The 72,089-nt window shown below is 42.0% G+C and overlaps 1 long non-coding RNA gene across 1 annotated transcript; it reads left to right on the top strand.

Moving 5' to 3' along the window:
* Window positions 1–16,153: 16,153 nt before the first annotated feature.
* LOC117560261 lies at window positions 16,154–43,500 on the top strand. Its single transcript, XR_004571138.1, has 2 exons — window positions 16,154–16,534; window positions 40,475–43,500. It is a non-coding gene; the product is annotated as an uncharacterized LOC117560261 (long non-coding RNA).
* The last annotated feature ends 28,589 nt before the right edge of the window (window positions 43,501–72,089 follow it).

Raw genomic sequence — 72,089 nt, 5'->3', positions numbered from 1 at the left:
TCATTAAACCGCTCTTAAAAAAAGAATAATCTAGATGCTTTCAGTGAATGAACTAATTACAGGCCCATATTAAACCTCCCGATTTCTAGGTAAAATCATTGAAAAAGTTGTTTTTCAACAGTTGAGTAATTTCTTTGCATTTAAATAACTGTTTGATGTGTTCCAGTCAGGCTTGCGTCCAACCACCAAGCACTGAGACTGCTCTTGTAAAGGTCTTAAATGACATCCACTTAAACACAGACAGTGGCAGAAACTTCAGTGTTAGTATTATTAGATCTCAGTGCTGCGTTTGACACTGTTGACCACAGCATATTACTAGAACCGACTGGAGAACTGGGTGGGACTTTCGGAAACAGTTCTAATTGGTTTGAATCCTACTTAAAGGACAGAAACAACTTTGTTTCTATAGGTAAATACACATCTGAGTTGACAAATATGACATGTGGGGTTCCTCAAGGCTCCATCTTGGGGCCTCTTCTCTTTAACATCTACATGCTACCACTGGCTCAGATAATGAAGAACAACAAAATAAGTTACCATAGCTATGCAGATGACACACAAATGTACGTAACAATTTCACCAGGAGACTATGCTCCAATTCAAACACTGAGTAAGTGCATTGAACAAATCAATGACTGGATGTGTCAGAACTTTCTCCAATTAAACAAAGATAAAACTGAGGTAATGGTTTTTTGGAGCCAAGGCAGAACGTATAAAAGTTAGCGCTGAGCTTCAGTGTGCAATGTTCAAAAACAACAGATAAAGCCAGAAATCTAGGTGTAGTCATGGACTCTGACCTGAGTTTCAACAGTCACATTAAAACTGTTACTAAATCAGCCTACTATCACCTAAAGAATATATCTAGGATTAAAAGACTAATGTCACAGCAGGATTTGGAAAAACTTGTCCATGCTTTTATCTTCAGTAGACTCGACTACTGCAATGGTGTCTTCACAGGTCTCACTAAAAAATCTATTAGGAAGCTGCAGCTAATTCAGAACCGCTGCTGCTCGAGTCCTCACTAACACTAAGAAAGTGGATCACATCACTCCAGTTCTGAAGTCTTTACACTGGCTTCCTGTGTGTCAAAGAATAGATTTCAAAATACTGCTGCTGGTTTATAAAGCACTGAATGGTTTAGGCCCAAAATACATTTCTGACCTCCTGCTAAAGTATGAACCATCCAGATCTCTCAGGTCTTCAGGGACTGGTCAGCTTTCTGTCCCCAGAGTCAGAACTAAACATGGTAAAGCAGCGTTCAGTTATTATGCTCCAAATATCTGGAACAAACTCCCAGAAACCTGCAGGTCCGCTGCAACTCTTACTACTTTAAATCCAGGCTGAAGACTTTTCTTTTGTCGCTGCTTTTAATTGAACTATTCATATCTTAGACTGCACTGTAACTTTTATCCATGTACTTTTTCTTTTAATGTTTAATTGCACTGTAACTTTTATCCATGTATTTTTTCTTTTAATGTTTATTTTATTAGCTTTTCTTTTTAATGACTGATTTTAAATGCCATTTTCTTAATCTCTTTCATTTTTTGTAAAGCACTTTGAATTGCCTTGTGTTGGAAAGTGCTATATAAATAAACTTGCCTTGTCTTGCCTTGCCTAGCTAGTAGCGACGAGTAGCGAGCACGTTAGTTAGCATTACATTACTTAGCCTTGTCATTTTTAGTAGCCTTACCATGAAGTTATTATTTTATTACATGAAGTAAACCAAAATGTTAAACAGTAACCAAACATGATGGTAAGTATTTCGTGAAACATTTGAAGAGTAGCCTACTGCGCCCTCCACCGGGTGCTAAGGAAGCAGTTCAGGGAGAGTCGAAGGCAGGCATGGAGCTTTGCATGACATTCTTCTGGACGTGTTTCATTGTGATGACAATCTGTTTGTTGGAAAGACAGTCGTTGTGTGCTTATTGAGAGAAAATTGTTAGAAGAGATAATTATTCAAAGTGTTGTTACTTTAAAGTGTTGTTACTGACCTTTTTCTCTTTTATTTTATTTACCTCACCTGTAACTGCTGAGACGTTGAGGAACATGCACTGACCTGCTCTGGCAACCTGATTTCCACTGTACGTAATAGTATTTGGTCATGGTATATTATTTATATTCATCAAAGGCACAATGCACCCCCCAGAGACACACATTGTATTGAGTGTGATATTTTGCATAGGTTATGTGAAATCATCTTACATACTAGAAAACTGTAGGAGCGGCAACTTGTTTTGAAATTGAATTTTTAATATCCGATAATAAAGTTGATCTGTTTTCTTTATTCTTCTCTCTTCCCAACTCCATCCATCACCGTTCTCTGTTCCTGCAGGTCCTGCTTGCTAATCAATGCTCATATTTTCTTACACAATTACAAATAAAGTCATTGTATTGTATGACATGAAGTTGTGCTTCATTCGGAGTCAATAATAAATTCATTCTGCCTTCAACTGCGCAATGATTGTGGACTGCACCGACATCCATGTAGCTGCCCCCCAGTAAGATGAACCAAGCAAAGAGGGTCACCATCATGCCCAAGGACATCCAGCTGGCCCGCCGCATCCGCGGAGAGAGGGCTTAGACTGACCTGAGACCAGCACACCCAAACACAACGGCTCTTTTAAGAGCCACCTACAGTTTCAAAGAGTTGCAATCCTACGTTATTATAATGATTAAACTGGTTCATGTATCACTTAGTTTACTGAACCGTGATGAATGAAAGTGAAATGAGTGAGGTAGTGGTTTACTGAGGTTACAGACATTAATATATGAGTAACAGGTCAGTGTAAACACAAGCTTCTGTCAATTATGGATCATTCAAACTATTTATATAAAAATATGTAATAAAGTTCTAAAACAAGTATTCGGTATATTCCTTGATAGCTTTTGGAGAAGGTTGTTTTTAAGTTTACTATAAAATCTATCGTTTCAACTGTTTCACTTTATAAAAAAGGAACAGGTGAGTAGAGCATCATTGAGTTTCTTATTCTGTCAGTGAATTATCCAAATGAATATTTTTCATTATTTTAGTCAACCCTAAACAAATTGATTGTACCTTTTAATAATGACCTTACATGGTCGGCAAAGTTAAATTACCTTCAGAAAATCAAATCTGTTCTGAGAAAAAACTAATAAATGTTTAAAGATAGGAACTTGCCATCCCACTGAAAAACAGTCCGTAGAGATTTAAAGGCATAGTTGTAGTTCAATCCAACTTTCATTTGGATTCATTTGATAACAGTCAACTATTTTCATAAAGAATATATATATTTTTCAAAGTCAACTTTATTGTCAATCTTACTCAGTTTGAGAGATCAAAAAGACGTTTAAATAAAATTATACAATTTACAGATATGTATACAAATATATATATCCTATATACACCATCATGTATAATGATGGTGTATGATGTAGAAGGAAGTGTGGTAGATAACAAGTAAATATAGAGTTACATACAGATCCATGTTACAGCAAAAGATGGAATAACTCAGAAGCACGCAGTATAATAATAATTACATGCAACAATTAAATAACTGCTCAGCATCTCCACCACAATCCCAATCTGCTGTGTCCCGTTTTCCTCCCCTCTGCATAACACCCCATCACACATACGAAACACAACGCAGAGTCCGAGGGTGTTAAGAGTATGTTTATTGAAATGTCCTCCTCTCTACTGGCCAACACAGGGAGCATATGCTGGGTGTAGAATTGTTCCAGGAGGAGGAGATTTCCATGCCATTCAGGGTCTTTGGGGATGGGATGATGATCGCCTCCTTCGTGGTCCACACAACAAAGTAGCAGAGACTCCGGTCTGTGATATGCAGCTGCCCTTGGACCTGGTGCCAGTATGGGTGATTCTCCTTGAGAATATATGACCCACCCTCCTCACGGAGACAGAAGGATGGTAACTGGACTGCCTCCGCGATGGTCATGTTCCTCTGGCTGTGTGGACACTTCACCTCCAGCAGGGCAGATGGCTGCACAAGACCATCGTGGTGATGCTCCCAAAACACCCGACTCACTCATAAAGAGACCAGACTCGATTCTAACACTGTCACTTGATAGGCCTCCACAAAAGCCTTCACCTCTTCGGCCTCGTTTACAACCCCCCAGTTGACAGTTGGCGATGTCTCTGGCCAGTGGGTTTGTATGTCTCCTCTCGCTGTTGGTAAAGTTGAGACACCGGCTGGACTACTTTGGAAGTGCCAGGCTTCCTCCACTGGCACTCAACATCTGTGGAGCTGATCTGCCACATGGCAAATATTGCCAATGCTGCAGCGTGGCTGCATTTGTACATCTCCTGTGCACAATCACAGACAGCGCTCTGCATCGCGCCATCGTCTCCCATGCAGATCTGTAAAAATAAAGTAAGTACCATTTGTTAACATGCTATAATAGATTGAATGAGCAATAATACAAGGATGGTCCGGATCTGGGGGTGGGAGGGTTTATTTTTCCATAGTTTTGTCCTCTTGTCTGTTGTTATTGTTTGTTTTTTCTGTATTTTTTGTAATTTGTGTTGTATTGGTTGTGATTGTACATTGTATTTTTCTAACTGTGTATGAATACATTTTTGAAAAACATTTGATCAACAATAAAAAAGGATTTGGTCAGGATCTAGACTCAGTGTGTAGTTTATTAATTAATCAATGCTCTCTACATTAGGAAAACACATACCGGTGAACCAGAGGGAGTCACACACAGCTGTGCCTAGATAACCAAAATCCTTGAATCTACACACAGCAAATAAACTCAAATGACACAACGAGAAAAAGGAGATCACGCATACAGTATAGTCGATATAAAATTGGCCGCTTCAATCTGAAGAGCAACTAAAACAAAACACGGGAGTGTACCTTGTTCTTGTGAACACTAATGTTATCCACAGCATACACAGAGACCACGAAGTTCTTAAGGAGAAAACTAGTTGCTAAAACAAAACACGTTAGTGTACCTTGTTAGCTAATGTTAGCTAGCTGACATTAACGTTACACATTGCACTCATATTACTCACCGAAACCTTGTAAAGCCGGTCCCGCTGCTCTTACAGAACCGACTAACTCCCATTTCATATAGGTACATTTCTCAACGTGCCCAGACTTGTAGTAATTTTCACCTCGTAAAATACTTTTATTCTCATTCTGAAAGAATGTGGTGAAATGTGCTAACGTGACGGCCATCTTTATGTTGGTGACGCGTATTGTGCGAGACCAGAGACCTGTAGTTCACTGAGCGGTTTCACACGAAAACATTTGTAACTTCACAGTTTTACGACACATTTTTATTTGTTTTACTTGCAAAATGTTCTTTTAAATTGACAAACATCATATGTGTCATTCGTGGCACAATTCAAACGGGATCAAAAGATAACCTTTCTCTCTCCATTGACTTCAATGTATAATTTTCCGCTTCCGGGGTCCCATGGAGGCTTTCGGAAGGGGAGGGACTTCGCCTCTCTATAGGCTTGGACTCGAAATATCATAATTTCCCCGGGGATCTTGAGCTACTAGCTTCCTGCTAGCATGTTTTCCTTTCAAATGCTTGGTGAGGTTGGCAGAGTTAACGGCAGTGGACACAAGTTTCTGGCCATGGCACAACGTACACCTTACACTCACATTTCCCCCCTTAGTTTCAACAAGTTCAAAGTAATGGGAATACCTCCATCCCTCGAATGTTAGCGTTGGCTGCGGCCTGCTTCTCGCTTGCCATCACTGCTCTTCAGTCTCATGCCACCACCAGCGGGCCAGCCTCTATCACTTACAGTGTGGAATGAGAGCTCATGCCTAATGCGTAATGTTATAAATTAAAATCAATGTTTTATGGCATAATGTACCTTAAACATACCGTCAGTTAAATGCTATTTTATTCTGGAAAAAAGACCGGAAATTCTCATAACAAGCTTTATTCTGAAAATCCTTCATGAACGACATCCGGGACTACCGTCCATTAGTATCATTAAAGTGGTTATTGACGCCGTTAACATGTATTACATATAAAGTTATGAAAGAGATAAGGAGGGAGAAAAGGCAATGTGGAAGTAAGCAGATGAATGTAAAATGTCGAAAGTCCTCTGTTTAACGCGATATCGGACACGAACGAGGGGGGAAGTCCCCTACGGCACTACAGCTCACAGAGAGGAGGGGCGAACAGCCAGCAAGCGGGAAAGACGAAGGATTGTGGTCTCTCTGCGGCACGGGCCAGCAGCCGGGAGAGGAGAGAAAGCTGCAGCCTTTAACAATATCCTGTTTGTAACATTACCGGCGGCCATATTTTAATTAAAGTACATTTGAACCTTCTCAGAGACTCCATTTAGTCTCCTTTTAAGCTTCTCTCCTGGAACCGAGAAAAACGAATCACGGTTTACAGTAAGCACACAGCTGAGTAGGCAGTGTCACTGTCCCTCGTCCTTGGGAAAAGTAACGTTGCGGCGAATTGAAGAAGAAACTACTTACGTTAACCAAATTTTCCGTAGTAGCGCGTTACACCTACTTTTTTAACCCGGCAAAAGTAGTTACGTTACTGTAAAACGCGTTACAACCCACACTGTTTCGTAACAGAGGGAGGATATTATTTTTGAGGGAGCCCAGAATATCAACCTGGGAGGCTGGGAGGTTGGGGTCCAAAAAAGATAACCTCAGTCTTGCACTCATTGAGGTTGAGGAAATGTTGGTTCAGCCAGGATTTGACCTCTGCTAAGCAGTCCATCAATAGCTGTAATGGAGTTGACATTTGAATTGAGTGGCAGATAGATCTGTACATCGTCGCTGTAGCAGTGGAAGGGATGTGTGTTTTGTGAGAATTGAACCTAGGGGCTCTTTTTCTACTGTATGTACAGTAGAAAAAGGATGGGGCCCAGAATCGAGCCTTGGGGAACCCCACAGGTAAGAGGGGCTTGGCAGAGGAGAAGGCACCTAGGTGCACTGAGAAGCTACGGTCTGTCAGGTAGGACCCTGAACCATGCAAGGGCAGAGCCTGTGATGCAGCGGGACTGTTCGAGCCGCGACAACAGGATGCTAGGTCCACAGTGTCGAAGGCAGCTGTCAGGTCTAACAGCACCAGGACAGCTGGGCTACCTGAGTCGGCGGCTAGGAGCAGATCATTAACAACTCTTAAAAGGGGCTGTTTCAGTACTGTGCATGGGTTTGAAGCCAGACTGAAACTTTTCATGGAGGCCATGCATTAGATAAAAAAGGTAGCTGGGAGATGGGCCTAAAATTTGGCGAGAATGGAAGAGTCGAGATTTTTCTTTTTAAGTAGTGGCTTGAACCACGGCATGTTTGAAGGCAGCTGGGACACATCCTAGCTAAGAGAAGTGTTTATAAGTAATAAAATACTTGCTCCAACTGATTCGAAAACATCTCTGAGAAGGCGAGAGGGAATGCTGTCTGAGGTGCAATTTGTCGGCCGCAGGTGCATGACTACATCCGAGAGAGAAGAGGGGATACGAGCTCAAAGTGGTCGAGGATAGGAGCAGGGGCACAGAAAAGGAGCAGGATCTGGGGTGAGCACAACCCTGTCTCCTAAAAATTACATTCCCACAGAACTAAACTGCATTCTCAATTACGTTTAGCTAGAAACGTATTTCAAATACGTTTATTTTCTACATATCTTCTAGAAGCATATTTTCTCCCACGTTACGTATCTTAAATACATTTATTTTCTACATATCTTTGCCATTTATTGTATAATAATGATAATAGTCATTTATAAATATCATTTTAGAGCACACATTTGAAATCAGTAGGCGAGTAGTAAATAAAGTCACCGGAAACAGACATAGGCCTATAAGGGACAGTTTGAGGATACACATAAACCCACTGAAACAGATTACCCGAAGATCCTCAGCTTGAAGCTCGTTGATTGGATGTTTAGCCGCAATGCATGTTGGGATATGATGTTAATGCGATATGATATCCGGAAAGTCATCACATAAAACGCATTGTAATACACAGTTCGGCTGCATTAAAATATTACACATCTGCTGTAGTTCTTTATTTATAGAGGCCCTGATGAGAAGACTTCTGGACAAACAGGAGAACTGCCGCCAAAACTGAATATGTGACGTGGATCATCAATATATCAACAATTAAACAACACCTTGCATTTCTTTTCACAAAATACGTCTCCTTGCAGTATCAATACTAATTCGGCTGGCTTTTATATTTGATCCAATTGGTAGATAGGTTACATTTACACAGTGGCGGTTCTATAGACATTTTACATGGGGGGGCAAAGGGGGGGCAAGAGGTCATGCCAGGGTGGCATGGGAGGGCGGACAGTACGTGGTATTTTATACTGTATATAACCTTTTTATTGTTAATTCATGCCCTAACACAAGTGTTCTTAATGCACAAGAGAAACAAGGTGTTCAGACAAACAATCGGGTGCCCTTTGAGTCCCCCAAGCTTACTTCAATAATTTTAAATGAAAGGAAACTACAAAATGTATTTTAAAGCAATGAATTAATGGAACAGGTCTTTTTGCATTACAATGTAAAACTAAATATATATTTTGTTTTTAAAAGTTTTCTTAGTATTAGAATATAATATAATATATATAATAATATTTGCATGTCCTCACTAAGCATTATTACATATTATTTAATATCAAACCAATCAAAATGACCAATTATCCCAAAATGTTGCTGCTAATATAATCATATGCTTGTCAACTTTAACTGATCAAAAATAAATTCTGAAAAAATACTTGAATTATCTATGAAATTGCAATATTGTCCCTCAGTTTGTTTCAACCACCCGTCACGCCATACCATTTACCCTCCTATTAAAATAATGGATCAGTCCATGTGTGATCTGCATTGAGGGAATTACATCACAAAAGTGTCAGTTTCTTCTCTACCTATATTTCAGTTTTTGTATTTTCAGATTAAGATTGACAAGCTCAAACATTTCAATTTTAATGAAGTACACAAAGACATCACCCATCTCTTCAGAGAGCTACAGGTCACCTGTGCAGCAACACATTTCAATCAATATTTGTCAATACTAAGAGCTGCTAGATTGTGCTGCTGTAATGGAAACATGTAAGGAGAATAAGAACATACCATGTGGTCCAGCTGTGAGTTTCATCTGCCTCCTGATCCCTGCCTCTGGCCCTCTTTCTGATACTTCATCTTTATTCCTCACATACATTTCTTCTTCTTCACTAATGTCTTCATCTCCTCCTCCTGCTCTGACCCTCCTGGTCTCTTCATCTCCTCCTCTTCCTCCTGCTCTGACCCTCCTGGTCTCTTCAGTGAACTCTCTTTCCTTTTCCTCTTTCTGTTCGTCCTGATCACTTCTCATATGTCTTTGGTGTTGTTGTTTGAATCACTCCTATACTCTGGCCTGCAAGAGTCTACTTGTGAAAAGCACTGGTAGGCTACAAATGCTTGTATAACTTTACGCGTTAGGGCCATGTAGCCTAGCTAATATGTAGGCATATCATATAACATCAGAAAGTATGATCAAGCGGCACACAGGCAGCTGTGTTTGGATCCCAGTTTTTAAGCAGTAAAGGATGTATCTGGTTTCATTGATCTGGCCTCATGGCTTGTGATGTGTAGTTTACGTGATGTATATGTAGGCTACCGGGCGTAGTTTAGGGCAAAGTGATCGATCTCCCAGCTAACGCTGTCTGCGTAGTATTTTGTAACGTAAACGCCCCAAATAGCGCCCGTCTGTTAAACGCTATCGATTCAAACGGCAGCGTTTTAAGCTGCCCCCCCCCGTAGTTCCGCTCTGCTTTACACCATAACGGTGCACAGCTGATAGAAAGGACTTGTAGTTTTTAAAGATATTACTGATTTTCTTTGAATATAATAATGTAAATACTGAGTTGAGAATAGTCAGGGAATTTTGGGGTGATGGGAGACACTCTATGGAACACAATTTCAATAGCTTACCATTAAATGAAGGATATGGCTTTCTGTCTGTGATTGTTTTACAAATCAGATATTAATGTGTAGAAGTAAAGCATGATAATATATAGGCAATATCCTGTAAAATTATGTAAAAACATGAATAAAACTACACATCTTCAGATGTTATACATAGATAGTGTCCTACACTAATATACAAAAGTTATTATTAGTATGCTGTGTGTACCATGTGTGCACGGCCTAGTGTTAAAGCACGTATTGAATTATTTTTGTTGAATAGATGTTATTTTTGTTGATAATGTTATTTGATGAAAAACCATATTAAGAATACATACTTTCATAGGTGGAAAGTAGAAGGTCAATGATATAAATATAGAATATAAAAAGATACTGTAAGTGATCTCTACAATAAAACAGTTTAGTGCACGATGTACAAAGATATTAATATGAGGATGTGCAAAACAGACAAACTAATTAACCTTTATTAACACATTAAAGAATACTTTAGGTTAAGGTCTTCTTTCAAATAAGAAAAAGCGTTGGGGGTATCTATCTACAGATAAATATTAAGCCTGACAAAGTACTTAACGTCTAATGTATTGCTCTCCTGCAATGTTAACTATGTTGAAGCACTTATTTTAACTGATATTATACACATTAATTATATTCTTATGTATGTATTGTAGATAGAATAAGAAATGTGCAGAATTTGACAGTTTAATGGTGGAGGTACACACATATTGATAGATGTCTTGTAATGCACTGTTGAGGAACCTGTGACCCAAGTTTTTCATTCATTGCATAACTACACCGTAGTTGTGTATATGATATGTCAATAAACCTTTGAAAATCTTGAAAGGGATGTGCAAAATAGCAATTATATACAGTTTTTTATTAACTATTAGTAGAGAATAACGAGTAATTAATATACTTTATAGAGATCTGCAGATAAATGTTTAGTCTTCTCAAGCACCAACTATCAAATATCTCGCCTGATTCTTGGCACTTGACAATCACCTTTCCCTGAATTTTACTCAGGTGTAACTAAAGTCTGCTTTAAGGGTTGTATATATTTCACATCATTAATCAGAATCTGCAGAGTTACTAAAGTAAATGTAGTGGAGTAAAAATACTAGGTTAACCTCTGAATTGTAGTGGAGTAGAATATATATTAATGCTGCCCATTATGGATACAAGCGATTTTCACCCATGTAGTAATTACATGTTTTAAATGTGTACACACCAATGTGTTTCCTATCGCCTAAACCTCCAGGGGCTGTACACAGTTTAATACTGTCAACTTCTAATTTTTGGAAAAACGAAAACGGTCTTTTAAAACTACAATTCCCAGTAGAGACGTGCCATAGAGAACATGTTGCGAAACACAAAAGCCAGCATGTGTAGTTCTGGGGGGGGGCGTTTGAGTCCAGTTTTGAATAGTCTGCCGTGGTTTCGTTCCATTTCAAAGAGCTTGACGCTCGGCGTAACCTTGGCGCACTGCCACTCCAACATCCAATCCCAGAGCTTGAAGATTAATCACGGGGTTTGTCAACGGGACTGTAGTCCCAAACGATAGCTGGGGATTATGGGTAGTGTAGTGTCTTCGGCCACCCTAAACTGAAATGTTTTTCGGATATCATATCGCATTAACAACACCACATCTGGCGTCACAGAGATCTTCTGTTATTGTCCTTTCTTCTTAGAGGAAGTACAGAAACACGTAACTGGATTTGTTTTAATGTTTGAGGTGCAATAAACGACACAGCAGCTTTTTGGCATGTTAAAAACTATTATTTTCTGCCTCGCTCATGAGAGTAACAGCTGGCAAAATTACAGCCTCGCCTAGTATACTGATTTCAAATGTGTGCTCTAAAAGGATATTTATAAATGACTATTATCATTATTATAAGCAAGACAATAAATGGCAAAAATATGTAGAAAATAAACATATTTAAGATACGTTCATAACAAACGTAACGTGGGAGAAAATATGTTTCTAGAAGATATGTAGAAAATAAACGTATTTGAGATACGTTCATAACGAACGTAACGTGGGAGAAAATACGTTTCTTGCTAAACGTAATTGAGAATGCAGTTTCGTTCTGTGGGAACGTAATTTTTAGGAGACATGGTTGGGTAGCACTAGTGTGGGCTAGCCTAAGAGCAGATACTTTTTCAATAAAAAATGTAAGAAACTTATCACAGAGAGTAGTCGATGGCACAATTGGAGAAACATCACAGGGATTAATGATTGAGTTGAGGACATTAAAAAGAACCTGAGGTTTATGGCTGTTTTTGGAGATTAACAGAGAAATATGCTCCGTTTGGCTGCTTTGACTGCCGTCTGGTAGTCGGAAAGGCAAGCACGAAGGATTTATAAGGAGACATGGAGTTTATCCTTTTTCCATTTTCTCTCTGCAAACGCCTGCAAGCGCGTCTGAGAGCATGAGTACAGTCATTGAGCCACGGCTCTGAGATAACTTTGGTGCGTCTAAGCGTAAAATAAGCAACAGAATCCAGTATCAGGGTACATGTCGAGTCAAACATGGAGATAAGCTCATCAGCACTAAAAACACAGCTCACCTCTAATTTACAGATCGGAGAAGCATTAAAAACATCAGAGAACTGTGAGGCAGTCAAGGGGTTAATTGAACGCAGACAACGCGCAGGGGCACGTGATTCGACTCCTGCGGAAGGGATCGAAGTTGTAAACAGAACCGGTAAAATGGTCTGAGATACGCGTTGCTGCACAGATTTCATCCACAGATACAGACAGTCCAAACGATAATACTAAATCCAAAGTGTGTCCTTTTTCGTGTGTTGGGCCAGCCACGGACTGAACGAGACCAAAATAATCAAGGAGATTTAAAAAGTCCCTAACACAGAGGTTTGGACTCGCAACACCATGGACATTGAAGTCTCCGGAGATCAAAACACGATCATATTTCACCATGATCAGCGGAGGTAAGTCAGAAAAGTCATTTATGAAATCCTTTTTGCAGTTTGGCGGACGATACACGACTGCACAGAGTATAGGCGAGGCCGGGTTTCAGTTCAAAAAAGCTGCAGACTCAAAAGCTAGCATAGCCAGTGGCGTTCTTCTAGGTGTACAAAACTATGGGGGGGCAGAAAGAGGTCGGGGGAGAGAGAGAGAGAGAGAGAGGGGGTGGGGGACAGAGAGAGGAAGTAGAGAGAGAGGGGGGGACAGAGAGAGGGGGGGAGGAGAGAGAGAGTGGGGGAGGAGAGAGATAGGTGGGAGTGTCAAATTACATACTGAAGACCATAGGAGCAACACTGTGAGCGCATACATTTACGTACACAGCGTGGGGATGTCATAGTAATGCACCTTCATACATGGAGTAAAGGTCACCATCACAAAGTAATTCTTAACAATAACAACAACCGTAATGCTTTAGCATTAAAACACCATAGACTGTAAATATAAGGAAAACACAGACACTCATCATCGAGGTCACAACATCAATCGATCCAGCAGAGGCAAAACACAGAAGATCAACAAAATATATGACAGTAAATGAACTTACCAAAGCTGAAGGCTCACTTGAAAAGAAAAGCGGCACGGCGGTCCTTCCTCTGACAGAATGTGGTCTATCACTTTGGGGATGAAGTCCTGTAGTTGCTGGATCAACTGGCTTTCAATTGAAAGCATGGCCAATGCGTTAAGTCGCGGCTGTCCCATGGTGTTGCGAGTGAAAGTCTTTATCCTTTTGAGGGTGGAAAAGTTCCTCTCTGACTCGGATGTCGTCATCGGAGTTGTCACTATTATTTTGAACCAAAATAAAGCTCAGTCTCAGCAAACGTTTCCTCCAAGTTGTTCTCGTGAATGGATTTCAACAGAGACAGGGCAGTGTTTCCAGTGGTGAAGCTCACTGTGGCGGTAGAGCGTGGTCAGCTCAGACTTCAACTTCTCCTTGTTCCTCCCAACTCAGGCCACAGTTTCACGGCGCAGTCAAGCTCAGGTGTAGGAAATGACAGGACATGCTGTGGGAAGAATGAGCTGTCAACAAGCTTTGCAGCGATCAAATGGTCACTCTGTGAGAACCTCTGTTCCACCTGTGAGATGACTGTGTCACAAGCCTCCTTCATCACCGGCGCTGTGCTGCTGACTCGTCGGCCTGGCTCGTCTGTTCCATCATGAGCAGTGGCGGCCAATGCATCAGTTTTCTGCCTCATTTTCTGAACATTTTCCTTGAAACGGCAGAGCGCGCTGTTGATCCCAGGTGCATCGATGCTTCGTTTTTGCATAGTGTTGTATAGAACATCCACTTCTGGCATAAGCAACGAAAAAAAAACTCCAGGAGCTGCATAAAATGCTCGGTCCCGCAGTTTCTTTGACAGGCCGTATGCCTCACTTATGGTGACCGCATCCCATCCTGGTTGTGCGCGTATATGCTTCATACACTGAAGTGTGCTCTCGGGTCTCCCAAACCGCGTTCACAGTTCTGCTTTTAAAGTTCCATCTCACAGCCGGTGGCCGTGGGATGCGTCTCTGTGTTGCCTCTGCAGGAGCTGCAACACGTTTTGGAGCAACCGGAGAAAAAAAGTGGAAAAAGCAGTTAGATCTGCAAAAAAACACCTTCAGGATGCTCATATCCTCGCTGAACACAGTTGCTGCAGGGTCAGGTTCAGTTGGGTGGGCGTAGCAGTGAACAAACTGAGCGTTTGGGGTACGTCTCCTTCATCACCGTCTGTACCCCCGCGCACGTTACCGGCTCATGACGGCCGCCCCGTCATAGGTCTGAGCGATTAGCTTTTTCTTCTTTCACAGCTTCAGGGGTTCCAGAACACCTTGATGCTGTTAGAGAGACCTACACCAGTTTTTGTCCTTTACTTCCACAAACTCCAAAACAAACGCTCTGTAACTGGTGAGGTCAGGCATAATGTATCGCAGCACAATCACCATTTGTGATTTACAGGAGACATCGGTTGTCTCGTCGGCCTGAACGGCAACAAATGATGTGTTGTCCACTTGCTTGGCGATTTCCCCTCCCTGTACACATCATACATGCAGTCCAAGAGTTCATTCTGTATGGTGCTTGATGTCCCTTTGAAAACAAGCTGAGCTTCGTAGTGCCGTTGAAGCCTGGAATCGCCCTCACACATTGTCTCGAAAATTGACCTGAATATCCCTGGATTCAGAGAGTCCGCCGACTCGTTGTGGCCCCGCAGTGCTGTCTCACATTTTCCCACACAGTTTAATACAGGTGATGATCCGACCAAGCACGTACCTGTTTTCTTCCACCTTCCTATTATGAGAATCAATGCCGCGTCTGTAGGCACTGTCAATCTGAGCTGCAACATTCACCCTTCCAAGTAATCCCAATTTTACGGCATTTTCCAAATGACTGTTGCTGCTCTTATGCTTCATTGTCCTCTCCGAAAGATGCTTTAAAGGTCCTTGTAACCTGTCCCTCGACCAAGTACCTTGATCTTCACCAAAAAGAAGGCAAGGAAAGCAAAAGAGGGAATTCTTCTGGATGCTCGCCGTTAGCCATTTCTTTTTAGCAAACCACTCAGCGTTAAACCCACGTTTAACTTTGCCCGCAGTCTGGAGCATTTGGAAATCCGGTGGATGGTGGGCACCGAGGCGCTTTACCTCCAGTTTCTCTCCGAGACTAAGTGTCTCAAATGTGTGCTCCAGTAAATGGTCAACTTCATTCATTTTCTTTCAGTTTTTACTTCTTTTAATCGCTGGTGATGCTAGCTATATGCTGCTCTCTCGTCTCCTCTTCAAACTACACGTGACGTTTCGCAGCACTGCACACGTGAGTACTTACAGCCAATCAATTCTGAATGATGTGAGATGACGTATGGTGGGGATGGGAGCACTATGCCCCTACGGTCATTATTTTTTTGCCACACACATTAAATAGAAAAATACTCTGAGCATGCGCAGTGTAGTTTTACAATCACCGTTCACTTAGACTGTGAGAGGGAGGGGCAGGATCGGGTTTTGTCCCACATGGCTCTAAACAGCTCAAAACGGCACTCTAAACACTAATTAGAAGAACACAGACTAAAACAGAATGTACAGACGAATCAGATTATTAAACATGACCTTAAAATATATTTTATATGTTTTTTATTTATTTTTTAGTATTTTTTTGTAATCATTATTTGTAATACTTTCTTCTGACACTAGGTGGGGCTGTGCCTGCCCCTAATGACCCGCCGCCACTGAGCATAGCTAGTAACAGGGTGAAGCAATCGGCATTGCAGGCTAGCTCTAAACACTAATCCAGATCACGAGAGGTGAAGAAGTCATTTAGCAGGAACGTTTTGTTTGCTATCGACCTAGCATTTAGCAAAGCCATGCAAAGTTTTCGCTCTGGGCTTGCCGAAGGTATAGTGCGTCTCAGCTGACGAAGATGTGCGTGTTGAACGCCGCGCGGGCCGGGAGCAGTCAGTCGGGCAGGAGGAGCTGCCAGCGGGCCCAGAAGAGGCCGCAGCTCCGGAAAAACAGGGCGAATCCACCGATCCCTCACATGGCGTGCAGCGGGAGGGCCATGGCATCCGAGGCGTGGATAAGTCCCAGAAGAAGCCGTATGCCTTAAGATGGACCAGTGCACCACCAGGCTTTCCCCATCGTCTAAAGCGCTTTCGGTGAGGCAGGATGCAGGGCAACCGGCGCAGGTAGGTGGGAATATCCGACAGTAGAGGGGGGACGATTTATGGTTGCCAGATGTAGGTTTGGGCAGCAATAAACATAAAACAAAAACAGGATAGCTAAAGGTAGAGAGCTGAGGGAGCGGCGAACCGACACAGGCGCCATCTTCCCCTAATAACACATCAGATCTTTAACACCTTATAATTACACATCACAGTATACCTCTATATATCTTTCATCAGTATAAATATACAGGCCCACACACAAACACTGAAAGTCCCCGCATATTTTGGTTTTGACTTTCTGACAATGTGCGATGCCAGGCAGAATGCGCTGAAACCCTGGAGCCAGCTCAGCCCACTGTGCTGGCTAAAACACAACTGTTCGAAATAAATACAGTATCTGAGCTCGCCCTTGCAGTCAGATTGAACAGCGAGCCTGTGGTATAGCTGAAATTATCACCCCAGTTTCAAAGGCCATCGGCTGTGGTTGCATGATTCTAAAAATAGCTGGGTTAAACCTGTCACTCAAAATATCAGTGTGTCCCATAAACCTCAATAATGTTATTGTCAGAAGAGATGCTTTTGGCAACCCCTTTTAAAATGTATTTATGTATGATAGGAGCCCTCAGTGGGTAGCACAGTGATCTGACAATGTGTTAATTCATATTTAAAACAATCCAAATGTAATTCTTATCTGAAATAGCTTTGTTAACAAAGACAGTATCCAGCAACCATCATGATGAGTAATACGTAGGCATGCTATTGTCCAACCCCAACCTTATTATAATGTTCTTACGGTATTTCAAATCATGCATTGAGGAGACTGACTGTTATTATTTATTAAAGAGAAACTCACCAATGTGATGCAGATTCTCCATGGGATTCCAACAGGGTAATTGTTTAGGTCTACGATAATCTATTTTAATCTAATTTTCAGAGACAGAAAGCTCACATGACAGTCAGTCATGATCTACTAATTGAAAGAGAACAACAAGCCATGCTTTCAATCAGCTTTCATTACTTTGCCTACAGGGGGGTATTGTGAGAAAAATGTATAATGGATTAATTACCGTGTGAATAAATCAGAGTTGGTAGACACTATAGGGATTATATTATAAGCTTTCCATTGTTGGGAATGAGATCCAAATATTTTCCTGGGCTAGTAAAACACTTGATCATGGGAATATTGAAAAAGGTTTAAAATCACATGTTCTGTTCATTCTGAATGTCAGAGATCCGTTTCTATCGGAATCATGGGTGTAGGAAGCATCCTGAATGTGGGGGGGACATTTTTAACGGGGGGTGTTGGGGTCGCCCCCCACGAAAAAAAAATGTTTTCCTGTATTCTGGTGCATTTTAACAGGTGGTTTGATACTTTTATGTGGCTATACTAGCATGAGGAAAATGATGGGTACATTTTGTAATTTCATCCAGTAGTAAAGAAAGGAAACATATTTGATTATTAATTCAGAGCCGTCTTTGAATTAATAAAAAGCAGTTTAAGTGCCCATTTTTTGTACATGTATATACAACAATAACAATATTGTGCATTGAGAGATATTGTTGTGGAGAGCCATTTATACATCGCAAAATACATTTGTGAATCCTTCTGTGAGCATGTATTAATATTGAGACTGATCTGACTCCATACAGATGTTAAGTTCACCTAGGAATGGTATGGTATCATTGACTTAAATGTTCAAATAAATGTTGCTCTTCTGTCTATATTGGTCATATGATGCCCCTTGACTGAAATGTTTCCTGTTCAATATCCCCACTGACTTCCTTAACATTCTGGGATGAGAGTCCACATCACAATTGACTCTAAACTGTCATTTCCCTTTCATCACTCACCTCAGCAATGGACCTCTCTCCACTGTCCCTGTGTTCTGCCTCTGACTCACTCTCAAGCGCCTAGATGTCAAGAGAGGTGGTGAAGTGATCATTATTTATTGAGCAGTATACTCTTTCACATTGAATCATAACAAGTCATACTGAATGTAAATACAACTGACTCTAAAGTAAGTCCCAGTCTGTGACATTGGACATGTTGAAGACTCAAAGCCCCAAGCAGTAGGTAGAATATTAGCTAGTCTATGTAATGTGCACAGAAAATAAATAGTTGAATACTGGGATATACATTGCCTATAAGCACTCAGTAAAACATAAACACACACAAAAAGCTTCTGAATGATAAGAAGCATAGTTAAAACATAATGCACATTACCATTTTGAGATGGAACTGAGAAAATAATCTCTTATCGAACTGAGGCAGTAAAACACACTGACTGCGTCTGGACATGTTATGATCATATTGGGGATATGGTGTTTACATGAGCACAGAGAGATGGGGTTATTCATGTTCCCTGTTTACATGATAAATACTAGTAACCTGGCATTTCGATGCCTTTTCTCATCTAAACTATTCAGTATTTGTATCTCTCTATCATGACATAAAGACGAAAGTCCGCTCCAGAAGTGAGACGCCGCCGCCACCATCACTGTTAACTGATTAACTGCTACCATCTGAAGACTTACTTTACTCTTCTTTGAAAAAAATGTTCTTATGTCCATGTTGTCTGGGGGAGAAAACATATCAAACCAAGAGATCGTCAGCTTTGATTTTCGCTGTATTAACCATTTCCTGAACATTTGGTGTGTGTGCCTTTACTGCCTTACCTCCACTACCGGCATCGTTTCATACAACAGGTCTGAGCTGTCCAACTATGGCAACACTCCTTGAACATGCGCGCGCTATGGGAGAATCTGCCTTGGTACAAAGTAGCAGTGAAAACATGGTACGGAGTTTCATTGATTTGGGCATTCTCTCAATAAGCAAGTGGAATGGATTTGATAGTGAAGCACTGACACAGCGCTCTACAAAGTGCGGCTTCACGGACTTTCCACATGGTAAAAGTGGGGGGGTCTAAACGAATCATTTGAAAAAGTGGGGGGGACTTGTCCCACCCTCATATAATGGCTGCGACGCCCATGATCGGAATTATAATGTAACTGATGAGGGACAAAATCCACAGTCCTCTTATGTGTGTACAATTATATTATATGAGGGGCCGTGTAGGCCAAAATTCAAACTCACCTCACACACACACTACTGAAAACATCTGGCCTTGCACACACACTACTGAAATCCTCTCACATTCACTACTGAACACCTCACACACACACTACTGAAAACATCTGGCCTTGCACACACACTACTGAAATACTCTCACATTCACTCCTGAACACCTCACACACACACTACTGAACACATCTGGCCTTGCACACACACTACTGAAATACTCTCACATTCACTACTAAACACCTCACACACACACTACTGAAAACATCTGGCCTTGCACACACACTACTGAAATACTCTCACATTCACTACTAAACACCTCACACACACACTACTGAAAATTAAGCCTCACACACACACTATTGAAATCCTCTCACATTCACTACTGAACACCTCACACACACAATACTGAAAATTAACCTCACACACACACTCCTGAAAAACATTTTACTGAAAGGTTCTCAGTAGGGAATGTGCATGTGTTTCACCTATGTGTGTGTGAGGGGATTCTTGCTGTAACGGAAGTCATTCTTGCTGTAACGGAAGTCATTCTAATGTAACGGAAGTCATCTGCTAGTGGTCTCTTTGCTAGCCCCGTTAGCTTCATTAGCTCCAGGCTGCTACTCGGACGTGTTTGTTGTGTTGATGCCTGGTGGAGTATTCTTCATTGAAATATCGCACTTATCTTATGGCTCTGCAGTTCAAACAGACCGTCTATGAATGCAGTTTATTCGGTAAGTGAAATTCAAGCACTTTATTTCTTACTTGTCTTTTTATTCAGCTAACAAGCGAGACGAAGCTACATCTGTGCTAACGATGCTATCCGTAGCATACAAGTTAAAACATAATGGAGAAGTGTAAAACATTAAGAAGAATTATACTGTAAAACATAAGGCTTCTCGGTGAGGTTGGTAAAATAAGGTCATGCTTGTACATTAGTTAGTTTGCTAGTTTGGTAACTGTATGCATTGTTATTGTTAATTTAAAATAGCTATGCTCGACGATGCAGACAGCTAGCGTCACATTAGTGTTGAAGAGCAGAGTACGGTATGAGATTAACCCATAGATTAACCTCACTATAAGATCTGTGTATCTGAAAAATATGAATCTCACATTTCCAGTTGGTTCCAGAAATAACGTTATAGTAGATATTGCAATATGGTTTGTTGAGCTGGAGTTGATTGTTGAAGCTTACTGGTTAACGTTCATCATATTAAACGAACGAACCCAAACGTTGTTGTTTTTAATAATATTATTACCAATACTTACTTAGCATTTTATTATCATAACACTGGAGAAACCGATTTATTGTGGCAGAAGAACGTGAACATGTAACTTAATGCCGGCATTTGAGGACGAAAAATAGCTCAGTAAATGCTTTAGGGACAAGGAAATGATTTGTTTAAATATTAGATATGACGTTATGTGTGCTTCTGTGACAATGAAGCTTATTCATTGCATTACATTTGTTGAAGTTGTTTGTCTTTTACCCTTACGTGTGTGTTACAAATGAATGTGAATATGGCATAGTACAAATATTTAAATTGACTGTCTCATGAAAAACGATTCTAAAATAAAAGGACCCCAAAGTGAGTCAGCAAAACTTTCAATAATAATCTAAGGTATTGAGTTTTGGGATGTTACTTGCATACAAATCTATAAATGCCTTAAGGTTTCTAAAACATACAATATGTGGTAAATTCAACAGTGGACCCAGCAAAGATTCACATTTTTGCATGATTTGTTATTGATTTGTTGCTGTTACTTAATTTTAATAAATTCAAGTCAAGCTTAGTTACATGTGATGGTAGCTATATGCTCTTACCTGTGTGCCTCCTCCGCAACCAGACTGTATTCAAACTCTTAAGTACCAGTTCTATCTACTTTAAACAATTAAAAAGACAAAATCAACTACATTTATTGATATACCAATCTTTATTTTTGGGGCCTCTTCTTCTTTTAAATTAAACTTTCAGACATGAGATATTGAAATACAGTAATAGTTTTGTCTATTTAAAAAATAATGAGCCATTCCTTACATTTAACTTCATATTTCTTATTGTCTAAAGCATTTATGACACACATTTCCCCCTCATATTCACAGTGTGGATCAATTGAGACAGCGTGCAGAGACTTTGGGAGAAACCTCAGCATGACGGATGTCCTGTCTGTGGGTTTGGCTGGAGAGGACTGAGGTGGAGAGGTCTTTCTCTGGGAGGAGGACCAGGCCTGGTGAAGAAACCCCCTAACTGCATCTGTGAGCACATACTGGTCTCAGCTGTCACAAACAAATGATGGTCCTGTTTGACTTTGTGTTCACAATAAAAGTGTAGTTTCTTAGTGAATGTCCTGTATTGGTCTTTAATCTGAAATCAGCTTTTCATTTTCTTCTTGCCCCTCTGAGAAAACGGTGAGGCAGTTGTGTCCTTCAGGTATGTCCTTTTCTAACAGAAATGACAAGAAACATGACATTATTGCAGAGCAAGTGTGTTATTTATGAAAGGTTTGTTTATTTAGCGGCTGTAGAAATAATGTATTTTTTTAATTTTAATGTGTTTTTTTAATTCATCACTTTGTACTACAAAGATAATCAGATTATGAATGAACAGTCTGCAGTTAATCAACATTAAAATATCTTATTAAATAATATTCAACTGCTCGGTTGTCTCACTGCAAGAACCACTTTTACCACGTCTTTTACAGACAATATGTAGAGACAAATGGTAGCAATTCTCACAATGTAAAATAATAATTGCCTTAAATACATTGAAATGTGAAAGCTGATTATAGTTGTTACTTTATCTATTTAAACCAGAACGTTTCTCGATTCTTTGTAAAGTATGAAAGGAGTCTTTGTACCTTTGAGTCCATGCTGAAGTTCACTGATGTTAGGAATAGGTCTGTCTCTCGTGGTCAGCATCCTCTGGTCTGTCTGCATCACCTGGAGACTTTAAACAAACAGATATATATGTAAAGTAACAATGTGTTGGTCACAGACTTTTTTTTACATGCAAATGTCATGTGATAATCTTTTTGTTATCCTTAAAAAAAAGTGCTGGATATCAAAGCCCACACACACACGTAAGGGTAAAAGACAAACATCTTCAACAAATGTAATGCAATGAATAAGCTTCATTGTCACAGAAGCACACATAACGTCATATCTAATATTTAAACAAATCATTTCCTTGTCCCTAAAGCATTGACTGAGCTATTTTTCGTCCTCAAATGCCGGCATTAAGTTACATGTTCACGTTCTGCTGCCACAATAAATCGGTTTCTCCAGTGTAATGATAATAAAATACTAAGTAAGTATTGGTAATAATATTAATAAAAACAACAACGTTTGGGTTCGTTCGTTTAATATGATGAACGTTAACCAGTAAGCTTCAACAATCAACTCCAGCTCAACAAACCATATTGCAATATCTACGTTAACGTTATTTCTGGAACCAACTGGAAATGTGAGATTCATATTTTTCAGATACACAGATTTTATAGTGAGGTTAATCTATGGGTTAATCTCATACCGTACTCTGCTCTTCAACACTAATGTGACGCTAGCTGTCTGTATCGTCGAGCATAGCTATTTTAAATTAACAACAATGCATACAGTTACCTAACTAGCAAACTAACTAATGTACAAGCATGACCTTATTTTACCAACCTCACCGAGAAGCCTTATGTTTTACAGTATAATCCTTCTTAATGTTTTACACTTCTCCATTATGTTTTAACTTGTATGCTACGGATAGCATCGTTAGCACAGATGTAGCTTCGTCTCGCTTGTTAGCTGAATAAAAAGACAAGTAAGAAATAAAGTGCTTGAATTTCACTTACCGAATAAACTGCATTCATAGACGGTCTGTTTGAACTGCAGAGCCATAAGATAAGTGCGATATTTCAATGAAGAATACTCCACCAGGCATCAACACAACAAACACGTCCGAGTAGCAGCCTGGAGCTAATTAAGCTAACGGGGCTAGCAAAGAGACCACTAGCAGATGACTTCCGTTACATTAGAATGACTTCCGTTACAGCAAGAATGACTTCCGTTACAGCAAGAATCCCCTCACACACACATAGGTGAAACACATGCACATTCCCTACTGAGAACCTTTCAGTAAAATGTTTTTCAGGAGTGTGTGTGTGAGGTTAATTTTCAGTAGTGTGTGTGTGAGGTGTTCAGTAATGAATCTGAGAGGATTTCAATAGTGTGTGTATGACGTTAATTTTCAGTAGCGTGTGTGTGAGTTGTTCAGTAGTGTGTGTGTGAGAGGATTTCAGTAGTATGTGTGCAAGGCCAGATGTTTTCAGTAGTGTGTGTGTGAGGTGTTCAGTAGTGAATGTGAGAGGATTTCAGTAGTGTGTGTGCAAGGCCAGATGTTTTCAGTAGTGTGTGTGTGAGGTGTTCAGTAGTGAATGTGAGAGTATTTCAGTAGTGTGTGTGCAAGGCGAGATGTTTTCAGTAGTGTGTGTGCGAGGTGAGTTTGAATTTTGGCCTACACGGCCCCTCATAATATTAGCTATAGCTCATATGACGCTTTTGCAGTCGGATTTAGACAGTAAGACAGATACTCTCCTTTTCCTCCCTTAATAGTCTTCTGATCAGCACTGGAGGGAAAGGAAAACTATGTGTCAAGTTTGCAGTAAAAAGACTGCAAGTTGATTTGTTATAACAGTGGTGAAGTATGGAGTCAGATTTGGGTCAATATTCTAGCGCGTAAAACAAGCTACTCACGAGCGGAAAATGTGCTTTTACATGCGCATAAAATGACCCTCGTGCGCAGATTAAACCCCCGAGAGCGGCTATGCGCTCGCTCGCGAGAGAGACAGCCCTCTTGCTCGCTCGCGGGAGTGTCAGCCTCGCTGTCAGTTTCTGGCACTTTGGGGCGGAGCCACTGGACTTTGATTGACAGCTGCAAGGAAGCCCGGAGTTGCCAGGTTTGTTAAATGCCTGAACTACCAAGAGCCGAGGAGTGACAGCTGCAAGATCAGTTGGACGAGATTGAATAGTAAAGTTGTCCATAAAAAACTATTATATTCGTAAAGTGTACAGCTAATATATATATATATAGCAGTTGTCGAAACTGTAAATATATATATATATATATATAAGCTGTACACTTTACGAATATAATAGTTTTTTATGGACAACTTTACCATTCAATCTCGTCCACCTGATCTTGCAGCTGTCACTCCTCGGCTCTTGGTAGTTCATGCATTTATCAAACCTGGCAACTCCGGGCTTCCTGGCAGCTGTCAATCAAAGTCCAGTGGCTCCGCCCCAAAGTGCCAGAAACTTTTCACGCGCGCGTAGACAGACTCCGTGAGCGAGTGAAGCTGACACTCCCGCGAGCGAGCAAGAGGGCTCTCTCTCCTCGCGGGGGTTTAATCTGCGCGCAAGGGTCATTTTAGGCGCGTGTAAAAGCACATTTTCCGCTCGTGAGTAGCTTGTTTTACGCGCTAGAATATTGACCCAAATCTGACTCCATATGAAGTCATATTAACTTCAGTTGAACTTTGAAATGTACTTTTGCGCATAGCTAGGGCTGTAGATTATGTATCATCCACTGGAAGCAAACCAAGAAGGGATCTCTTAAAACTGCAGCATGCAACTTTGAAAGAACAGCAAGAGTAGGCTAGATTAAATCAAAATAAATCTAATCCCTTTCATTTGGGTTTCTCTCTATTGCCAAAAAAACACACTGTCCTCCTGTTCTGTAGGAGATGGCCATGTCGTTTTTGTCCTTTTTGCTTGTTTGATATACTACAGTGTTTTTTCAGTTCATGAAAGTACTGTATATTTTGGTTGCCTAAAATAGTGTAATTCACTGTTTAGTTGTATTTAGCTCCCTCTCGTGTCACTTCTGGGGGGTTTAGTCTGTAGAATCGGAGGGATGAAACCCCTCTTTAATAGTCACACATGCAGAGCAGACACAGTGAAATGTGGCCTCTGCCTTTAACCCATCCTAGTACCAGGAGTCTAGTACAGGAGCAGTGGGCTAAATATATTTATAAAGTTAATAAGTTATTCAAGACTCGTATGAAACAAATAAACAACGTGATGTTCTACACAAAGCCTGCTTTTAACAGAAGCATCAATAAAGTGTCAATGCAAAAAGTGTTAACCGACTGTTTCAGAGGGTTACTAGATATTGATTTCCGTTACAATAACTAACAACCAGAGGTGGACGAAGTACTCAGATCTGGTACTTAAAGAGGCTCTTTAAAATTCAATTTCAGGTTCCTTTTTGTTTTTTGCCTGCTCTGATCGGATTGCTGGCCGGCTCTGTTATGATTGGTCAACTGGTTAGAGATGTCCTGCCCCTTAGCCTATAACATACAATGTGTAGGTGGGAAGAGCATGTTTGTTAAGTTATGAGCATAACATAATGTTACTTATTGTCTCTGTCACCTCCAACCACCACTGACTACATAAAACACTATAATGTGAAATTATACATTCTGTTTTTGGTACAATGACACACAATATAAGTGTACAACAATTATGGGTGCCATTATCCAACATGGATCACATCTGTTAAATGTGAAAGGAGCAATATTTCTTTACCCAAATAAAAATGCCATGACCTTAAAATACTCCATTACAAGTAAAAGTTCTTAACGTGGCGCTAATCTTAGTTACTTTGTAAAATGGCCAGCTTACAAATCAGAGCAGACTGGGCTCTGGTTTCAGACAGACAGAGGGTGAAAAGAGGTGCTGCAGCACAGGCAGTATGAGAAAAATAAAGAGCTTTTTGTGTTTGTGTATGTACTTAAAGAGAAACTGATAGGCATTAATAGGGTCCCTTTAAATAAATGAAGTGGAGTAGAATTGCATGTAGCATAACATGGAAATACTCAACTAAAGTATGTCAATAGTACTTAAGTAAAATACTTAACAGTAAGTGTTACTTATACTTTTTCAACACTGATAGTATGTTATTTCTATTTTTTTGTTGATTTATTCATTTGTATCAAAGCAGTACATGCCCTTACATAACAACCTGTCAAAAACATGATAATACAATATATAAATAAGGAATAAATAAAAACACCAATATAACAGACATTTACAAAAGGCATAATTCATCATTAGATTTGTTTTCCTTTTTTTGACACTTAATCTGGCTAACAGTTCTTCAATCAGGTGAGACGGTTTTGATGTAAGAATACATATTTATTGCAATGATACACAAATTAATGTAATGGTGATTTTGGCGATTAGGCCCCGTTGTGCAGGAAGTATCATTCGGGCGGGTAGAACCGATCCGATGAAACCCCCCTGGGGTCTAGACACTGGTGGTGGTGAATGGATAGTTGGGTCGGTCTGAAGGGGAGTGGTTTAGTTTGACCCTGGATTCAGAGGGACGGGAGGTGAAAAGGGGTGGAGGAGGGTTGCGTCGAGTCACCTGAAATGACAGCTGTCAGAGGGGGGGAGAGCAGATTTAAAAGGTTTGGCAGAGCGCTATGATAGGCTCTTGGGAATAGAGCAAAGTGATTGGTTAAGCTGGAGAGTAACGCCCCCGATCACTTATTGAGAGGAGAGAGAGTAGTTGCGTAGGAATAGTGAATAGACGGTCTTCCTGGTTGAACTTACACCAAGCTTTATTAGTGATTAGCCCCAGTTTGGGATCAATACAGTTCTTATTTTAACTTAACCTGTTCTACACCGCACCCCCGATACCGGGGGGAAAAATGCGTCATCTGCAGGAAACAGCGTGTGAGGGCATCTTAATATTCAATAAACTATGAATGTTTTATATCCATATAACGGGAAGAAACTCAGCTAACTGAACTTTTTTTTTTAAACCCCACAAAGCTAGCGTTGAGCCTATGAATTAGCCACGAGCGAAATATGCTAACGGCATTTTGCACAGAAACTTACTCATAACACCCTTATTATTTATCGTAGCTGCACGTCCAACCTATCGATCTGATCGTGAGATGACACAGAATCGATCGGTACCTACGTTATCACTCCATGATAAGAACTTGCGAAGATATTAACAAGAACAGACATCAAAACATGTGGCGCTAGGTAGCTAGAAATGGCAAAATGGCTCACCTTTGTCGTTGTCTGGTCAAAAGTGGTCTTCAATGACATTAAAACGATAAACGCTGCTGAAGTTAATCCATAGGTTAATCCAATGTGTCTGTGTCCCTTTGAAATGATTTCTGATAATGCATAAACAATAAACCTGCTTTTTCCGTTTCCAGATGGCAGAGCGAGAGATAGGTTCGCTCTGATGCAAACCTGCATGCGCAAAGCCCCCACCTGTTTTTGTTAACATGTGTGTGTATGGGGAAATTCCCCTTCGATTATATTTGCTCTAACGGTCAAAAAGAGATGTCAATCACCAAAATCGACCAATGGGTTCCAGAGAAACGGTAAAAACGCCCATTTCCACCCAAATCACCTCAGAGGTGGAGTTTTTTTTGCAAGACCTCTCTAAAAAGGTCAAATGTCACTTGTTTTGCATCAATCTTGATACAGGGTACTTATTATATGTTGTACTTTGGATTCCTAAAGCTTTTAGTCTACCTTACCATCATCCAAGGGTAGTTTTCACTATAAGTAAAAAACATAATTTTTGGACGGACACTATAATTTACAGGTTTTTACCATGTTCAATCTGAATTTTCTTTAAAATAAAAAAAACATCTATTGATTCTGACTTTTCTACATCCAACTCTACTAATCTATCATTACTTTGAGAAAAAGATTATTAATTTAAACCTTTTAGAAGGGAAGATATCATTTGTTCTGGGAATGTCATTTTCGAGCCTGAGACCTGAAAAACAGGCTCAGTGCTTAACAGGTTAAGAATATGTCCAAAGAGTTATATTTTCAGAAATAAAAAGCTTTTTGAACGTGCCCTATTTTTCACGATGAATTTCTTCTTGCTTCATTACTATTCAAATACAGTATAGCCCTTATGATTGCATTCCACACCCTTTCTCTGGGGTTGTCAGTCATTAGCCTTAGTGGACGTACAGATAGACAGGAGATAAGAAGGTATGTCAAAATGTTAATTAGAACAAGCACAGCCCGACAAAACTGCTTCTGGAGAGCACCAAATGTTGCAAAAGTATCCGAGGACGTAATTTTGATACACTGAACTAAGATCTGGCAAAATGTACATTAGAAACACACTTTTCTTCATGATGTGTTAAACACAAAGGGCCCGCGGGGGGACCATTAAAGTGAAACTACGCTGTTTGATAATAGACCCGAGCATAAAATACACCTAAATGTGTCAGCATCTCCGCTACTTATCATCACATGCATAATGAGCACTGTGGCTCATATTACGACCACATCGATAATCATTTTTACGGCGTCATTGCCGGAGCCTCTGGGACCAGACGCCTGGCCCATTTAATAAGGTTTATAATGATATATGCCTTCCTACGCCCTTTCATCAGTCTCTAAATTGGCACTAAAAGGAATTTCGAGTGACCTATTTACTCATTGTACTGTTCATCTGGTTAAAACAGTGACATTGAGGTGGCACACAACCATACACCCACAAACGTGCACCCACGTGTCCATGGATTTCATGGCGTCTATTATGTGCGTGGTACAGAGGCCAAGAATGAGGAGGTTAGAGACAGAGGGAAAATGTTTTGTTCAGCATTCAAATAAGCTCATTTAGAGAACACATGCCATTGCTTAGGGAGAGAAAATAATGAGGGCATAAATAATTTGTGTGTGTGTGGGTCTATGTGTGTGGCCTTGGAGTGCATCTGTATCCCAGGGTCATGTGGTCAGATGTATGGTCACGGTCTCCAGGTCTGGGTCCCGAGGTCTCAGTGTAAGACTGATGAGGAGGATATTTCATCTCCAACTCCCCCAGGCGCCTGTGTTTGTGTACATCCGTGGAAGTGTGTGTGTGTGTATGTGCGTGTGTTTTGAACTCCACTGAGCAGGTGGTGAGATACCATCCTAATACGGTGGCAAGGCAGATGGCAGACCACGCCACCTGCATCCCCTTTAGACCTCCAGGACAGTCCCTCATATCAACACACTGACACACACACACACACACAAATCTGCCTAGTTCCAGCACATATGGGAGATTAAATGCTTTCCCTATGATGTGGAAAGACTTGGAATAAGCAAAACAGGGTGTGTCATTAATGATTAAATACAAAATAAAGTGTGTTTATAAGTTAAAGGGTGATTCCAGTATATTTCTATTTGGGAATTAGTCATTTTGCACTCACTATCTTCACTGGAGAGATTGTGAAGTTTTTTAGTCCGACTGATTGCTCTGTAAATAGATCCCTATTGAATAGCTTAGGAAGATACTTAGTTTTTTCTTTAGTTTGAATTTAGAGATAATTTATAAAAAATAAATGTTTTTTTGGAAAATGTTAGCTTGGTCACATTTATTTCTACTCTATTAATCACAAACAGAAATCCAGTAAGTTAAATGCACTTTCTGTGACAGCTTCATCTTAGTACCATAATGGAAAATAATTTGGTAATCTTCTCAGTTACAGAACTACTCCCTCTGCACCTATGTATCCTAAGTGCATTAAATCTATAGGTTACTTACGTAACCCCAGTTCTCAGAGTAACATGAAGTGAGATGTCTCACTATGGGATGCGCCTCATCGCGGAGCAAACAGAAGCATCAATCTCATTACGCCAATCCTGATTGGCTGGAGATCTTGACGTCAGCGTCAGGGAAATCACCCCCTATAAGTAGCTTGCGCCACAACGCATGCGCCATTCAAAATAAGCACCTCTTCTCGCTTCACCATAGCAAGGAGGGCCGTCTGGTGAGACATCTCACTTCATGTTACTCTGAGAACTGGGGTTACGTAAGTAACCTATAGTTCTCATTCATAACACTCCGTTCGATGTCTCACTATGGGAAATTGTAGCTCCCGTATTGCCAGACGAGCTTATCTCGAAAATCACCAAACCAACCAGAACTTAACAGGTAGAGCTCTGACTCAACCAGGTGCCCAGCACTGCTTGAGTCACACTGGGAGCAGAACGTCCAGCCTGTTGGGAGGCAGACAAAAGTGAGCAGCGAGGACCAGCTCGCCGCTGCACCAATGTCTTTGATGGGAGACATCCTGGACATAGTCCAGAATGCAGCCAGACTCTGAGTCGAAAGAGCTCGCGGACCCGAGGGTGCCTGCGAACTCTGACTCGTATGAGCCCCAAAGCAATTGCTTCCACAGACCAGTGGAGAGCCGTTGCTTAGTAACAGGCTTGCCCTTATAAGGGTTAGCCCAGGACACAAGGGGTTGGTCATTATGACAAAGCACCCTTGATCTGTCCCTGTACGTGCGTGAAGCACGGGCTGGACACGGCAAATCCGGCCGCTGTTCCCCGGAGGAATACAGTGGCGGGGAGGATGCCTTAATGTCAAATGTGGTACCCGAAACCGACCGCCTTAAGATAAAGGCAGGGTCAGGCTTCAACCACACTCTGTTTGCCCTGGGGCAAACTGAGTGCATGAAAACTGTACAGATAGTGCATGAGTGCCACTGGCTCGCTTGGCAGCTGCCAGGGTCAGCGTCATGTCACACTGTATTTAGATTGTACCACTCACGGGCCAGGCCCATAGAGCCAAGCGCTCTGGGTGTGGGTGAAAGATCGCCCCCCCCCGCTTGGGACAGTATGTCCCTGCGTAGTGGGAGCTGCCATGGCTGCCCGCACAGCAGCTGATATATCTCCGCGAGCCAGTACATAGCTGGCCAGTGCGGAGCTATCAGGATAAGTGTGTGCCGTTGCTCTCTCACTCTGGCCAGAGTTGGGGGTATCAGAGCCAGGGGTGGGAACGCGTACAGAAGGCCCGGGGCCAATTGTGCGCGAGTGCATCCACGCCTAACGGTGCATTTAGATCGCGCATCGAAAAGAACAGCTGACACTGAGCGTTGTCTTTCGATGCGAACAGATCCACCGCGGCTCTGCCGTAACGCACCCAAGCTGGCTCACAATCCTTGGATGTAGAGTCCAGTCTGCATAAAGTGGTATACCTCTGGACAGTAGATTCTGCCCCGAGGTTCCTCACTCCCGGTACGTGCGTCGCTCTCAGAGAGAGGAGACGCCTACCGCTCCATAGGATAAGTTTGCGCGCCAGTGTGTGTTAACTGGAGAAAACGCAAACCCCCTTGGCGGTTAATATACGATATTGTGGTCGTATTGTCTGTCCTCACGAGGACGTGATGTCCCCTGAGGAAAGGCAGAAAGCGTTTAGGGTGAGAAACAACCGCTAAAAGCTCCAGGTAATTTATGTGTGCCCGCTGGAGGTCTCTGCTCCAGAGACCCCTCACCGGGCGACCTTCATAAATACCTCCCCAACCTGTCAGACATGCGTCCGTGGTGACCCACTTTCCGTGAAAGGACAGCACCCATAGGCACACCTCGTACTAGAAAAGTCGGGTGCAGCCAGTGGCGCAGTGCCATTACGCATTTCACAGTAACCATTACTCTCCGCGCGCCATGGCGGGGGGTTTAGTTTTAGGGCGGCCACCCAGCGCTGAAACTCCCTCATGTGTAAGCGTCCCAGTCGTACGACCAGGATGGCTGACGCCATGAGCCCCAGCAATCGCAGGCATGATCTGAAGAGAACATGTTTGCGCAGCTGGAAAAGAGCGAGACAAGCTCTGAAAGCTTTCACTCTATCCGCTGACAAGCGAGCTGAAAAGGGCACAGAGTTCAGGTGTAAACCCAGGAAGAGTATAGTTTGCGCGGGGCACAACATGCTCTTCTCTGTGTTTATTATGAAACCCAGGTTGAGCAGGTGCTTTACGAGGACATTCGTCTGCGTAACAGCCTCCTGCTCCGACTGTGCGAGAAGCAGCCAGTCGTCCAGGTAGGTCGCCAGGCGAATACCATGTTGTCTTAACGGGGCTATCGCGGCTTCCGTACATCGTACAAACACCCTTGGACTGAGAGACAGACCGAAGGGGAGTACTCTGTATTCATAACAGATCCCCTGAAATGCGAATCTCAGATATTTCCTGTGTGGGTAATATACTGGGATGTGAAAATACGCATCTTTCAGGTCGACTGATGTGAACCAGTCGTCTTGTCGCACGAGCCGCAGCAGAGATGTGTGAGTGAGCATTCTGAACTTATATCTTCTTAGATATTTGTTCAGAGCCCTCAAATCAAGCATTGGCCGAATTCTGTTCCCTCCCCGTTTGGGAATGAGGAAGTACTTGGAATAGAAGCCGCCCTGACTCTGCTCGGCGGGTACAATAGATATAGCCCTCTTTTCTAGGAGTGAGAGAATCTCTCTCTCCAGAATATGGGCTGACTCTCCTCGGGCCTGCGAATGCAGAATGCCCGAGAAGCGAGGGGGGGTGACAGCGAATTGGAGTCTGTAGCCCCGTGTTACTGTCTTGAAAACCCAAGCAGATGATGTGAGCATCTTCCACTGCATGCTCCTTAGAGCCAGTGGAGATGTCACATCTCTTCCCCTATGAGTCTCTATTTGTTGTGTTATGGGGCCCTCTAGTGTCTGAACACAGTGGTGCCCCCTTTCGACAATCCCCACCGACACTGCGCATGCGCATGACGGTGGTGCCTTCACAACCCCAGCCGGCACTGCGCATGCGCGTGGCGGTGGTGCTTTTAAAAAACCCCAGCCGGCACTGCGCATGCGCGTGACGGTGGTGCCTTCATAGACCCGCCTGTAATCCGCCTTTTGAGAGATGCCGTAGCTGCTCTCAGAAGGGGAACAGTTGACGGGCTGTTTATTGTTTTTCTTTTCATTTTTCCGAGCTGCGCCCTTGGCTCGAAGCCTGGATGCGTCAGCGGAAAATGATTTGTGACAGAAAATCAATAAGTGTGTGACGTGTTTATGCGGACTTGAGGATGGTGTTGAGGCATCTCTCGAGGCGGCGGGAACACATTTAGAGCTGGGGAACCGTAGACTTCCAGCTCTGTCACAGAGGGGAGAAGGAGGGGCTGTCGCGCCGCTCGCTTCTTCTTCCTCGACTGCTGGCCGAAATTCTGGGTTGGCTGCGCCTGGGCTGCAGCCGGAACCGGAAATGTTCTAGGCCAGCTCGCCCTCGTCCCCTGCCTGGGCTGGGGACTCGGGGCGGACTGCGACCTCTGGGCTTTCGGTATTTTTAACCGAGCAGGGTTCGCAGCTTGGACGAAGGGCTGCCGCTGCGAAGGCAGCGGCTGGGCCCTTCGAGGGAGGCAGAGGTGGAGGGCCTCATCCTCCTTCTTTTTCGACTCGCATCTGCTTTGCATGGAGGCAAGAGCGGATCCTAAAATCCCCTCGGGAACGATGGGCATGTCAAGCACATCCTCCTTTTCCCGGTCTGGGAGATTGGTGAGGTTGAGCCATCTAGCTCTTTCCTGCACCACCATGATCCCCATTGTTTTGCCCGTGGCCTGGACGGCGCAGCGTTGGACACGGAGACAAATGTCTGTGACCGCGGCCAACTCGTCCAGAACGGCCGGTCCAGGATTACTCGACATATCCTCACAGAGCTCCGCTTGGTATGCGGTTAGCAGTGAGGAAACGTTCAGAGCCCTGGCGGACAACGCTGCTGCTCTGTAGGACCGTTCCGTCATGGTTGACTGGAAATGATCCACCTTCGCTGGCAGCGTTGGGTTCCTGCCTGGTGACGGGCCCATCCTCGGTAGGAGGTGGGTTGCCACCAGCAGTTCCATCGGCGGTATGCGGAGCAGGCCGAGCCTCTCCATACCGTCGCAGTCTAGGGAGGAGGCACCCTGGATTGGGGGCCTTGTTGGTAAAGGGTCGGTCCCTCCACGAGACCGACACCTCATCCAACATCTCCGGGAAGACCGGGAGGAGTTGCCTTCTTGTCCTCGTTGCTTGGGGAGAATGTTTCCCCTCGTAACGGGACCTGGCGGTCTCCTTGGCCCTTTCGGGCCACGGGATGTCTAGCCTGGATGCAGCGCGCTGACACGCGGCCTGCAGGTCCCTGCTCAGACAGGGCGAAGCTGGTGTGCTATCGCCCGGGAGAGCAGCCATCGCTCCCGGCTTTGCCGTTTGAGCCGATGACATGAAGATATATTCTTCTTGCTCATCCGAATCAGACAGGAGGGACTCAGAGGCGTCCTCTTTGTCCCCCATGTAGTCTAATTCCAGGACATTCCCCGCGGGTGAGACCATGGTGAGGTCTCGCCGGGAGCTCCCGCCTGGTGAGGCGTGGGGCTCCGTTCCCGCGTCTCTTGCCGTCACCGGGTCCCGGCCTGACACGGCGTGGGATCCCGGTTCCGCAGCTGCCGCTATTAGTGAGCCCCAGACCGACATAGTGAGGGGCTCAGTCTCTGCAGCAGACGTCCCCGTGTCTTGATTGCCAAACGGCGAATCAGTGGACATGAGGGAGTCCTGTTCCAACAAGCTAGCTTGGTGTGCTAGCCGTCGGTGGAGGCTCTTTCGGGTGAAAAGGGCGCAATGCCCGCACGAGCCGGGGTTGTCGATAGCCTCCTGGGCGTGTTTCAGCCCGAGGCAGGACGGGCAGACCTGGTGTGAGTCTGTGCCTGCTATCTTCAACCCGCAGCCGCATGACCGAGCCTTCAAGTCCCTGACTCCTCTGGTGTGAGGGGGAGAGGCGTCCATCTTGTTCGCCTCGTAGCGTGGAGAGGACCCGCTCGTAACAGGTACGTCGTTGAGAGAAAAAGTGTTACCAACCCGTCCTTAATCCGGAGAAAAAGGGGACGGTGTGGGTCCTTTGTTCTCAAAGAATATTGACTGGTGTGTCAATATACTTCTAATCCTTTTCTCCTCCGTGAGAGAGAAAAATAAAAGCGTCCTCGCTACCGTGGTGTCGGTAGTAAGGGGAAGCTAGCTAGCAACGGGTGCGTAGCTAGCTTGAGAAAAATCAAAACCTTACCTTACTTTCCGGGGAAAGAACGGCGAGGTCGATTTTAATACTAACTGGCGTTAGTATTACCGTCTTCTTGCGAAGCAGAAGGAGTAGCCGGCGAGCGCCCGTCGACCGAAATGGTTATATTTGGGTTCAGTCTGTGGACCGTTAAGCTTGTCCGGCTACTATAGAGATGTGCTCTGAAGCGAGAAGAGGTGTTTGAATGGCGCATGCGTTGTGGCGCAAGCTACTTATAGGGGGTGATTTCCCTGACGCTGACGTCAAGATCTCCAGCCAATCAGGATTGGCGTAATGAGATTGATGCTTCTGTTTGCTCCGCGATGAGGCGCATCCCATAGTGAGACATTGAACGGAGTGTTATGAATGAGAACTCCTTTTTTACATTCAAGGGCCTCTAATCCACTCTTTATGATCTGAAAACTGGGATGTCTTAGAATATTGTTCAAGCCTTGGATGTTTCCAGCCATGTGAATTCATTTAGGGTCTTTATAATGTTTATTCAATTACAGCCGTTATTCGGATAAGTGCATGGGACAGTATTTCCTTTGTTTCTTTCAAAGGTTAAAGGAAATGTATTGCCTATTTGTATAGTGTAGTCCCCATTTTGACTGCCATTTTATTATGATTGTCTAATCAAGTTTTGAAAAGACAAAGGCAGTACACAGTGTGTGGTTCATTATAGTTCACCTCATTTCCCTTGTTTTTAATTTCCGAACGCTCACTGAGAAATCTACAGTCATTGTCCGTTACCACATTCACTGTATGAGCTCATTGTTTGAAGCAGTGTATATTTATTTTCACCACAGAACTCCACAATTGTCACTAGGGATGCACGATAATTATCGGTCCGATATTAGGAATTATGACGTCATCCCGATAAACCCGATACCAATATTAATAGCCCCGATAATATACAATATATTTTTTGGGTAAAATAAAAGAAAAAAATACTGCGGTGTGGGTGGATTGGGATGAGGGGCGCTTGTTTTTTCACTCGGCTCCTCCCGTTTTGCCAGTACTGTGGTATTAGTGGTTTAGGAAGAGGGGAGTTCTTCACAAATCCAGCGCTCCCTAACTCATGCCTGGCTGTGACGTAAATGGTGTGCGGCCGTGAAGCCAGGACAGTAAACAAACATGTCGTCGGTGGTATGTGCAACTCAAGGCATATGCTCGAACCGGAGCTGCCTGGACGCTGCAATCATGTTGCGCACTATCCGTGCTGAGTGTGCTGACTTTTCGTACAATGTCCCACTGTCTGGCTTCCTGCATAAAGTCAAGTGCTCAGCGCAGTTGTGGCGAAATGTCGCTCCTCTGTTTTCATTTAAACAGCTCCATATCCGTTAGCGCAGCTAGCTAGCACCAGATGCTAACAACAACAATGCACGTAAGGTCTCTCTCTCGCTCGCTCGGGCCACACATACACACACCCTCCCGGTCCTCCAGATGGCCAGTCGGTGCCTGCCGGTGAGCGTGGAAGTGTGGTCTGCCACAAGCGGGCGGCAGGAGCGGGGCTGTCAGCATCAGCTTGTAGATGGTATTTTAAACTCGATGCGCTCTGAAACTACGGGGCGGCCAAGGAAAAAAAAAATACACATGCGTTAATCGTGTTAAAATAATTAGTGGCGTAAAACATTTTTTATTATCGGTATCGGTCTTGAGAAGCAGGAAGTTATCGGTATCGGTTTCAAAAAACCAATATCGTGCATCCCTAATTGTCACACATTCTTGGCCCTTTTCACTACATTGTGACACAATAATTATTCATCAACTAAATCAAAGTAGATTTCCATAATTAATTGCCAATACTGTTTATTTACATCTGGTATCATCCAGCTAAAAGCCTCCCTTCAGATCAATCTGACCTTTGAAAGCACTTGGCACAGCTCTGAGCAAGAGTTTTTTCTGATGCAATATGTTCTGTAATCATGCTCATATGCCTCAATGTTAATTTACTGGCTCCTGTGATCAATTTCCTGTGTGTTTTTCTGTATAATACGTTTGTGCTTCTGAGGTAGCATCTGACGGAGTTTATGTCTTTGGTTGGCAATGATAGTTTGTCAGTTTATCTTGTTCGTCCAGACTGAACTATCTCAACAACTATAGACCAAACTTCCTTAAAATGTCACAATCATGGTCCATAGAGGATAAAGCAAGATGTGTAATACATTCACATAGATACATGCCCAATTTGTATGGGTTTGGTGACTTTAAATGTGCTTCCATCAACAGCATCAGGTCAACATTTTATACTTTATATAAGCACATACCTACAGAACATCTGAGTTTCTAAAGTTATCAAGCTAAATACAAATACATCTTTAAATCTACCTGCATGGATGTCTGCATTGTCATTGTGAGCATTTTCAATAACATTAGCATTAAGTCATCCAAAAATATCTATTTTGATCAAGAAAAAAAACATGGTATGGGTTCAAATAAGTACTTTAATCCATGAAGTTATCCTGGGAGCTTGTCATGTTTTAGAGTGGACGTACTGTTTAGCAGTGATACTGCAGATAAACCTTCTTAACATGTGCAAGTCATCGTAGCTAACTTTACGCTAGTCAGGTAGCATTTCCTGACTACACCTAAAAGGTAAGGTGGCGTACAAATGGAGGTACTGTGTCATTATAATTATTTGTATTTTATTTTGGATGAGGACTCCCAGAACCAATCACCTATTGTGTATCCTTCCAAGTATTTTTTCCCTTGCATGATGCGCACCCTCACATCGATGTGAACTGCTCTGGGCGTATTATTGTCCAATAGCATTGTTTCCATTGGCTTTGTAATAATCCCTCTGCATATGCTTTGCTTGACACCACAGTAAGAATCATTAGCCAATCTATTGTGTGGACTTTGTTAGGTTGTAGGACTACTTTGGTTCAGCTTTTTGTAGTCAGGTAATGCGAAATCCTTTCTGCTAAACAACCTAGCGTAAAGTTAGCTACGATGACTTGCACATCTGTTAACAAGGTTTATATATGCAGTATCACATGATAAACAGTACATCCATCTAAAACATGACAAGTTCCCAGGATAACTTCATGGATTAAAGTACTTATTTGAACCCAAACCATGTTATTTTTCTTGATCAAAATAGATATTTTTGGATGACCCTAACCACACTGCACAAGTGTTTGAAGGTAGATGTCAAGGAGTTTCCTGTTTTACAAGCAGATAGGCGTACTTGAAAAGGTATAGTAATATTGTGACAGTAATTGTGATCCTACTTTTGCTAATTTAAAGTTTGGCTGGAGTCAGTGTGCCAGGTAATTTCATTCAACATAAGCAACCTAGCTTAGAGCTAACGTTGTGGAGTTGGTACAGTGGCTTTGCTTTCTGTCTGAAAAAAACTAAGCTATTCTTTGTCTACTCAAACCAATGCACCTCATCTTCACAGTGCATGCATCTTTTCACGATTGATACTTTGTTTGTCACCGTTGCACACAAGTACATGTTTTGGCCTGTGAGCTTGTGTCAAACGCTTCTTATGGCTGAAAGGATCCAGTCATTGAGGAACTGAAGCCTTTTGGCGTCGGGCTGCTGATGTGTTTCTTTCACTGTCCTGCCAGTGTAGACATGGCGTAAAATAGATTCCAAGGGACTGAGCATGAAAGAGAGACACAAACGTTGGACATGTCACATATTATTTTCTATAGTCACATATTCCCTTCGAAAACATACATGCACATCTTATGAACAGCGTATAACTCTTCCTCCTCCGCATGATCAAACAGTATTTCCTTATCGCCAGCCAAGTGAAACACAAAGCCATTCATTTATCTTTCTCCAGTTCAGGCACAACTGCCCTAGCCTAACTAAAAGAGCTATCTTTTCCCACTTCCTTTAGCTCTTTTATTTTCTTTGGTTCTCTTTAGCTTAGCTCATTTCACACTGACTGTACTGTAAGCAGAACCATGCAACTCATCTAAAAGAACAGAGAGCAGGAAAAACAGGTTCCATTTCAAGCCTGGCTGGTGTGGAGCTGATGATACGATTGTATGTGAGGATGTAGGCCTACACAGTGTTCACAAGTGATACAAGGAAGTAACAGTAGCATATTCTTTAGAATGGATTCTACATAAATGATGGTGTGCATTGGATGATCGTGAATACCAATCCATAGCATTGCCATTGAGAAACTACATATCTCTGGCATCAAACTTAAAGGCAGAGACATTCAAATAGAATATAAGATATGCATGGGTCTATAAAATAAGTAGATTATTACTTTATTGATATACGATCTTGTAAGACCATTATATAGGCATGTTGTTAAAAGTGTTGGCCATTGCATCTGACACACAAAAGGCAGTATTCACTTAATACAGTACTAGGAGCAGTACGATTCTAATGTAAAAAGCCATTATACTGCTTATTTTGTGACACATCCTTTTATACATATTATCTCATTATTTATTTCCGCTCTAGTTGCGACCAAAGGGCAACCCAATAAGAAAATGTCATGTTGTCAATGCCAACCATTATAACAACATAAGACGTACAACGTGAGTAAGGCTCAGCACAGGAGAAACGATTAGTTATATTGTACTTATTACATGATGTACTGTAGTCGGAGGCGTACGTTGATGACTACTAATGAACTGCCCTTTCCCCTTTTTATCATCTGCCTTTATACATATGACTAAAATCTGCATGGAAAAATGCCTTCAGATGGAACCAGCTAACTAACCCTTTAACCTTATTAGTAACATGAACATGTACGCCTCGTTTAAAGCTATGGTAGAGTGCACTCATACACACACTGTCAAACGCATGGCTGATTCTAACTCTTTTAAATGTACCCACTTTGTCCCTTATGCATTGGCCGTATTGTTTAAAACTCTGTTCCTGACTTTGAACCTATCCACCCAACAATGCTTTTCCCTCCCCAGGTATTCCTCGACAGCTCAAATGAACACACTAATGTAGTTCCTTTAAAAACATTCTTGCCGATTAACTGTAATGAATGAGAGTCTCCTTCACATCGGAGCATGTCATTAAAATCACACCTCTTTGGTTTGTCGCTGCAGGACCTCAAGGACCCACAGGTGCGACAGGATTGGCTCCAGCTGGGCTTCCATTGCATATCTAATGCAATCAGACACCCCTGATTTTGTCCTTGGATGGCTTTCCGAAAAACTCAGATGCCAATCAAGTGGTTTTATCAGTTGGGTCCATGTGTGTCATCATATGATTTCCCCCTTAAATGATAACTCATGTATGAGGTACTGTATGTCTGTGATTATATGTTTGTATACTAGTCTATACAGTAGGTGTGGATGTGTATGTCAGAGGGACTAACAAGTCAAGCCACTTGAATATTCTCTCTGTTGTGTTTGGTCCCCATGTGACTACATTTATGCAAATACAGCCTTTTTATATAAACTCTGACGATAATGTATGGAGATTCGGCACAGCACCATTTTGAAAGCACTTTGAATGTGGGTCTCCCCAAGGGTTCTAGAATTTATCCGTGTGTACATGTGTGTTTGTTCGTGCTTGCATATCCCTACGTGTGTGTGTGTCCTGTGTTTGTAGCGCGCTGAGCCCAGGGACATCAGCAATGCCACCACTGTCCCAGTTTCTTGCATCCCTCTTAAAAAACATGTTGATTCAGACAAACCTCCTTTTCCTCCTCTGCTCCTCTCATCCCCTCACTCCTCTTGGGATGAACTGGAGGAGACGTACAACCACAGCAGACGTTCATCAACCACAGCCAGGGTGTTTGATTTTTACACTTTCTTCCAGTTCTTTCACTTTATTTTATTATTCCAAATCATATTTTCCCCCAGCTGACTTCCATGTGAAACGACAAGGAAGCTAGTCAATAGGATACAGCAGGAGCATGCCTGTTGGTCGTTATTTTAACTAGTCAATTGTACTGCGAATTGCACTCCCGAGAGATGTCGCAAATGCAACAACAAATGGTGGTAGAAGCAAGCCGGGGGACTTTTTGATGGCCATCAATCACTTTTGCTGCTATAGCTGCTGCAGCAGATTTTTCCAAAAATGTTGGAAAAGTGAAATGTGTTGGACGGTATAATAATTATGTCTCAAATGACTTTGGATTGCTTCAAAAAGGTACTTTTTATACAGTCAGAAAGTAATCCACTGGGGGAAACCGTGGGACCAACAGCAGTGTACTGTTTCTATGAAATGTTCAAATTGAGATCAATACAAACTTAACTAAGGCCTTGTCTGCTCTGATCGGTTAGCTGGCCAGCTCTATTATGATTGGTCAACTGCTGTCGTGCCCCTTAGCATATCACGTACAATGTGTTGGAGCGCTAGCGCCATAGAAGCACAATTGTTACATAGTTATTTCATTATGTTATCAAAGTAAAATGTATTGTCAATCTTCTGTGTGCAAGATAGACAGGGAGATCGAAATGTTGTTACTCACAATCCCAAGGAATAAAAGTTAAAATATCAAAAGAATATATATATATAGTATTACTCTAAACATGAGCCTAATGTCTGCTTTAAGAGGCAGGGATATTTGATAAGTGAAGGATGAGGAGTTGGTGACTCCACTGTCATGACATTATGAAGAAAGTATATGAAAAGAGATGTATTTGAAAAAAATCCCTTGATGAATAATGATGAAAAATATCATTTTTAATTAAAATGTTAAAATTCAGTTTAATTTTTTTTAAATGAGCACTTGTATCAATGGATTTCTACTGCCATGTATTTCATCATATATTTCTCCCACTGTAAAACAGATACAATATGCAGTTTCTCTTCCATCTTTTATCTTTATGGAAGAATGTTTCAATGTTTTTGTTCAAAGCATCAAAAGCTTGTGAGGTGTGTGATGGGCTTTTTACTGCCTTTGTCAGACATCAGCCAGAGAAACATTTTCATCTAGGTGATAGTTTGTAACAAGATTTCAGAGATAAGACCCTCTGAACTCACTGCCAGCCAGCCCCACTGTACTGTATATCGATCTATTTCCTCTCTTATTATTATTATTATTATGATTGTGTGTGTGTGTGTGTGTGTGTGTGTGTTTGTGCTCATGCGTGAGTGTGTGTAATCACATGAATCACAACTCAAGAGATGGCCAACAAAAGTAGGTTACCTCAAGCATTAGTTATGGTGGGTTCCTCTTAGACATGCAGATTGACAGATTTAGCATGCGTGTGTTATGCGAGTGTGTGTCCACATGCATGCATGGAATTGAGTGTGTATGTTCTCCTTCGGGCACAGCAGCAGATTGCTGAGCAGACAAATGTGTCCATCAGCCAGTCTCCAGGCCTTCAACTCTGACTAATCGACAACACTGAGAGACGTGTACATGTGCGCGTAATGGTTGGGGGGATGAGGGGGTCAAAAATCGAGTGTAGAAACAAATTAGGGTTGTGGCTAGCGGAAATGGGGTAGGTGAAGGAGTTCAGCAACACGGTAAGGGAGACAGACATGGATGGAGAAGAGAATATCCTGAAAGTCGCGATAGCATGGTGAACTGAGAACTCTGCGTAATTATGAAGACGACATGAGGGTCTTACGAGGCAGCGAGTAAGCAAAGAAGGAAATGACAAAGCAGAGAGATAATTAATAAAGAAAACAGGAAGTGACAGGTGGTGAAAGCAAGACAGCAGGAAATAAAGAATGGAAGAACAGGCAGACCAAACACACCCCAAGGCCCCAGACTATGACTAATAAACAAGAGGAAGGGGGAGAATATGACCAGGGGGAGGACAACATGAAGGAGAATAGAAGATAGGGAAAGCAACATCTCTCTGTCCCTTCTACTGTAAATGAATCATTAAATGGAGAGGTAGAGGGTTTGACTTCTCAAAAGGTCAACTGAACAAAGATTCTCATCAAAATGTCATCTGTATATTGCTTAAAGCTGCACTAAGCAATTTGTTATATTAGAAATGGATCCGAATTATTTGTTATAATGTAAGATGTAATGTTGGGTTGAGGTATGTCACCAAACTGCATGCTGTATAAAGCCATTTAGCCTCTTAGATCATTCTTTGGTTTTCTGACTTGCAACAAAACCTGGTTTAAATGTTCTTGAATAACATAAAAATACCTGGTTCAACGACTGGTCAATACGTATTTTTTTTGTTTATAAAAGCTACGGCTAAATGAGATAATGTAGTTAATAAATGTATTCTTTGATATGGCCTTTCTCAGGCTGCAACATGGTTAAGTTTACGAATATTATTAAGGAATACAAATCCCTCTTTGCAATGTTTACCAGCCTCCTTAGGCTTTTCAATCACAATCATTAAACTGGAATAAATACAATATTGTTAACATGAAAATATGATGTTATGTCCGTTGTTTAGAGTTATTCTAAGGCTTTACTCATTGGGAACTCGGTGTGAGACAGAGCACACTGTTGAGATGTCTGCCTGTTTTACACACTTTGACCAACAGGGGGGTTTGTGTTCAGATGAAGCCCATGGCCCTTTCTCACTTCTCTTATTTTTCATTTACTCGCTCCTCGGGCCCCTTCTCACTTCTCTTATTTTTCATTTCCTCGCTCCTCGGTCTTGGTCTCACCGGAAGGTGATTTGTCTGCGCCATCTTGAGTAGCGTCCCAATGGCCTTATTTCTGCCGGAGGAGCGAGGAGCGATAATGGAGGAGCTATAACCGAGGAACCACCAGACCATCCTTCGATGAAATCCTCAGACACTCGCCCCGCCCCCTTACTGTGTATCGCTCACTGATTGGACGATGCAGCGCATGCACTGATCTGATGCTTCTTGACATGAGAGCAGTTTCCCAGCGGAGTGAAGAAAACACATGAACCTCACGGGAGTCACTCCTCAGTTTATACTGTGTTTTGTTTCAATTAATGTATAATTTAGTTACAAATATGTGATATATCTGAACAACAAAGTGGTCAAAAATCATTTTATTCATTTATTGGAAACATTTTCATGATCGCTTTTTTCGTTTTACATTTTCATTTATTGTCATTTCCATTCAGTCAGTCATTAAGTGCTATTTAAAATGTTAATGTGCTACATATCCACACAAACAAACAAAGTGTGCAATCCAATGAATGTTAATCTGGGTTTTGATAACATATCTCTTTTTCTTCTCTGAATTATTTTATTTCTATTGTGCACTCTAATCAATATTAATCAAACTATTGTTCGTTTATACATTTTAAGAATGGCGTTTATCTTTTTTGAGAATTAGTTCTTATTTGATTTGATTTATTTGGGTCTACAACAGATGATAATAATGTTTGTGTCAGTAAATGTGTGCTAACAGAGGCGGGGGTGTGTGTGGAAATAACGGGGACATAGCTGCTGTCAGACGATCAGCTGTGCAGCGTCATCACAAACGGACGTCGCTTCACGTGACGCTCCGGAGGAAAGGACGTCCCATTGCTCTTAAAACTAATTTCCCTGCTTCTCGTGGTTTCCTTGCGTCTCTCCATGCTTCCCTGGTGGGAGGGACTAGTCGCAGGGAAACGACGCGCAAGTGAGGGACGCAAGGAATCAATTTAACCGAAGTGAGAAGGACCCTCGGGCTGCTTCTCAGGTCGATTAAATGAAATCCTTGCTTCCCTCACTTGCGTCGTTTCCCTGCGTTTAGTCCCTCCCACCAGGGAAGCATGGAGGGACGCAAGGAAACCACGAGAAGCAGGGAAATTAGTTTTACGAGCAATGGGACGTCCTTTCCTCCGGAGCGTCACGTGAAGCGACGTCCGTTTGTGATGACGCTGCACAGCTGATCGTCTGACAGCAGCCAGCTCTGTCCCCGTTATTTCCACACACACCCGCCTCTGTTAGTACACATTTACTGACACAAACATTTGTATCATCTGTTGTAGATCCCAATAAATAAAATAAAATAAGAACTCATTCTCAAAAAAGATAAACGCCATTCTTAAAATGTATAAACGAACAATAGTTTGATTAATATTGATTAGAGTGCACAAAAGAAATACAATAATTGAGAGAAGAAAAAGAGATATGTTATCTATCAAAACCCAGTTAGATTAACATTGATTGGATTGCACACTTTGTTTGTTTGTTTGTTTGTTTGTTTGTTTGTTTGGATATGTAGCACATTAACATTTTAATAGCACTTAATGACTGACTGAATGGAAATGACAATAAATGAAAATGTAAAACGAAAAAAGCGATCATGAAAATGTTTCCAACAAATGAATAAAATGATTTTTGCCCACTTTGTTGTTCAGATATATCACATATTTGTAACTAAATGAAACAGGAATTGAAACAAAACACGGTATAAACTGAGGAGTGAGTCCCGTGAGGTTCATGTGTTTTCTTCACTCCGCTGGGAAACGGCTCATGTCAAGAAGCATGAGATCAGTGCATGCACTGCATCGTCCAATCAGTGAGCGATACACAGTAAGGGGGCGGGGCGAGTATCTGAGGATTTCATCGGAGGATGGTCTGGTGGTTCCTCGGTTATCGCTCCTCCATGATCGCTCCTCGCTCCTCGATCCTCGGTCCTCCGGCAGAAATAAGAGCCATGGGACGGTACTCAAGATGGCGCAGGCAAATCAACTTCCGGTGAGACCGAGGACCGAGGAGCGAGGAAATGAAAATAGTCGACCTGAGAAGCAGCCTCAGTCTCGGTCTCACCGGAAGTCGATTTGTCTGCGCCATCTTGAGTAGCGTCCCAATGGCCTTATTTTTGCCGGAGGAGCGAGGAGCGATAACGGAGGAGCTATAATCGAGGAACCACCAGACCATCCTTCGATGAAATCCTCAGACACTCGCCCCGCCCCCTTACTGTGTATCGCTCACATTGCTCTTAAAACTCATTTCCCTGGTTCTCGTGGTCTCCTTGGGCCCTTCTCACTTCTCTTATTTTTCATTTCCTCGCTCCTCGGTCTCGGTCTCACCGGAAGTTGATTTGTCTGCGCCATGTTGAGTAGCGTCCCAATGGCCTTATTTTTGCCGGAGGACCGAGCTGCGATAATGGAGGAGCTATAACCGAGGAACCACCAGACCATCCTTCGATGAAATCCTCAGACACTCGCCACGCCCCCTTACTGTGTATCGCTCACTGATTGGACGATGCAGTGCATGCACTGATCTGATGCTTCTTGACATGAGAGCAGTTTCCCAACGGAGTGAAGAAAATACATGAACTCACTCCTCAGTTTATACCGTGTTTTGTTTCAATTAATGTATCATTTAATTACAAATATGTGATATATCTGAACAACAAAGTGGTCAAAAATCATTTTATTCATTTATTGGAAACATTTTCATGATCGCTTTTTTCGTTTAGCCTATACATTTTAAGAATGACGTTTATCTTTTTTGAGAATGAGTTCTTATTTGATTTTATTTATTTGGGTCTACAACAGATGATACAAATGTTTGTGTCAGTAAATGTGTACTAACAGAGGCGGGGGGGGTGTGTGGAAATAACGGGGACAGAGCTGCTGTCAGACGAACAGCTGTGCAGCGTCATCACAAACGGACGTCGCTTCACGTGACGCTCCGGAGGAAAGGACGTCCCATTGCTCTTAAAACTAATTTCCCTGCTTCTCGTGGTTTCCTTGCGTCCCTCCATGCTTCCCTGGTGGGAGGGACTAGTCGCAGGGAAACGACGCAAGTGAGGGACGCAAAGAATCAATTTAACCGAAGTGAGAAGGACCCCTTGCGTCTCTCCATGCTTCCCTGGTGGGAGGGACTAGTCACAGGGAAACGACGCAAGTGAGGGACGCAAGGAACCCATTTAACCGAAGTGAGAAGGACCCCATGATGAAGCCTCATGAGACGAACCCTTTTGCGAACTAATTGGCTGGAAAGCTGGAAAGCTTCATAAGGCTTCATCTCGCCATCACTGCAATCTGGAAACTGGTAGAAGTGGACAGGTTTATATGCTTGGGTGCTGATTAGGGAATGGGGAGCAGGTGAGTGGAGAGGATGAGCAGGTGTAGTGACTCTCCTGATGAGAGGGCAGGCCAATGGGAGTGGCCATTTGAGGACATTTTATAAAACAACAGGAAACTAAATGAGAATAATGTGTTGAACACAAGTAAAGCTCACTCAAAACCATAACAATATGCCACCAAGATTATATGTGATAATGTTTTCAATGCAAAACAATAAAGGTCTTTAAGATGGTGTCATGTGTTATCTTGGGTAGATTTACTGTGCCAAATAGCCCAGTAAAAACAGATTTTTTTACTTGAGTGGAGTGAAAAAAACAGCTGTTAATATTGATCACCTTTTTAAGTTGTTGAAACAGTTACTATTCACACATCTACCAGACACAAAACAAGTGTAGTCATGCTTTTTGTTTGTCATGCACTTTCTTTTTGGCTCTGCTTTGGTCTCCCATCAGTTTAGTTTTAGATGTGGCTCCTTTGCTCCAAAAATGGTTTAGTCTTCCCACAATACCTTGCATATCTGTAAGTTACCTGCTCAGAACCAAACAGCAGGCATTTGTAGGGTACATTTGCTAAAAAAAAGTTCTACTGGAAACACTGTTAATGAGTGCCATACGACTAACCGTACCAAAACCAAAACCAGTAAAGATTTAGGACGTAAAACCAAAAGAACATGCTGAAAGATACTAAAATGCTCCGTCAGGCTGAGGTTAACAGCACATTTGCTTTGTTATTCTCTGTGGTTTGAGTACAAGCGCCTAATTTCACATTACACAATCTTTAAAAAGGAGTCCTTGTATAAACAAGATTGTATTCTGCATATGGCAGGTTTTTTTCATTGATAAACATAATTGAAAATGTGCCAAGAAAAGGTGTTTGGAGAGAAGAAAATCTTACGGATATGTTATCTAGTCTTTTCTTTTTTGCCACTACTTGCTGATCTTATTTGCTTTGATAAATATGTTTTCCTTTGGCAGCTTTATCATCTCAGCTCATGTTGGCTTCAGTTTCTGCTGATCTTTATAGACATATTTTATGACTGCAGAGCAAAAAACAACAACCATGATAATGGCTTGGATTGCAATCAAATATTGTGTAACCTGAGCAGGAAACATTACTATTACATCTCCACTATATCCCTTCTGGACTGAGAAAACCTTTTGGGCATTTTTTTGAAGCAATATCAAGTTCAAAGCTTGGGTGAAGACATTTTGAGAAAGACAGAACATTTGGGCATTCATACTATGAATTTACACTGACTAGAACAATGTAGCCACAAAGGGGTAGATATGGAGATGGATAAAATTAAGATGAAAAGTGTAGACAGAGAGGAAACATGAGAGAAGGTGGAGTGGGCGTCAGAAGAGAGGAGCAGACGGCCTTGCTGAGAGGGAAATATTGAACACTGGCGAGAGCGAACATATTTCTTAAAGTGCTTCGCAAATGAGACAGACATGGACTTAGCAACTGTCTGAGGAAAGTGAGGAACGAGAGAGAATGAGGACAGAGGGCGTTGGCTCCATAATGTGTACTGGAGTGTAAAGATCGCTTGGAGCAGAGCTTCACACAGTAACATGTAGAATGAAGACACTCATTAAAAAGCTGGAAGCGAGGGAGAAAAAAATAATGGACCATGCGGAAAGGAATCAAATCAGAGCCCAGATTTTAAATGAAGTGTTGGTGCATTCATCTCTCTCTTCCTGTATGACTGTAACTGTTCATCTGTGTGCCTGTCTCTCTCTCTGTCTGTCTGCAGAACTCCATGGCAGAATTATTGGCTTGTCCTTTTCTTCTCCTTGCTTGGACCAATTTAGTTTTTAATAGTGCCAAGGGTCATAAAGTCAGTAATAGATTGTATAAAAACGTTATATACCCTATAATATGGTCATCAGCATGTGATCTGTATATAAAAGGTCCTCGGTTACATGATAAAATAATTATAATAATGACCATTGACCTTAAAAAGGAAGTCATTATATTATTGTAGAATGGGCAATTTTTGTGGCTGAATGTTATTTAAATATATATGGTGTGAGCAATTTTAAATATGAATGAGGCTTTTGAGCATTTGGGGAATAATGGCAGAACGAGGAAAGAAAGTCAGAATAGAGCGTGAGAGTGATGGGACTTCTTTTTGTACATTGTTGAATCAGCAAACTTAAATGTTCCTTTGTTGTTTGTGAAATGCTCCATTAAAGCATAAACACATGTGTCTATGTGTGTCAAAGGACTATGCACTTCTTTAAGTGCAACCCCCATGTGTACACAAATGCAGGCATGCGTGTCATGCATGAATACAGTTCAAAGACCGAGCTCTGCCGTGGCAGTTCACACACACACACACACACACACACACACACACACAATCTTTACTCAGTGGTCCTGAATCAGCAATACGGACATCGCAACTGAGGCAAAAATGTTCTAGTTACTGTTTTCCTTTCCTTCCGACACAGGCATACACACCCACAAAGCGGTTTTTGTTACTTTGAGGACACAGAATGGAACTTTTAATTCCATGGAGGCACACAATTTAAACACTAACCCTGAAATCATCCATTCCGGGTCACCGTGAGGATCGGCCAAAACAAAGTCCTCGCAATCCAAAATACCCTGCACAAGAACAAAGGGATGTCAAGAACTCAAACCAACACACAAACACATGTATCCCTGGAGGTATGAAGCTATAATTTACTGACGTTTTATTTGCAGAATGTGCTTACTATTATTTCTGCATGTCTAGTCTGCATATACTCTTATTACATTTCATTAGGTAAGTGGTGTAAACAGATGTGAAGGGTAATGAACTCTAAACAGAAACAAAGCAATATGAATTAGACATTTCTCTATACAAAAGCTTGTTTCAGAGACACAGATATAGGATTCTTTCACAAAATGCACCACAATGTGTCTGATTGTCAGCATGTACAGTAGATGCCTTATAACATCCATCCAAAGCAATGCAGCCCAAAATGCCCTCTCATCAGCAGTGTTTCCCGGCTTCTCCCGTATAATTCCAAAGCCAGATGAGCTATAATCTATACAGCATGTTCTTGATCTACCCTGGGGTCTCCTACCATTTGGAGATGATTGGAATACTTCCATTTCCAGGGGTTACCAAGAAGGCATCCTGATCTGATGCCTAAATCCCTCAACTGGCCCTTCTCCTCACTCTATCTCTAGGGGTGAGCTGAAGCATACCTGTTGAAGAACCTAATCCCAGTCATTTATCCCATAATGTCTACTACTAACCAGAGCTCTTGACAATAGGTGATGGTTTTCTTCTGGCTCAGCCCCTTTTTTTGCCACAATGGCAAAATATGCCAAACGCTACCTCACAATCTATTTCAATTGTAATTACAAACGAGGTAGTATAAGCAAAACAAAAAATTACGATATTTTATGAGGATTACTCAGGTAGGGCTTGGACAAGAAGCTGCTTTGTAGTGGTATGCCGGCCAATACTTCAGTATCACCTGCCAGATGGAGAAACAGGGTCAACAGACATTGGTTGGGGTTTTAAACTATCCTTTAGGCTCTAAATAAGCACCTCACCTATATCACTCATGCTCAGTAGAGGCATATACTGTTGTGGTGGAAATTCCACACGTAATCACCTTCTGGTAAGAAAATAACAAATATACAAGCTTAAACCAAAGCTGTGTTATTTAAGAGTTATAGCATTTAACAGAATCAATCTTATTTCCAGCTGGAAGGCCCATGTGTGCTAAATAAATCTAACCCCGTTACACAGAAAAGCAATGTCATGTATGCAGAGGAGCAGGAAACAAAAGGGAAATAAGACCGGTAACATCCGTACGATAATTTGCCTGACAATTGTCCAGTGGCACGCTCCTGTCTGTCGAGTGCAAGAGAACAGGAGGTTGCCAGTCTTTTGTATTAAAGGTCTGATAAGGCCTGGGAACGGCAGCCCTATAGTTCACATTAGGACTGATACATTCAAACTGCAGGAAAATCAAACCAGATAAGTAAGTTATATATAATTAAATGAGACTCAATGATACATTTACTACAACACATACCATCAATTTCCTCAACATCCCACACCAGGGTGTAACATTTTCAGTCAGGTAGCTTTTCTTTGCACCCCTTTGAATTTCTGTCTTAGGTTTTCTGCAACCCAAAAAAAAGGGATTCTGTCCATCACTTTGCATTTGGTGTTGGTGTAGGCACCGAATTGCCACATACTTTTTCAGTTTTTAATTGAAAGCATCCTTGGGCACATTGAAGGACTGTCTACACAGCTAGTATCCACTGCATAGATGGAAGTAAGTACGTATTGGCTGGCATTGTCCACAACAATATGTCTTTGAAAATGCTTATGATAAATAATGAAGTAAAAGGTATATCTCTTTTCACAGAAACCAGAGAGTGAATCTCTTGTTAAGATGTTATCATACTGTTAGTTTTTTCCGGTATTCTGCATAATATCAGACATCCGCCAGCCTTTTTTCATTCCAGGGATCTCTGGAGGTCTATTCACTGCGGTTGCCTGGCAAAGGCAGCCGTGTTCGGCGGCACAGAGGGCGCCTGGAACCGTTTGAAGCAAATAACCTTGTATTTTAGGTTCATCAAATTTACCCAGAAATCCAAACATATAACAGACATTCAACTGTCAGTCAGAGTTACTATGCGTATTGACACATAGACATAAACTTTAGACAGCGTTTGTATCCCTGCAGGTTTCTGTGGTATTTGATTCATGTGTGAATAACAACTAGAATTTGCATACACAACACACAACTAACAAATATGTATGGTATATGTAAACGGAAATAATGTAGGTATTTATTTGTATATAGAGAATTTGTGAGATCAGATCAGAAATGGTCACTGGAGAACATTCTAATGTGAGGTGTGAACTGACATTTAAAGATGCCTTATTCTGCTCAATTTCAGGTTCATATTTGTATTCTGTGCCTCTACTGTTACATGCTTCCATGCTTTAATGTTCAAAAAGGTCTTTATTTTACTCATACTGCCTGTGCTGCAGCACCTCTTTTTCACCCTCTGTCTGAAACCAGAGCCCAGTCTGCTCTGATTGGTTATCTGGCCGTCTCTGTTGTGATTGGTCAACCGCTTGATGTGTCAGATATGTCATTCCCTTAGCATATCACATACAATGTGTTGTATCGCTTTACATACAGAAAAAGCTATATAACACACAGGAAAGCGGACATAAACAGGTCTTATTGAGCTGCCTTCGCTTGATCAGTGTTAAATAGCCCTGCACCAATGTTGCGGTTGTTTTCCTAAAAAGAGAGCTATGCCGCCTGACTAAGCGGAGGTGCTACCCTTGACATCGCTCATGGCTTCAAATGTTGACCTCAATTGTTGCTTTCTAATTGCAACCAATTAGATTACAGCTGCATGAAGCTGCGGGACCTAGCAGGGGAGGTAACCATTGGAAAATAATGTAATAGCTGTTTTAACCGCAAGGCAGTCCTGCACGGGTCTGATTTTCAAGACCTGCTCCCGCGACGTGCAATACCGAGCCCGCCCCGCCACCCTCACATATTGCCAATTAGTTCCGCAAACCGACCCGACCCGTCGGCACAAGATCCGCAAACCGACCCGAACCCGCATATCATGAGCAGTGAAAACATGCAAATATTAACACACGCAGTTGCATATTTGTCTCAAAAAGCGTGGGATGTTGGTTATTTTCTCCATCTAGGATGACACCAAAAGCCTCCCAGACGTTGGATTTCGCTCTTGAGGAAGTGTTATTTAAAATGCTGTATTCTCCGTAGAGAGCTTCAGCTCTCAGCTCAGCAGCAGATTGATGCGCTGCAGAGGTTATGATTATGCGCGGTCCCGCGGGGGAGAGGTCTGAGGATTTAAACATTAAACTAAATTATTGTTATTTTAATATATTTATTATGCAACACCCGCGACCCGACCCGCATCATCTTTGCTTTACCCAGAACCGAACCCGGAAAAAAGCGTTTGAAAAAATACCACCCGCGAATCACTTTTTTTACGGGCCACCCCTCTGGTACCCGCGGCAGACTCTGAACCTTACCTTCTGGTGAGCAAAGAGCCAATTGCTTATAATGTGAAGGTAGCTTTAGAGATGTCCACTCACAATTTAATTTTCAAGATTCAAGGCTTTATTGTCATGTGTACAGGAGCTACAGTGTAGATATGGCAATGAAAAACTTAAGTCACAGGCTCCTCCAACAATGCAACATCAATATATATATATATATATATATATAGGACATAAAACAAATAAAATAGTGCAAGAGAATGTTTTGAGATGTTCAAAGAAGCATGTAAATGCACGGTCTGAACAGGGCATGAAACAGATTTTTTTTATCAATCTGGATTCATAGATAAGGAAAGAGGCCAGAAACAATTCAATGAATGAAAAAGTCCTCTACAAAAGGGAATAATAATAATAAATACATCCATTTAGGTAATGGACAAATCTGATAAACACAAGGCTATCCGGAAAGAGTCAGAGCCTTCAACTCGTTTTTGTGACTTTACTTGGACTTGAAATAAATATCTTGAGACCCTCTCCCTAGCCCCAAGATCTAAAAATAAAATGTCCTACTTCACTCTGGACTTCATAGCCAATGCTTGAGACCTACTTGTGTCATCCGTCAACATCAAAGACGCTTTCAACTCCCATCTTTGTTCACTGATAAATGCTAACTGCACACACACATAGATGAACAATTGGCAACAGTTTGCCTATTTAACATTTTTTTTTCAATAGACCTTTTTTTTTTTTTAAATGCCCTAAAGAAATAAGAAAATCAACTTTTACCCATTTGCCTAAAACATCCCCATCCTTGCTTCCCTTTCAAGTGTAAAGCATTATTCAAAAACTCCTGTCTGAAGCTTTCCCGTTGCTTGACTAGCAAAATGTATTCTTGTCATTAAACAAGACAGGTATCTGTGTAAGACTTTTATATATTTTTTAATATACACCAAATGTCTCTTTTCGTTATTCTTTTGTTTGGTTTCAATGTATTCAAGATGAACTTTTAATCAGTTTATGTATATGCTTGAGCAACATGTTAATGTATGAAAACACCATGGAATTGTTTCTGGACAATCCTTGTCAGTGGTGGAGCACATCAATAGTCTGTGCAGGACTCCAACATTGGATATCAATTACAGGATTATGGTATGTTATTGTGGCTATGGAGAAATTCAATTGTTACTATTTTCAGCATGTTGAGAGGATTTGTTCATGTTTTCATTGCTTAGTCTCTCTTTCTAGTACAGCTATCATCTCCTTCAGAAAGGCTGAACTACTAGAGAGGTATGGGAAAGGCTGTTAGGTAGCTGTTGGAAACAAAAGAGAATCCTGCATGTTAGGGATTGATCCATATAGCCGGATTCACTGTCACAGCATTCCCAATCGAAGAAGAACTTGCATCCACACGGCCCTGGGAAGCGGATCTGACACTCTAAAATCGGCTCAGGGATGCTCTTAGTGAATTTTCGCACATTAATGCTTTTAGAGCATCCACAAACATATGCACGCAAACACACACACGCGTACTCCCGAGCACCTCATCCCTTGCTAATTCCTCTCTTCTCCTCCCTATTTCGTCTTCTCTCCTCCCTCTGCGGGCTGCCAAGCTAAGCCCAGAGCAGCTAAATAATCACTAAGGCTTCCAGCTGGCAGAATATGCCGCAGTTTTTCTGAGAGGAGGGAATATAGCAGGGATGGCAGGATGCAACAGCAGCATGCCAATATGTATTGATATTGTGCTGACAAAATGTGTTAGTGTGTGTTTGTTTTGTGAGTGCACTCAGGGAAAGTGGAGAGGGAAATTGTTAGTATGACATACTTCATTTGAAGAGGCCTATTTTATTGGCAGGGCGTTTTGATTAAGTTTTTAATGCTTCCTTGGACTGTGAAAGAGATCATTCCAACAGTCAATTGGACACCATGGGCTTTACTGCGGGCTAAAAAAGGGAAAACAAACTATCACTAAAAATGCTACTTCGATCTGTTTTGTATGTTTGTATTTAGATCCCACTCTGCTTTTTTGTTACTGTGGCTTTTTGTCCCAGTGAAAAAAGAAAAAAGAATACTGAACTCTCAAAAGCTATATCTCTAATCTGATGTAATAATTTGCAATTCTTACATTGTGCTCCCACGTTCTCTTAAGATTGGGTCAAATTCTTGTTTAAGCTTTGGTTTATCTTCATCAGGCCACTCTGCAATGCGGCAAATTGCAATTCTGATCCAAAATGCTGATTATCAGTATGGCATAAAAATAAAAATTCACTTGAAAGTGCTGCATGCTTTCCAATTTCGGCCTTCAAAGCGGCACTGTTAAGTTATTTTCTACAACAGTAAATCGGCTTTTCTGAGCCTAATACCTACAGTATCTGCTGCTGAAAGCAACTAAAGTAACAAAGCTTAAATCCAAGCTGTTGAGTTTGGACACAGACAAATACACATGTGGATGCACACACACACGCTGAAATATTCGATTTTCAGAATTCCTTCCAGCTCAACATAGTTGCAGGTACCTAAATACAATATTGGCCCCTGGGTCATATCTATAAATACGAGTACATCAAAGGAGTTCATCCTACTAGGCACATCAGAATGGCCACTGGCTGCCTTGGCTCTCTCTCTCTCTCACACACACACACCACACACACACACACACACACACACACACACACACACACACACACACACACACACACACACACACACACACACACACACACACACCAAAGTTTGTATTTTTGATGTTGAGCTGCCTTCATGTGCGTGTGAGTCTAGGTAACGTGTCAGTAACTTTATCTGTCTTGAAATAGCCAGGAAAAAAAACCCTGAAGGCCTAGCAGTCTTTCTTTCTGCAGTGCTGATTTATGCTACTTACTTAGTGAAGACAGGAGGTGGTAAGTACATCAATCATACAATCAGTCAGCCATTTAGAGTGTCGGTCGGTCCGTCAGTCAATCTTTCCCCCTCCGTCATGCATCACCCTCTCTCAGTACTTCTATCTGTCTCCATACCCCGTGCAAAAACCCACACTCACACAAATGGGGTGTAACAAGCAGCAGGGATTTTTAGATGGTAGCTATTTTTAGCGGGCTCTAGCTCGTGGGTTTAGTAATTTTCTCTCCATGCAGAGACTGTTGTTATGAGGAGCAGTCCGAAGCGCCCAATCATCTGCCTCCCCGCATGATGGATGGACAGACAGGTCACTGAGAGAGGCAGGTGACAAAAACAAAGAGTGCTGAGTTTGTATGAACCCATTAGAAACACCTGCACATCTTGTCACGGATACAGGCTATGTCTACGTTAGTACTACAGTGTAGATACATTGAATGGGTTTGCCTTAATGTCCATAGGAACACATAATAGGCATGAAAGGGAGCATCTGTGGCTGATTCATAAATCACATTTCAGATTTCACGGCATTGAGACAGACTAATGAAATGATTTTTAAGGCCTGTTTTCAATTTCACACTTCTATCTTCATGTTGGGTCTAATGTTGATTAGTCATGAAGTAGAACATATTTGTACAGCAGCTTTTGTGCTATGGCAATAGTTCAAATATGCAAAATGGAGAGAGAAAAACAATAGAGCTAAGCTATAATCCAAGCAATACCTGTGCTGCTGAATGTATGAATGTTTCCAGCTGACTTGGCATCAAATTCAGAAACGGTATTGTTCTGCCAGCAAACACATAAACAATATTAATAAAAGAGCAAGAACAAAACAAAGAGAAACAGCTAATCAGTTCAATGCAGTTTTTTTTTTTAAAACATTGTTTTATTCTTTTCTTTAAGGAACATATAATGCTGTAGTACCCATTTTCGGATTACTAGGACTATGTATCTTTTGAAAGACTAAACAGCACATTATTACTCCTTAAGTGATGAGAAATACAATTTAAAAAACTGATCAATATTGAAAAAACTCAGTGGTGTTGCTATTAATTGCTCTGATGTGACCAGTAGCTTGTGATGGCTAATGTTAGCTGACTTGAAATAGTAACTCAAGACAAAGTCAGCTTTTTTGAGATGGTAAATTAAATGTACAGTTACGGACTCATCTTCTCATCTGAACAATCGCTACCATGAAGCTGCCGGTCATACTGCTACTCGTAGTATTTTTAAACATCGCAAAACTGCTGTTCTTTAAATGACCACTTGAAGCTGCTTCAAAGAAAAACGTGTCAAGCCCCTTAGTTCCCCATGTTTAAATGCTGGTTCTAGTGGCCTGCACTAAAAGGAAATATACACAACAGATTCACAAATAATAAATCATTATAGCAAATTGAAAACATGTCCAAATGAAAGTGGGGTTTAAAAATCAGAAAAGTTTGTGGTGCGTGAGGTTTGTGACTGAAGAGGTGGATGCAGGGGAAAAACAAAGCATAAGTGCAACGAAACCAAATAAAAGATCAAAAGTAAGCTGCAGCAGCCACAGCAACATCAGAGTAGAAAAAGTCAAAAGAAAAGAGGGTTGCCAGCTGTATCAAGATAGGAATAACCTCGAAACACCCTCAGGATCACCTGCAGAAAGAGCACAGACAGGTGAATCACACAGCCATCTCAAGATGACACCACATTCATATTCTATACTCTATTAATCCCTGCTGCCTATGCTTTCTCTGCTGCATCCTTGCTAGTCCAAGCCAGCAGTTCAAATGGCTCTGGACTGACTCTTGGAGATTGTTCAAAGCAAGCACACTATGGTTATAAAGCATAATTGGGTGCCTTTCCCATAGAGAAAACGTGATATAGAGCCTCCAGGATGGCATTGTAGTGGATAAAATGAGATAAGGAGCTCTTAAGTATGGTTTTCCATTGGACAAAACAAGGTGAAGTGCCTTCCAGTTTAGTATGCAAGTGCAGAAAATATGATTGAATATAATATTAGATGCCCCTTCAGTGAAGCAAATGTGATGGAGTGAAAATGGGATATATGATGGAAAACCTTCAGCTGTCCTGCAGGTGCCCAAACACAATCATCTGGTGCTTTTGTTTGTTTTTGTTCCTTCAGACAACCTGAAGTCTTCCACTGTAAGCCTCTATATGTTAGGTATGTATTTGTCCTACAATTTGAACATCTGCCGCTGTGTTATGGATATCAACAGCACAGCAGTATAAGTCCTATGCTATATGTTCTCTCCTCTGGAAGCTCAAATGGATTTGTAGAGTCAGGTAAGGTACACTTTCGACAGACGGATGGAGTTACTGCTCGAGAGTACAATGTGTAGAGGGAAAACAGAGAATCAGAAAGGATAAAGGAAAGCTGGGTATTTTTGAAAAAAACTATTGTGAGCATAGTTGTACAATAATAGAGGATATCTGGGAAGTGTTGATCTTCATGTCGTTTTGACAACATGAAAACTGAGGGAAAGGCCAAATCAGTGTCAAGAAATCAAGAAAATAAATTATGAGGCCAAACAAGTCAGAATTGAGGAGAAACCCATCACAGAACTCATACTGTTCACTGTCCTTTCTTCCATCCTTTCTCTGGAAGTTCTCCTTCCGCCTTCACACACAAAAACAAATGCTTAAAACTTAAATGAGAGACAGTATCGTATGTTGTGCGGGAGGCACTTCCTTTGAGATGTCAAGGCGATCCTGTAGGTGGATTCATCTTTAACCATGTTCATTTATTCATTATGTCATTTGATTTATTGTCATGTGAAGAGCTGCAGCCAATTACAGCATACACTGAGAGCATGACAGCAAAACAACTATGTGATGTTGCTCTCGCTCTGCCTTTCCTGGCCTGGTTCTTGTTTGTCTCTGTTCTCCTAATAAGCTCCTGGTGTGTTTCGCATCCCGCGGAGGTCGGACCACCTGAGGCCAGAGCTCCACTGCTTTGAGTTCCTGGCCTCAGATATTAGGACTGGAGGCTTTTTCCCCTCGTGTACCATGAGACAGTATGTGTTGCTCTTAGCAGACATTAACAGTGACCTCAAATCATGCCTTTCACCCCCACCAGTCACACATACTGTGCACTACATGCTGGCTGACTATGCTGAAATCAGCATACCATTGTTTGTTGCTATGTTCTGTTCATGGAAGACAGATGCTGTGTTTAAATGTGCAAACTTCCTCACCTTGAATTACTTTTTGGGTGTGTTTACATTACCAAAAATGGCTTAATGCAGTGCTGATATGTTCTCACATTGGTCAATAGGTGTGGAACTTCTCACCCTCAATGGTTGACAACTTGGCTTAGAAGCGGAAGGGGAAGGAGACCACTGAATTCATTAAAATTGTGGCAGAGAAAGTCGCAGCATTTACAGTTGTTCATGAAAACTCCAAATACAATTAATATAAATGTCAAGTGAATAAACAAGCTGAGAGATATTTTTCCAGCTGACAAAGCGGTCAAATCCCGGTAATGCTCCACTCAGTTGCAATTTGGCCATTAGAAAGAAGAAAAGGGAGCCATCAAATGTTGCGACAACAGCTGTGTGCAATTTGAGACAACGTCGACATTCATGCACTACACAAGTAAGGTCAGTGTACACAGTGTAGTACATGGACATGTTCTAGGATGAGTCACAGCAAACCTCTTTGATTTAATAGCGCCAATGTAAGGCTGTTCGTTGTCACAGCGGTGATTTCAGCATGGTACAAATGCTCACACTGACTCTGCTGATGATGTTGACTTGTTGCTCATATTAGATTAGAATGTCAGCAAGCTAACCTTTGCTAATTATCACAGACACAAAGACACTGTTTATGAGAATGTCATTCGTTTTTAATAGTACTTGGTCATAAACCGAGGGAGTTAAATGTTGAGCGTTTGATTCAAATGCATTGGAGGAGCAAGGTCCTTCAAGTTTATTCCCTGGGGAACCTTGAAAATATGTATGCTATCTATCCAATAGTTTTGGAATTCTTTGAAAAAGCTCAAATTGTCGATCTCATTGCGTCAGCAGGGTAGACCAAAAAGACTTGACAGAAAAAAAAAACTTTATTTAAAAGCCTTGGTCCAGGGAGGCAAAAAGTACAGAACTGAACCAAACTACACTGTCATGACATACAATAATCCAACAAAGACTAAACATAAAACTACTTAAATACAAGCAGATCTGGGGCCTCATTTATAACGCCGTGGGAAGGTTGCTTACGTAGTAGAAATCCAAAAAATAGATACAGAAATGTTCCGACATTTTCCGATTCACCAAACATTGCGTACCGGAAAGTGCGTACGGCACTTCCTACGGCGGTTTCCCTTTTACTGTATAAATCACAATCGACTCGAAATGTGGTGCAGCTTTTGCGGGCTTCAAGTAACGCCCATATTTGCCTATAAATAGTCAAAGAAACGCCCATTCATTCTGACTGACTGCATGAAGAAGATCGCAGGAAATGACGACAGAACAGCTAAAAAAGACATCTCACACCGTGTCAGATTTTGGTTATTGTGGGGAGGTCGAGATAAATAATATTGTTTGGTGGATGCAGTTTGAACCAGAGTAGCAGCATGGAGGTCGGATCGTCACCAAAATAAATAAATAAGTGGTCCGAAAAAGGTTAATGACAAAATAAATACACATAGGCTAACCTCCTCAGGCAGTGTGTTTGTACCGGGGACAGGAGACCCCCCTTGATGCGAAAATCTAAGAAATTATCGGAGAATCCCTCCGGAGTGGAGTCATGACGACTGGATCTGAATTATTTGTTGGGGTTTGTGTTCCAGCTGTCGATCAGCTGTGCGCAGCGTCTCCGCTGCAGCCTGTGCATCTCAACCCCCCCCCCCCCCCCCCCCCCGCAGCAACTCTATATCTACCAGTTAAAGGAAATACAACTAATGTGTTGTGTTATATTAGCTGTACAATTTACCACATATGGTGTTCTTAGCTTCCATAGCTCCTGTGTTTTATGAGCGACTTATCAAGTCTTAGCAAACGGCATAAAACATGATTAAACATGATAGTATATAAAACCATGCTCGTATCTACAACCTATATAAATGCAAAACAGCGTCAGTTTAGACGTAATTCTGTCCTCCTGCTTACCGCATCATTTGAGAAAACATTTCATAACATTAACACAACATATTCGAGGTTGTTTTAAATAATACATCCGTATTTATTTATTTCTCCAAGTTATGTTTTTGTGTGCACTGAACAAACAGGCTTTTGTTTAATCATTTTAAGATTGGCTTTAATCAATGTTTGAAAATGAATTCTTCGTATGATAAATGAGAGGTAACATTTTATTTATGGTATTATTTCCACATATTTCTCTCCATTCTTCCTTCTGCCAACGGTGTCGTAGTTTCTCGTCTCTCCCGTTTTTGTGCTTAGTACGCATGGGTTAGAGTTTGCGTAGAGGACTGCACATTTTCCCGTCAAGTTAGTATTTTATAAATCGCAAACATTGCGTAGAAACTGGCGTACGCCATTTTTTGAGCGTATATCCCTAAATAAATGAGGCCCCTGATGAGGGTTCAAATAGCCGGGTTGCGGTCGGATAATACAAAAATCAGCTCCTAACGTCTAACCCTATCGTCTATCCCTTGACCTCTGAGTGAAACGTCACGGGGTTAAGGGATAGTGGATATGAGAATTAAAAAGGACTTAGGAGAAGAGACTGCGGTACTTTAGAGAATCCGACTTTCACTATCCGACGTGTTTATGATGCGCCAGCGTACGTCATAAATGTGCGTCTGCTGCTGTGGGGAAACTATGGAAACTACAGTTTTCTATAGCGGACTACAAGTTATGTTTTTGTGTGCACTGAACAAACAGGCTTTTGTTTAATCATTTTAAGATTGGCTTTAATCAATGTTTGAAAATGAATTCTTCGTATGATAAATGAGAGGTAACATTTTATTTATGGTATTATTTCCACATATTTCTCTCCATTCTTCCTTCTGCCAACGGTGTCGTAGTTTCTCGTCTCTCCCGTTTTTGTGCTTAGTACGCATGGGTTAGAGTTTGCGTAGAGGACTGCACATTTTCCCGTCAAGTTAGTATTTTATAAATCGCAAACATTGCGTAGAAACTGGCGTACGCCATTTTTTGAGCGTATATCCCTAAATAAATGAGGCCCCTGATGAGGGTTCAAATAGCCGGGTTGCGGTCGGATAATACAAAAATCAGCTCCTAACGTCTAACCCTATCGTCTATCCCTTGACCTCTGAGTGAAACGTCACGGGGTTAAGGGATAGTGGATATGAGAATTAAAAAGGACTTAGGAGAAGAGACTGCGGTACTTTAGAGAATCCGACTTTCACTATCCGACGTGTTTATGATGCGCCAGCGTACGTCATGAATGTGCGTCTGCTGCTGTGGGGAAACTATGGAAACTACAGTTTTCTATAGCGGACTACAACATGGATGTTTAATAAGAACGAGGGACTACTGTAAACTCATCTCGAGACTCTGCACCGTGCTCTGCTGCTGTTGCTTTATGCTTTATGAACGTGGACAACAGAGAAACATATTCTTCATGACCAAAGTTGGAATTTAAATAAAAAAGGAAAGTGAAACTGATGCTCGTCACCCTCTCCCTCCGGTCCACATTAATACAAAAAATGATCCCAGTATGATTGTATGAACTATGAAAATATCTTCAAATCAATACAAATGTATTTATTATAAACGTTAGTCCTTAACATCTATCACTGTGTACATCACCATTCAAACATCTTTTAAAAGTTGAACAAACCCCACACAGCTCAGTAAAGACTGAGATGTTGACTTTATTTGATCATTTCAGTAAAAACTAACGTTCATATTTCTCTTTTTGATTATAATACTGATGAACGTTCAGAACAAAGCACTTTGGCAACTTACACATACGTTTTAAAAAGCTTAATAAGCACCGTAACTTTCATGATATAATTTCTCCGTCATAATCGTTTGTTTCCGTGAACGGCCGACTGTTGTGTGACGGTAAATGCTGCGGCCGCAAGGCATTGTGGGGCAGCATTTTCTCCTCTCCTTTCGGTTAGCGAGGTCCAGTGGTTCCTAAGCTAAAGGAGGTTATAAAGGAAGTTTGAAACCTCCTTTCCTATCATCTAGAGAATTCGAACGGCACTTATCATGGCTGCCACTGAGGGACTTCCAGGTCATTTCACTCCGTTAGGAAGGTTCCTAAGCTAAATGGACTATTCGACTGCAGCCCCGGTGTACAGAAGGTCAGGTGATTACAGGGCTAATGGGGAACAGGTGAAACTAATAAGACCAGGACAGAAAATCAAAACCAGTGGGAACACACACAAACAACCAGACAAATAAAGACAAACATTTTGTAAAAACAGACAAAACAAAACAGATAAACTCAAAAGTGGAATCATAAAAATGCCGATGCTTTAGGAAGAGCCATCTTGGGACCATAAAAACCTATACAAAATAACTTAGCAATCCTTTCATTAGTCGTTGAGATATTTCAGTCTGGACCAAAGTGGTCAACCGAATCTTTGACAAAAGAGGGATTTTGAAAAATGCATTTTGCGTCTTTTAACCTTTCCACAATTTCTTGTTTTGTCTAAAGAGGGTGCACGTTATTGAAATAGGTGGAGCATTGATTGCTTGCAGGTCATTGCAAAACGGATACAAAAAGGGCATATGGTCCCATAAAGTTTAAACGTTTGGTTCATGTTTTCTTCCAGGCTTGCTAGCTCCTCATTAAGAGATCACTTTCTAACGTGCTTCCACTGGAACGGATGGGGGTAAACTAAACTGCACATGAACTAGTATTGGGAAAAAATGTAACTTTCAAAGATGCCAGTTAGTGAGCTCCAACACAAATACTATCACATTCTATAAATGTTTCTGTTCCTTTCTGAATGGTTTCAGACCTACAATAAAGAACACATTTTCAAATACCTCTCCCTTTTTCTGACTGAGTGAAAATAAATGGGAAACTTGCATTGATTGGGTGTTAATAGTGCAATGGGCATGCTCCAGGGCAGTTTGGTCTGTTAGGGAGGGTTGCTAGTTTTGCGAACATGGCCACTGTCAATACATAATGAGAATGTTTTTAATCAGCAACAAAGTCAGAATTATCACATCTACCATCGATTTTGCATCAATGCATTATGAGGATTCAAATATATGCAGAAATATTTGCATCACAAGTAGTACAAATCAATTAGAGGGAATGGGTTAACTGCTTACACAATTTTCACAAAACTTGTCAACCAATGTAGGGTAAATTGCTGTGCATGGAAAGAACACACTGTAGCAGGAAGGATGCCGCTGATGAGAGGAAAAGCCATGCAGAGATAATTGGGATGGCTAGAGAATGTGATATTTCTTAATTCCCAGTTGGTTCGTGGTAATATAAAGCTCATTTGGCTGTTATAGCTGAAATTACCATTAATGAATATACGTCTATGTGCTTGTCATTACATTGCATTTAGCTGACGCTTTTATCCAAAGCGACTTACAATAAGTACATTCGACCAGGAAGACACAACCTTGAAGAAAACAGAATCATATAAGTACATCAGGTTTCATAGAGCCAAACATTTTAAGTGCTACTCAACTGGCTTTAGATAAGCCAGTCCTTTATTAGTATATAAGTGCTTTGTTAATAAATCTATCGCTCAAAGTAGAGTCGAAAGAGATGAGTTTTCAGTTTGCGCCGGAAGATGTGCAAGCTATCTGCTGTCCTGATGTCAATGGGGAGCTCATTCCACCATCTTGGAGCCAGGATAGCAAACCCACGTGTTTTTGCTGATGGGAACTTGGGTCCCCCTCGCAGCGATGGTGCAGCGAGTCGTTTGGCTGATGCAGAGCGTAGTGCACGCGCTGGGGTGTATGGTTTAACCATGTCCTGGATGTACGAAGGGCCAGATCCATTCGCAGCATGGTAAGCAAGTACCAGTGTCTTGAAGTGGATTCTAGCAGTTACCGGAAGCCAGTGAAGGGAGCGGAGGAGCGGAGTGGTGTGGGAAAATGTAGGAAGGTTGAAGACCAGACGAGCCGCTGCATTCTGGGTGAGCTGCAGAGGTCGGATGGCACATGCAGGTAGACCAGCCAGGAGGGAGTTGCAGTAGTCTAGGCGTGAGATGACGAGAGCCTGGACCAGAACCTGCGTCGCTTTCTGTGTCAGCTAGGGACGTATCTTCCTGATGTTGTAAAGCGTGTATCTGCAGCAACGGGTTGTAGCAGCGATGTTTGCAGTGAAGGACAGGTTGTTTTCTAGGGTCACACCCAGATTCCTTGCAGTCTGAGTCGGGGAAACAACAGAGGTGCCGATGTTGATTGTTAGGTCAAGAGTGGGACAATCTTTTCCCTGAAGGAAAAGCAGCTCAGTCTTGTCAAGGTTGAGCTTGAGGTGATGAGCAGACATCCACTGAGAGATGTCAGCTAGACAAGCAGAGATGCGTGCAACAACCTGGGTCTCTGAGCGGGGAAAGGACAGAATTAATTGGGTGTCGTCAGCGTAGCAGTGGTATGAAAAACCATGCGGGCTAATGACTGACCCGAGCGAGTTTGTGTACAGGGAGAAGAGGAGGGGACCAAGAACAGAGCCCTGAGGGACCCCTGTAGTTAATTGACAAGGGTCGGACTCAGACCCTCTCCAAGTCACCTGTAGGTACGGTCTTTGAGGTATGAGGTGAGGAGGGAAAGTGCAGAGCCTGAAACTCCAAGTTTTTGGAGAGTGCGAAGGAGGATCTGATGATTCACCGTGTCGAATGCAGCAGACAGGTCCAACAGGATGATGACAGAGGAGAGGGATGCTGTTTTGGCAGTGTGCAGTTCCTCAGTGACAGCAATGAGAGCAGTTTCTGTGGAGTGACCTGCCTTGAAACCAGACTGGTGCGGATCCAGAAGGTTGTTCTGATGGAGATAGCAGGAGAGTTGTTTAAAGACAGCGCGTTCAAGTGTTTTAGACAGGAACGGGAGGAGAGAGACAGGCCTGTAGTTTATAACATCAGACTGGTTGAGAGTGGGTTTCTTTAGGAGAGGGTTTACTCTTGCCTCCTTGAGACTGTTTGGAAAGTGACCAGAAGTTAGAGAAGTGTTGATGAAATGGGTGAGAAACGGTAGAATATCAGGAGCGATAGTCTGAAGGAGGTTTGAAGGGATAGGGTCCAGAGGACAGGTGGTAGGGCGGGCAGAAGTAATGAGGGTGAGAACCTCACTTGGAGAGAGAGGGGAAAAAGAGGTTAGTGTGTGGGTGGAAGGAGGGTCTGGTGACCCAGCGGTGAGTAAAGGTGAGTCAGAAAAAGAAGAGCGAATATCATCAACCTTTTTTTCAAAGTGGGTAACAAAGTCGCTTGACAGAAGTGAGGAGGGGGGAGGGGCTTTTGGAGGGTCCAAGAGGGTGGAGAAGATGGAAAATAGTTTTTTGGGATTGGAATAGGAAGATTGGATCTTATCTTGAAAGAAAGTGCTTTTTGCCTGAGAGATCGAAGCAGAGAAAGAGGAGAGCCTGATAGGTTAGGAGGTCGTCAGTGTTTGGATTTCCACCGTTTCCGCTCTGCTGCCCTAAGGACGGTTCTATTAGCACGCAGTGCATCATTTAGCCAGGGAGCAGGAGGGGACCGACGAGCCTGCCGAGATGTGAGAGGACAGAGAGAGTCCAGAGTGGATGAGAGAGTAGAGAGGAGAGTTTCTGCAGCAGAGTTTGGAGGTAGTAGTTGGAACGAGTCCGAGGAAGGGAGGGCTGAGAGCACCGATGAGGCAAAGGTAGAGGGGGAGAGGGAACAAAGGTTACGGCGGACAGGTGCAGGATGAGAAGAGATTAGTTTGTTATGTTTGGAAAGGGGTAGAGAGAATGAAATGAAGAAGTGATCGGAAGTGTGGAGCGGGTTTACATAGAGGTTAGAAGTAGCGGAGTTCCTTGAGAATATGAGATCAAGGACATTGCCAGCTTTATGAGTTGGTGGGGATGGAGACAGTGAGAAAGCAAAGGCGTATAACAGAGATGTTAGTTTGTCTATCTTCCCTGTCTGGAGGTTGAAGTCTCCGAGAAGTACAGCGGGAGGGCCAGTTTCAGGGATGTGTGAGAGGAGATGATCTAATTCCTCCAAGAAGTCCCCCAAGGCGCCTGGTGGACGGTAGAGAACAACAATGGTTAATTGTATAGGATGGGTTACTGTGACGGCATGGAATTCAAAGGTGGAAGGAGTGAAGTTAGGTAGCTTGAAGAGGGAAAAGCTCCATTTGGGAGAGAGCAGGAGACCAGTGCCACCTCCTCTGCCAGTGGGTCTGGGTGTATGGGAGAAGGAATATGCTGTGGAGAGAGCTGCTGGGGTGGATGTGTTGAATGGAGTAATCCAGGTCTCAGTGAGAGCAAGGAAATCCAGAGACTGCAGGGAGGCGTAGCCAGAGATGAAGTCAGCCTTAGGAACTGGCAATTCCACAGGCCACCTGAAACTAGATGTTGGATCTCAGTGGAGCATGTGGGATATATGAGAGCAGGCCGGGTTATAGCGATTAGGAGATACACGGGGCCAGTGATAATTGCGAGAAGACACATGAACAGGAATGGAGAAAATACACATGATTATAGCATGAGGGGCTAGAAAACTAAAGAAAAGAGAAATAAGACACCAGCTCAATCAGAGTAGGATTTGCCTCCTCTTTGCCTCCCTCGTGACTCCCGCAGGACTCTAATGTCTTTGTCAGTCTTACTCCCGCAGGACTCCAATGTCTTTGTCAGTCTTACTCCCGTAGGACTCTAATGTCTTTTTCAGTCTTCGGCTGTCTGACGCTTAAGCTGACGCTCCAGGAAAGAGCTACCTAAAATGGACGCCTGATTGCTGAGTTCTCACAGCTGTGGGGCCACGCCCCTCTAATTAGTTAACTATCTACAGCTGATGGGCGACAGTAGACTGGCCCTGCCTATATTGTAATGCAGGCTTGAGTGCCCCTACTGAGACCTGTGTAGCAGGTTTCGCTTGAGCAGATCTGAGATTTAAAATCTCTCAAAAGCGCCGTTTTAGCTACAATAACTACAGAACAATTATACAGAGTAGAATAAATGAAACAGATAAGTCTAATTAAACAAGAATATAACTTACAGTGGTTGCTGCGTCAATAGGTAGTGTCGTCACCCGGTCCAGATGCACACATGAACTGTAATCTGAAATGACATTTTAGTATTGATTGCCTGGTTTGCAATTTTGAGAGTAAATTGTTTATGTCAACAAAACCATTTGCTACATAAAAGGAGTGACTGATTTTCTAATATTAAAGCTTATCATCAAGATCAGACTTTTATTATTCAGGAATACATAGGAAATATCATATGGTATAGGTATATCCCATTTGTATAGTTTATTATGTGTATATGTAAATGAAAATCTTGTTTTATTTTATTCTAATTCAAGGGGAATCACCACAGGAGAGTAGCTAAATTATATCACCTTACTTTATTTCGTACATTTTAGAAAATGTGTTATTTCCATCCATCCATCCATCCATCTTCTCCTGCTTATCCGTGGTCGGGTCGCGGGGGTAGCAGTTCCAGCAGAGAGCCCAAACTTTCTTTTCCCTGGCGACATCAACCAGCTCTGACTGGGGGATCCCAAGGCGCTCCCAGACCAGCGTAGAGATATAATCCCTCCACCTGGTCCTAGGTCTACCCCTTGGTCTCTTCCCAGCTGGACGTGCCTGGAACACCTCCCTAGGGAGGCGCCCAGGTGGCATCCTAACTAGGTGCCCGAACCACCTCAACTGGCTCCTTTCGACGCGATTTGTATTATACTGTAAATATGTTTAATTGTTAGGTATAGGCAAACAAATGTGCTAATTCGCATACATGTATACAAACAAAATCCATACTTTAGATACTTTAGATTGAAATTTGTTTTTATTTTATTGACATTTTTGTTTTTACAGAGAACTTTGAATATCTAGTTGTACCACTCCATAAATCGGAAAATACTGTCAACAGCCATTACACAAATCCATTTCAACCAAGGTTTTTGGGGAAAATATGTTAAATAAGTCAGGCTATGAATTATATATATGAACAAACCCCGCTGTACAAGCCTCCAGAATATAGATTATGAAAAAGCTACTCAAAGAGAGATATCTGGCCCAGTGTATGATTTAAAAAAAAAACTAATTTTGGGAAAACAACCTTTAACGATATGTATTGTGGTGTGTAGGGTACATCTTTCGATGTTGAATATTCCCATGAAATGTACCTACTTACTTTAAGACAATTGTTTTTTGTATTACACATTTACTGAAACTCTTTATTGTAAAATATGCCGATAAGACATTATCTGTTTGGCGGACTTAGGAGAAAACAATCGATAAAAACTTTAGATGACAGAACACCTAAAAGTGTATTTTGTAAGTTGATCAATGAATACATTAAACATTCTATAAACCTAGTCAAAAGAAGGGGGTGTGGGATGTATAGCTTGCTGGCATTTTCAAACTCTTTTGAAAGGAGAAAAAGGAATAAAGGAACGAGGAGAAAATATTATTGTAGACAGTTGCGAGTGAACAGCTGGAAACCCTTTGATAAGTGCAGCCAGAGACTCTTTGAGTTTAACTCTCTCTGTGAGTTGAAACTTTAAGTGCACCGAAACGCTTTGGAGTTCTCCGCAATACATAAGGAGTTCAGACTTCTAAATATGAGGGAATAAACGACAAGAAAGTCTAAATTCTTGTGGGCACTCATTCGGCCTTTTCACTTTTTGTTGAGAAACAAACTTGATTAAGAGTGAAGAGAAATCTTGAATGTTTGTTTTTACTGTAGCAGCTGAAACTGCACCGCCACAGGCAACAGGCACTTCCTCTGCTTTTGCTGCATACAGGCTATTTAACCTTTGTGGAATTGCCCTCGCTGCCTTCAGGGGGGAGGGGTTGGGTGTGCAATTGGACGCACTATGCACAGGTGGTTACTGATGGGCTAGTTCATCTCTGTGTCAGCAGGATGCGGTCCAGCTTGTCTTGTCTCATGTTCTGCTTCACTTTGAAGTTGTTCACCTAGTCGATTGCTGTCCCGCAGTATTTTTGGCATCTGGAAAGACTTCAAACTCATGGATTTGTAACTCTACCAAGACTCCCTGGATTGAATTTCATTGTGTCACCACTACCCAAAGTCATCTGACCCCAACTTAACCAGCTTCCATTTTTGAATGAAGGACTGTTTTTGGTCTAAATACCCACTTAGTCTCTGGCTTCAGCTGCATCTGACCTAATGTCCAGGAGGGTCTTGTTGGAATGAGTGGCAGCTCAACTTCCACAGTCTGACACAGGTGTGGCACTGGATTGCCTGGCAGATAGCCAATCTATTTATGTCCATATTGAACAGGATGTATGGTTCTTCCTGATGATGAACAATGTCCCTCCCCTGGAAATGGATGCGGCTGTTGGCCATGTACATTATATACATGTTTCCAAATAACGGAACTATGATGTAACTGCGGAAGGGCCCTGAGTTTGTTAAATCAATGAATCTAATTTACAATAAAGAATACATGAGGTAATGTTGTCTTATTTCTCTAAATGTATCCTGTTTATATTTGATCAATGTACCCTTTTTGTTGTCTTGAGTCATTTTAAGCACCTTTTAAATACTGTAACTTCACTAGTATTAGACTATGTGTACTCTGCTATAAAATATAAACACTAAATCATTTAGCTGAGCAACATCTTATATTTAAATTAGTTGAACACAATGTCACTTACCTTGAGCACATTAGTTTAAATACCACTATTAGAGGAAATAACCAAATATCATGCTTGAATCAGCTTAAGAAATGGAACTCTCAATTATTTACTATACACTTGTGAACAAACAACATGAAATATACAGTGCTTAAATGTACCTTCAATAACGTGAGATCAATAATCTCTTTAACTGGAAATTATTATAATGTCACTATAGTTGGCATAATAATTTGTCGCCACAACCTTCAATTTCACTGCTACTCCGATGACATCCAACTTTATATCTCAACAAAAACCATCACCCCCCACTCCACTCTCACCAACTGTCTCTCAGAAATAAAAGCATGGATGCAAACAAACTATCTCCAACTGAACATTGCCAAATCAGACATCATCATCGGCCCCCCATCCCGTACCAAAGCCATCCAGAATTTCAACTTCACCATTGACAGCCACACTCTATCTCCCCCCCCTCACATCCGCAACCTCGGAGTCGTCTTCGACAGTCAGCTCAAATTCAACCACCACATCTATCACATCACCAGGACCGCCTTTTTCCACCTCAAAAACATTGCCCGTCTCCGCCCATCACTCTCCTCCTCTGCTGCTGAAACCCTGATTCATGCATTCATCACATCACAACTCGACTACTGCAATAGCATCCTCTACGGCAGCGGTTTTCAAAGTGTGAGGCGTGCCTCCCTGGGGGGGCACCAGAGAGCTTCAGGGGAGGCGCAGCGTGAGAAAAAAATCACGAGAAAAAGATGAGTAAAGTGTCAGTTGCACACTTTTGGCTGTCAGAGGCTTGGTATTACCCTTGAGTTTTGTTTTGGTAAACATGGTTCATATCTTCAGTTAGCTGAGATTCTTCCCGTTAATCTGGTGCTACACATTAATAGTTTCATAAATGTTAAGAAGCCCTGAGACACAGTCTCGAAAAGAAAACAGTGGGGGGGGGTCCGCCGTGCTTAAGAGGTTAAATACTTGTATGTGTGTAGATTAGAAAGGTAAGATAAAGGATCTGCAGTATGTTATGAAGTATTAATCGTACAAAGGTCAGTTTTATACAAGTAGAAGTGTGTATTCGCCTAGTAGTAGGCTGTCAGTAATGGCTACGCCTCTCTACTTGGACTGGTAGATCTCGGCAGACTGGCAACTTTAAAAGTAGCTCTCGGTTCAAAAAAGGTTGGGCACC

Source organism: Gymnodraco acuticeps, unplaced genomic scaffold (genome assembly GCF_902827175.1).
Source record: "Gymnodraco acuticeps unplaced genomic scaffold, fGymAcu1.1, whole genome shotgun sequence".
Classification (NCBI taxonomy): domain Eukaryota; kingdom Metazoa; phylum Chordata; class Actinopteri; order Perciformes; family Bathydraconidae; genus Gymnodraco; species Gymnodraco acuticeps.
This window is presented reverse-complemented; position numbering and strand designations above follow the sequence as displayed.